Source organism: Magnolia sinica, chromosome 18, assembly GCF_029962835.1.
Source record: "Magnolia sinica isolate HGM2019 chromosome 18, MsV1, whole genome shotgun sequence".
NCBI classification, from domain to species: Eukaryota; Viridiplantae; Streptophyta; class Magnoliopsida; order Magnoliales; family Magnoliaceae; genus Magnolia; species Magnolia sinica.
Genome location: NC_080590.1, coordinates 15,125,620 through 15,186,567, shown reverse-complemented (window position 1 = coordinate 15,186,567; position 60,948 = coordinate 15,125,620). Strand labels below are relative to the sequence as shown.

Below are 60,948 nucleotides of genomic sequence, written 5' to 3'. Positions count from 1 at the left end.
AAAATTTTTTTTTTGAATCGTTCCCGAACACAAGCTTTAAAAACGGATGGACGAAATGGATGTGAGTTAAATACATCAAGGTGGGCCCATGGTAAGGGATGCACCATTCACCAAAGCGGCCCAGCGTGGTGATGGGCGCTGTGGAGCCCACCATGTTTATCCACCCTTTCCATTGTTTTTTTCCAGATAATTACATGGCACGAGACAAACATGTAGGCAGATCAAAAGCTCAAGTAGACTACATCACAGAAATAGTAATGATTACAAGCCCACCATCAAAAACTTATCTTCGGCTGCGAAATTTTTGGATCAGGCTAATATTTGTGTTTTTCTTTCATCCTCCCTGTGTGACCTTGTCAAAAGGTTGGATAGAAAATAAACATTACGGTGGGCCCTAGAAAGGTTTGGTATGTGTCATTATAACCACTGTTTCTTGTGGTGTGGTCCACTTGAGCTTCATATATGCTTGGTTTTTGGAATAGTGTGCTAAAATAAGCTGGAAAAATGTATGGACGGCGAGGATATAAAACATATAAATCAAGGTGGGCCCCACAGCGCCCGACAACACCTAGCGGGGTGGGGTTGGGTCACCACCCAATCCACTTCGACAGCTACTCATGCTCCCTGACTGCTCCCCTGCTTAATTTCGGAAACGCTACAAAGTCAAACAGACAAATTTCGGAAACGCTACAAACTCTCCTCCATATCTGATGCTTTCTCATACCCACCCCATCAGCCTCATCGCCAAGACTCGCCACCACACTCCATGGAGAAACAGCTGCAATTCCTGTGTCCTGCAGCACCACAGAACATTCCGTGCTACCAAATCCTCATTCCAACCAACAACAGCCCCTTTGAATGGAGAAGAAAAGGAGAAGGAAGAAGAAAGACCGAAACTGAGGTGGATGAAGATAGGCCCTGAAATAACAGACACCCAAAAGCAGGCAATTTCTCAACTCCCGCCCAAGATGACCAAACGCTGCAAGGCTCTCGCCGAGCGCGTCATCTGTTTCTGTCCTGGAGACGGTGCCGATCTCTCTCAATTACTGTCGACGTGGGTGAAGATAATGAAGCCGAGGAGAGCCGATTGGCTGTCGGTTCTTAGGGAGTTGAAGAGGCTAGAAATTCCGTTGCTTTTAGAAGTGAGTTTCCGCCTTCTTCCCCTTTTCTCCAATTACAATGTAATTCATGATTATTTACGTATAATGAATGTCTTGAATTCTCTGGAAATGAATTTGATTTCCATGGAATCCAACTCTTTAACTGTTTATGGAAAAGGCATGGGAATCAATTTCCATTTCGGAGGATTTACTATATACAAAAGATTATGTTGGACCTCGATTTCCAAGGTTGTGAGAGATGTCTCCCTTTTGACCATTGACCTCTTAACATTTCCTTCGAAAACTGCACTCCAGACCAAACCATGGGATTACTGTTGAATTCTGTGGTTCTCCATTCACTGAGGATTCCATAGGTTTTTCCTCCAAACAGTCTCCAAATGCTTCTATTTGTAGTTGCCTGTTGTTTGTGAATTGGCATTGCTTGTTTGCTTGATGAGGTATCATATGACTCTCAATGTAGAGAAAAGGGGGTTATTTTCTTCGATGTGGCTATTGTTCACAGGTGGGGCCCGCCTGTCGGTAACTGAAGCATTCATCCTATGGGCCGCATTGGAGTCTGCTACATGCCGTGGTATCTCCTATCTGATGATCTGATCCATCCGATGAAGGCTGACAATTGATACCAATGGTCCACATTTAACAGGGGCCCAATTGAATGGTTTGGACATCTGGTTGGGGAGGTTTTTTTTGGGGGTACATCTCATCCACCATGGGCCCATTGTATGGAATTTCGGATCACCAAAAGATGGGCCCGTCGTGTTTTCTGGCCTGAGAAAGCACTTAAATGCAGATTGTTTATTTCCAGTGTGCACCAAGTCTCTTACCAGCCTATGATGGTGGGCAGTGGTCTTAAGAGGCATTTCAAAACAGAGATTTTAAAATTTTGGTTGAACTTGCATTTTGAAATGCTTGCTTGATTCCTGTCAACCACCTTTCAATGGTGAGAGGTAATATGCACCACAACTCTCGTTGCCCTTTGTGCTCATTGAAGTCATGTTCTTATGATAAAATGTGACCATTTTAGCCTCTGAAAGATCTCTTCCAAAAACTTTTTGGATCTAAAATCCATTCCCAATGTTATGAAAGCACTTGCCGTTATTTTTCCCTCTTATCAAAGAATTTCCAGAAAGAAGATATATTTCTCAATTGGAGATGGGCTCTTTATCAACAGAACATAATAAATGCCACGCCTTCTAGTTCTTGGACCTCCGCCTGACCGTCCAAGTCGATATTGAAATGAAAACTAGATTTTTATTTATTTATAGTGTGAAGATTCATGACTGTAAAGTGTGATGATTCGTAACTGTAAATTGCAGCAACAATTCAGACAAAAAAGTTAAAATTTGTTCTTTACACTGAGAACTGATCACATACAGCTGGCCACATGCTAACTCAGTGTGCAGCCCCATCTTCCTGCCAAAGTGTCACTTGTGCAGGGTATCAGAGCCATGTGGCGGGCCCCACCATGAAGATCACCCGTCTTGAAAATCTTGCACATCCACTCATTAGGCTGGCTACACCAGTACTCTGCGTCTGACTATTGGCCATCCAATGATTTCGAGCGTGGCCTGCCGGATGAGTGGATAGGCTTGGTTTTTGTCCATAGTGATCTTCATTGTGGGGCAGACCTCTTACATCTAGACGAGTTACACTTTGGTAGGGAAGACGGCTGCATGCTAAGTTAACACACAACCCGCTGTTGGTAATTGACACTCTTTTTTACTAGATTATTTTCTTATTCTCAACTCATGAATGCACACCATTCTCTGCCTTGATACTTGTGGAAGCCTTTTTTTTGTCTGCCCAACATCCTAGAATCATAATTTAGAGTTCACGAATTAATTTAGACATTTAATTAGGAGTTTGAATCCATAGCAAAATTTTAGATGTCTCTTTGTACAGACCTTTAGGCATAGATACAGGATTTTCCCCTTGTACCCATTCCAATTTTCACTTAGCAACTATCCAACATAGCTGCCCTATGATCATTGCAGAAACTTTGCCAGTTCTTCCAAAAGTTAGATGTTGCCTATGATAGCCCGGAATGGCATGAATACATATTGTACAAGTAAAATCAAAGTATCAAACACAAACAATGTGGATACACACCTATTTTGAAGTAGCTGTATGCATATCTGAATGTGTTTCTGATGATCTGGTTTTATGGTGCATTTGGCTCGTAACCTTGAGAAATGGAGAAAAATAGTTTGTGATTTTGGAATCTCTGCACTTAGTAGAATTTCCAACAATTGAGAAATGGGGCTCCTATGTGTTGTATTGGAAAGAAAGGGCTCTTTCACATCCACATGTGCATTGTTTCACAATTTTTAAAATTTCTACAAAAATTAGAAATACTGATAATCATGAATTGTTTTTCTCATGGCCCTAGCCAAACGCAAGCTGAGGCTTTGGTTTCCCTGGTAATTTCTATCACTGTCTTTTGCTATTTGACCATTGTATTTTGCTACATCAGAGGTATCCACCTCACCTGATGCAAAAGAGATCCTTATTTCAATGTGGTGTCTAAAGTTTTCATGGGATTGACCGCATTGATATCAAGTACTGGTTGTTATTTGTTGTAAACCAAAATAGTGTAAACCTGGTGTACGAGCGTCATGACTCTCAACCAATAGAGCCCTCACAATCTAGGTGATATACATCTGAGCAAATGTGGCATGCTTGCCTTGATTCAAAACTTAAAGCATTTTCTGAAAGTCAGAGAAAAAAACTCTCTGGGAATTTGTAGGAGCGAAAAAGGTGGAGCAGAGACCTTAAAATGCTCACATAGCACAAGGACGATTCCTCAGTTTGCCTAAGAAAAGAACTGAGTTTCATGGAGGATGTCATTGTTTTGCCACCTCTTTCTTCATTTTAATTAGAGGAATTCTAATATGCAGGTGGCTGCATTAAAGTGGCAAGTAGTTCCCTTGTTGTGGTTCAAGTGGGAATTATATCTGGTGATCATGATTTTTGATCTGGGGGGCCACCATGTCAATGGGCTATAGGCCAAATTCACAGTGATTGGACAATTCTGCCATCCACTTGCTTCTGGTTGAATGTGGATCACTGCTCTAACCGTTCCTTTTGCAAGTTGTTTATTGGATTGATACATAGCCTAATGCAGGGGCATTTTCACATTGGGCTCGAGTGAGGTCGCTTGTAGGATGCAGGGGCACACTCGGGGTGGGTGACTCATGCGATTTGGGGCCCACGGGGGAGGTCTCGTGTTCGAGATTCCTTACCAGGGGTGATTAATGCACATTTCACACCGGGCTCGAGTGGGGTAGCCCATGGGATGCCGAGACACACTCGGGGTGGGCGGCCCATGTGATTTGGGGCCCACGAAGGGGGTTCGGCCAAGGTCTTAACCTATGAGATGCGGGGCCTGAGCTATTAGATAAATGGATTAATTCGCTATACTCTAACAGTTCGAGCTTTTAGAGTAAATGGGTAATTGTCTCGCATCAAATTGGTATCAGAGTGGGAGGTCTCGTGTTCGAGACTCCTCATCGGGGGTGATTAATGCAGGGGCATTTTCACATTTGGCTGGAGTGGGGTCGCCTGTGGGATGCAGGGGCACACTCGGGGTGGGTGACTCATGCGATTTGGGGCCCACGGGGGAGGTCTCATATTCGAGACTCCTTACCAGGGGTGATTAATGTGCATTTCACATTGGGCTCGAGTGGGGTAGCCCGTGGGATGCGGGGACACACTCGGAGTGGGCGGCCCATGTGATTTGGGGTCTATGAAGGGGGTTCGGCCGAGGTCCTAACCCATGAGATGTGGGGCCTGAGCTATGAGATAAAGAGATTAATTCGCCATACTCTAACAGGTCGAGCTTTTAGAGCAAATGGTTAATTGTCCTGCATCATAGCCCACTCCCCTTGCTTTCGGTGATACAATCTGTCCACATGGTAGCCCACCAGAAAAACAGTCCCAATCACCACACTTGTTTGCCACATCCACTATTAGGAGGGAACTACATATAGCTTTTATCCATCAGCATATATGTTAGCACTCCTCTTCTGATTATGTATTTTCATATTTTATGAAAGGTTATTTCTAATGTTTTTTCAGTTTTATGCTCTTCAACATCTTAGGGCCTGTTTGTTTCACCAATTACTATTGTAATGTAAAGGAAATGTGCAATGATTATAAATTACTTCACCCGTCCCATGACAACATTTACATTTGACTGCCGATTCCCGTGTTTAGTTTATCGGCAATAAAATTATAATGATGGCATTTTTATGTTACTTTAACATCAAATCATCACCAAAATACATTGATGTTGCTGTTTAGGTTCTAAATTTTCACAGTAATAACATGAAAAAGTATAATGATGGCAAATTACTTGTCTCTTGAATACATCTGCATTTAATCAACAATTCCTGTGCTTGGCACCGGTAAAATCATAATGATGACACATTTCCTTTATTGGGAAAATAGGTGAAACAAAACAGGCCTTGGAGAATGAATCTAGCATGCTCTTCAACCTCTAAAAGAGAATTAATCTACCATCCACACCATTTTGAAGTTCAGAGTTTAATCTGCTTGCATTGATGTCAACTATCAATGCCTGCAGAATGCATACTTGCATAGTCATCTTATGTTGATCATAAGGCAAGCCAATGAAAACTTATTGTCTGGCATCATAAGCTGTCATGTGCAGTGTGACAAATCTTGCTAGGACTTTGAAAATCTCATCATAATATCACAAGAAATACAGTAAATGATATTATCGCGATATTTTCAAAATCTTGGCAGAATTTAAATATCGTGTTTTTAATGCGATAGTAACTCGAGTACAAACATTTACGAAAGTGTTATACGAATATATTGTTTAAATTTTAAATTTATTTTATACTTTATGATTAATATTTTAAAATATTTTTATTTTTGGTGAGATTTTCCTGATGATATCCCGAGAAAACCCTCAGAAATTGAAAATCTCCTGAGAAATTTCCGGGGCAAGAAATTGCTGAAAATGAGATTTGTCACTATGGTCACGTATGGCCATCCTGATCATTAAAAATACTGATGATTTTCCATTTATGTATTTGACTGTGGTCCTGTGGATGCTCTTTCCCAACCTTGTTCTACAATCAAAGCCCCATTTTTTTCTATGTATTTGACTAGGATGCTCTTTTTCCAATATCCTCTATAATCAAAGCCCTGGTTTTGCTCACTAAATTGTTCTATTCTGGATTTCTGTCTGCTGTTTGCCAAAGAGATGAACACTCTTGACGTGGCGCATACCTATGGCGATGGCTATGGACCAGATTTACATATAGGTCAGCCTTTATCCGTCTCATGCAGTGATACATCCTATAACTCAAGCCTGGGCCCTGCCAGTTATTCATTTGGGTCAATATTCAGACCCATGCCTGGCAAGTTTATTTACTGGGCCTATGCACATCCTGGGCAATTGCCAACATTAATTGGATCTGGCATGCCACAGTATTCAGAGTTCACGTAGAACTGTAGAAGGCATTTGCATCTTTGATCTCTTGCTTTTGTTTCCTTCTTACTTCAAGTAACACCTTTCCCTCGTTTAGGTAATGGAGTTTGCCCTTGTAGAGGATTCATTCGAAGCCAATGTTCGGGATTACACCAAAATAATCGATGCTTACGCAAAGCAAAACTGCTTGCAAGATGCTGAAAATGCACTTGCAGCCATGAAGAGTAGAGGTTTTACATGCGATCAAGTCACCCTAACAGTTCTGCTTCATATGTACAGCAAAGCAGGCGATCTAACACGGGCAGAAGAAACATTTGCAGAGATGAAGTTGCTTGGCCTGCCATTGGATAAGAGAGCTTATGGGTCAATGATAATGGCCTATATAAGAGCTGGAATGGCAGGCCGTGGAGAGAGTCTAATAAGAGAAATGGAAGCCCAAGACATATATGCAGGGAAAGAAGTCTACAAGGCATTGTTAAGAGCTTATTCCACAGCTGGGGATACTGGTGGGGCTGAAAGGGTATTCGATGCCATCCAGTTTGCGGGTATTGCCCCTGATGTCAAGCTTTGTGCTCTTCTCATGAATGCATATCGTGTGGTGGGCCAGAGCCACAAAGCTCGTAGCGTGTTGGAGAATCTTCGGAGGGTTGGACTTCAGCCCAGCGATAAATGCATGGCTGTGATGTTGGGTGCTTATGAGGATGAGGGCAGCCTTAACAAGGCATTGTCCCTATTAATAGATCTTGAGAAAAATGGTTTTTTGATTGGTGAAGAAGCATCACAGATTTTGGCAAAGTGGTTTCGTAGATTAGGGATAGTGGATGAGGTAGAACTTGTATTGAGAGAATATGCTGAAAGGAAGTAGTGCTCTGAAAGAGTTGTGGAATTCATTTCTCGTTTCTTGAAGGAGGATGATGGCATATAAACTGCATTGAAAGATGGTGTATCTATCATCTGCGTCTAGTCAGTCCGTGAACCCATTGTCCTGGCCGTCCAATTGACCGGCCACCGGTTGGAGGGTCCATGGTCTAAAAGTTAACATCGAGTGCATGTTACTGTCTGATCGGTGGGACTTTGAACAGTCAATGAATTTGGGAATGGTTGTTAGGTAGCTATAATCATTTTATTTGGACGGTCAGGATCATCATGTTTTGTGCACTGAATTGATGAAAAGATTGATTTAAATTGATTACCATGCATGGTTTATATGCGGCATCGACAAATTAGATGATCTTCGAGACTATGCAGAATATGCATGGTTTTTTAGTTTTTGTTAGTTTGTACGAGTGGGCCGGATGCTTTCGGTGATCCAGCTCATTTGGTCTTCTGCTCAAGGACAGTGGTCCCCCTGCGCATGCAGGTCTTTATCTTGGAAAATAATGATAAAACTCAAACTTCCTTTAAAAAAAAAAAAAAAAAAAGCAACGAGAATGCGTTAAAAAGAAAAAGAGAACAACTGGAGCTGCTGAGATAGCAGCAGCAAAAGAAAACAAACAAAAAGAACTAAAAGCCTAAAAATAGAAAATCAAAATCATGAAGGGCAAGAACAACAGAGGCCCATTTGATCAGCAGATGTTTGGCTTTCGACCCACCGATTGCGGCGTGGCCTGTGCATTGTTGAAACACCTGTCATTGCGCTCCTTCCAAACCGTCCACCAAATAGCCATAATTACCATTTTCCAGACCGTAGATTTGGCTTTGCCCATCTTGAATCTGTGCCAATATGCAAGAAGGGAGCATGCTGAAGCAGGCACACAGCCAGTAACACCGAAACTAGAGAAGAAATCCGAGCGAATGAGGGAGACGAAAGGACAGTGCACGAAAAGATGGTCGACTGACTCCTCACTGGCCATACAGCAGAGGCATATATTGACTAGTTGCATTCCCCTCTTTTTAAGATTGTCAACAGTTAAAATTCTGTTCCTAGAAGCCAACCCGGTGAAACAAATAAATTTAGGGGGGATCGGGTAGCGCCAGATAAATGCAGAGACCAAATCGTGAAGATGGGGGGGGGGGGGGGAGGGGGAGATATAAGGATTTCACTGTAAAAAGGGAGGATTTATCCTTGGTCCAAACTAAACGATCCGGATTTGAGAGGGAAGGGGAGACGCTGGATAAACAATCCATTAGATCAGCGAAATGGGAGATCTCTCAATCATGAAGATTTCTATGGCAACTGATATTCCATACGATGCCATTTTCGCCTTGAGAGAAAAAGCTGTTGATCGGCTTGTCCTTCAACGAGGCTAGGTGATAAATGGAGGGAAAACGCTCTTTCAAACACCTATCTCCAACCCAGTGGTCCTCCCAAAACCGAATAGCCGCACCATCGCCCAATTGGAAAGAAATATTTTCCGTCACCAAATTTTTTTGCCGCAGGATTCCCTTCCAAATCCGCGAAGCCCTGTAAGCAGAAGAGTCCCTAGTCCACCATCCTCCTGGCGAGGTCCCATATTTCCCTTTAATGACACAGTTCCATAAGGCTTCCGGTTCAGATCCCAGTCTCCAGGTCCACTTACCGAGGAGGGCCTTGTTCATAACCTCCAGGTTTTTGACACTGGCACCTCCCTCTCTAAAGTGGGAGCAAACGAGGGAAAACTCAAACTTCCTTTGTTTTAACCCGCATTAAAAATCAGGATGCCTTTACTGTTGGGAAATCAGAGGAATTATCTAGCAAAATTCATTTGCATTAGATTGTGTTACAAGTCAGACTATTGGACAAGGGCAATCCAGCAACCAATTTGAACTGTTTGTGCCGTCACTCCCACCTTGCTTATCCATTGCATGGTCTGTAAACAAAGAGGCCCATCAGGCAGTGAGGCCAACAGACCATGGACCCTAGCCCTACTCATTTTCCTCAGTTTGTCTGGTTAGCGCAAGGGAACCATGATCAAGGATTAAAGTACCATTTGAAACCAGTACATCTTACCCGAGGCATATTGGTACCATCAGGCCCAATAGAGGGCAATACAAGGCCATATCGGTGGTGAATGATACAAATACCCGATAATACACTGATTTAAAACCTTGAACTGTATGCTTCAGAATTAGTATTTTGCGAAGGAGTTTTGTTGCAAAATTAACAAACAAAACCCAGAGATTGATCAAAGGATCTTTCAATGAAATGAACTGAGGGAAATGACGTTGGAAAGTTGTTGAAAAGGAGACAGTGGATTGCAATGCTATTTCCTCGACTCTGAAAGGCCCTCCAATTAGATGGTCTGGATTGGTTGATAAATCTAACCTTGGAGCTATGTGCCAATGGAACCACATAAAGTGCCAACTATGTGTTCGCTAAACTCATGCCTCTTAAAAAACCCCAACAGAAATTCTGGCTCATCCACCCAGGCAAAAGTATTGGATTGCCCACTGCATAAACAGCACGGCATTGAAACACCAATTTGTGATTATTACAAACCATAACAGGAGGTTTGATAGCCCACGCACCCCTCTCCACAGTTAGAACAAGTGCCAACCTAGGATGAATGCAGAACAATCAGTGGCAAGCACAAGGTGGACCCCGCCATGCAGATGACCTGGCAAAAACAGGCCTGAGCCTTGAGCTGATTCTTAAGCTAAAGCCTGCCCAACTCAAAAATTTCTCCCACGTCCGTGCATCCCTTTGCTTTTATAGCAAGCACTTGCATAGTTTTTGCTTTATAGCCCATCATGTATTCTGACCTGAGTCCGACCACAAACTAGATCCATCCTTTATGCAGGTTAGATTTGGTTGGGCACAGGTGGACTTCGCCCATTGGAAACCCTACTGTTGTCATGATATTCTTCCATAGTGGTTCCGCAGAATTCATGTACTCTCAATGCACTGGTGTCCAGCATAGAAATCACCAGTGCAGGCTGGGTAAGCAAGGAACATGTTTTGACATACTAAAAATCTGGGAAAGCACTCTTGAATTTAATGAAACCCAAGGCAGTGTTTATCACCTGGCAAAAGTGGTGTGATGGAGGCACTGACAAAGAAGAGCCCATTACACTGAAAATGCAATGCCATCTGCCTGACAGAATGATATCATTGCCTGATGGCCCATAAGTTCAGCTAGAAGATAATGTGGCTATTCTCAATTTCATACTGATTATATGAGTTTTTTCTTGTTGTGGCTAATGAATGCAGCTATTGTATTGAATACCCCTCTCGATACAATGTTTGGCTTACCCATCAAACATAAACAAAGAGATGGACACAGATGGGATTGGATCCTTCTTTTTTTTTTCCTTCACTCTGCTTGGATGCCTTGAAAAGAAGGTTAGCAAAATTCGAAGTCTCCTGTTGAGCACAAGCGCCCTCTGGTGGAAGAAAAAAATGAAAAGAAAAGAAAAGAGAACGCAAACAAATTTTGCAAACTCATTCAGGAAGTGGCTGCAGAAGTTCTTCTTCAAGGCAATCAAACAACTGCATTTTGAAACCTTTTGGTCTCTACCTGTAGGACAGAACAGCATCGCCATTCATCTGCAAATAAGTAGGAAAGAGCACTTCAATGGCAATTGGAAGAAGCCACGTCTCCTCTATATAGAAGAAGTCAAGGCGAGGAACTTACAGACTTGGCCAGCTCTTTAGCTTTCTCATCATCGAAACCAAATGAAGCCATTATCTTGTGACCAGCTGAATCTCTCTCTGACCAAATGCCTAGGAGCAAATGGGTTGTAGTCACTTCCCCACCTTCACCTGTATTTCAAAGCTAAATTTAGTCAGAATAAGAATACGAGGAAGAATGAAAGAAAGGGAATGATAGAAAATAAAAAAAGTAATCAAGGCAACTTCTACTTCCAGCAAATGCATATACCGACAAAACAACACAGCTTGCATTAAATCATGTGGACACTGAAACAACAGTTGGAACGAACTATTTATGAATGAATATCCTAGTCCAAGCTTTAAGTTACCAGTGCCAAGGCAACTACTGCTGATTGTGCAACTTAATCAGGCCAGGAAATGGGTTTTAGATGACCAATCCTACCAAGCAATAGCCGGTGATGACTACAGTAGAAAAAGGACGTAAAGGTTAGAAACTTGGAACGCAGCACATTTCGTAAGAGTACATTTGGCTAGGGAAAAATATCATGATTTTCTTCTTTCTGCTTGATGGGAGAATATCATGATATATCAAAAGTTTTTCACTCTTGCATGTTTTATCACTGCCAGAAGCCAATTGCAAGCGTCACAATATTTCAATCTTTTGGTCAAGCTATATATTCGATTCTTTTATTGTGGCGGCAGGCAGAAATGTTATGCTATGCCAGCATCCCATTTCGTGTCAAACTGAGGTTTAACGACATGGCTTCCACACTCTACAAGATAAATGAAATAGTCATTCATGACTGAGCTTGCTCCACAAACATAAGCAAGATTTCTTCTCGATGAACTTTGTAAAATATTCAATGACTTCAACTCTTTAGCAATTACATAATTCACACACACACACACACACACACACACACACACACACACGAGGGTGCCTCTCTCTATTTTGGTGGCAATGATATCTACATATGGCATGATACAGTTAGGGCTAGCAATTGGCCAGGGCTAAGCCAGGCAATATCAATATTTTGAATAAGCCCAGCCTGGTCTGCCTGGCCCAACCAGTTCAAAATCCAGGGCTGAACCAACCCCAGGCCTGCCTTTGCCAGGCCTAGACAAAGTAAGAGTACAACTCTTACACTTGATATTAAGTAGCAAATATGGATTTAAATATATAATACAGACATGTCAAATATCCGGGAGTATCTAGCTATGATATTGGGTGGTTAAAATTCACAATTTATGTTACAGTAGGGTGCATGCCTCTGGTTTTGGAGGTGTTTTTCATGACAATGGTAGCAATAGCTTGTAAAATTTATGATGCAAGGAAAGAGGAAGGTGAAGTTGAAAGATACAGCCTACTATATTTTGCCAACTAGGATCTTGGGCTCCCTTTATGCATTGAAGGTGATTCTCCAAATGTTATGCACTAGTATAACATCTATAAACATTTTTGGTACCTGAGCCAAGTCTTCTATGATATTTTAATAATTGACATTCACCGTGGCACTGGATGGCACTGGAGATACCAAAATTACCTGACACTTGGCACTGGAGATTCCAAATCCACCTGTCAGGTTAACAAGCCTTTGATTTTTAGATATTCTGTTCAAAGGGAACAAACTGCCATAACCTTTGATAGTGTGTGAGTGTGTGTGGTGCCTCAGCCAAGTCTTTATATATTTTAATAATTGATATTCACCTTAGCACTGGAGATTCCAAAATTACCCACCACCTTGGTACTGGAGACCCAAAATTACCTATGTCAGGTTCTGACACTAGGCATTGAAGATTCCAAAATTACCTACGTCAGCTTAACAAGCCTTCTGTTCAAAGGGAACAAACTGCCACAACCTTTGATAGTTGAAAGGGAGCTTCCCATGAGGTCGAGCTCTATGGGCCCTGCTGTAATGTGTGTTGGACATCCACACCCAAAAATCACATGCACCCTTCCATGGTGGTCCTAAAAATCAGGCCAATCCATGACATAAGTGGGCCACACCACATACAACAGTTAAGTGTGGATACTCACTCATTGAAACCTTCGTGATTGTTTATAGGGCCCACTGAGATGTGGTTCAGACATCCAGCCATGCATTGTATGTGTCCCACTTGGATGAGGGGTCACACCAAATTTCAGGCCATTCCAAAACTCAGGTGGGCCCCACCAAGTGCTTTTAGATGTTTTAGGCACGATTTCCAAAGATTTCAGATGGTGTGGCCCACTTGAGTTCCAGACACAGCTGATTTTTGAGACATCCTATACGTAGAGGGGATCCACCAAATGCACAGCATGGATGTCCAACACCTATCACTGTGGGGCCCATAGAGCTTGATCTCATGGGAAGCTCCCATGAGGGTGACCTCAAGTACCTTTCCCTATGTGTGTGAGCATGCGTGTGTGTAGGTGCGCGGGTGTGCGCATGTATGCATGTTGCAAGGTAACAATTTTATTAATCAACAAAGGCCGGAATGGCCAAAAGAAGTACAAAGCATCCCAAGATTTTTCTTCTCCCAGAACTAAAGAGTTTGAAACCCAATCCACTACATCCGACCTTGCCCGCTTAAAGAAATCCGCCAGTACCCCACTACAGTTCCGCTTTATATTAGTCCTTTTTTTAAAAAAAATAAGATTCATTTTCTGCTAGTGAAAGAGAGAAAATCATCACAGGGTTGCAACACATTGCAGGAGACAACAAATCCACAGCTCAATTGAAGTCTTGGGAGATTATCCCTAGTTCTCATAAATTCGCATCTTAACTCCAAGGTGCTACTGCTATCCCCATTTTCCAGATGTGTTTCTGATATTCCTGCTACTGCTTACCTTATGTACTGCAATTACAAATCACAATTCCCCAGACCATTTATATATGTCAATCTTTAGCCACTAGCACATGACCCCAAACCATTATTAAATGAAACTGTAGCATCAAGAAATCATGTTCTTAAAGCTATTAAAGCTACATCAGAACAGAGAAATGAGGAGAACATAATTTCAAATTTACCTGATTTCATTTTCTCATCAACAGCCCAATCGAGTGCCCTTTGAGCTGGTTCAGTCAATGGTGGATGCTCAGGACTGAAATAGTACATGTCTGATTTTCCAAGTAACTTGACAATTTCCTCTCGTACTTTGAAAAGAGTAATTCCATTAGCACGTAAAAACTTAGATCCAACACTGGTTCCTGCAAACAAAAGATATAAAAATATACTAAAAACGAAAGAGATGGGCTTGAGTGTTCTCTAAGACACAACATTAACATTTAATCATACCTTAACTGGAAAAGGTACCACAAAAATAAAAGAACTTGAGTTACCTTGGTAAATAGGAATATAGGATACATTGGCTAAAACATACAGGAGAAAAAACGCAAGCCCTAACATGAATGAGATGTAATGTACTATGTACATGTAACTCCTGGGAGTTCTGAGCACTGATGAAGGCCTAGGCTCATTAATACATTCTAGAGCTAAAAATATGTGGTGAAATAAAAGAGAAGGCTCTACTTTGTAAATGGTGACAACCTTTAAATGGTGTGAACAGTTTCAATTTATGCATTCAGATGATAGAGCATCCCTTCACAAGTTCCAAGAGGTCAAGGCACCCTAATGTAAACCACATGGACCAAATTTGCCTTTCCCTTGTAGAGACTCTCACATTCTCATCTTGGGCCATGCAAAGAAGCAGCAGTGTAGCACACATCAGAACATTTTTTTTAGTTTAGTCCTTGGATTGTTTCCTTCCATGTTTTGATAGTGGACAGACAATTGCAGGTTATAGTTATCTAGGTTCCATTCAAGTCCTTGCAATAGACTGATGAATCACAACTATCAACCATAAGCCTCAGTAATTTTCAAGATATTCAAAGATTTCAACAATAAAAATAAAAAATAAAATAAAATTCAAGTTTCGACTTTAAAGTATTCACCAAAGAAATACTTCTCAAATTAGCTATTTATCCATTTAAAGAAATCAAATTATTGCGAAGTTTGATGCTCTCATAAATCCATCTTAAGTTTGTTGGTTTTCACTCGTTCTAGTCTCAATGTTTCTCAAAAAAGACTAAACTTAAAGATGTGAAAAGCAGTCGACATGGGAAACAAACGCTTGTGACAAAAGAAAAAATGAACACCCCCAATTTTCATCTAGGAAATTTATGCGGCAACCTTTAAATTGGACACAACTTGCAGCGTTAAACATGACAACAATGTTCTTTAGTAAATCTTCCAGAAAGACAGAATGTTCTTCAAGCATATAAAGAACAACCATAATGCCTTCTGAGCAGCCAAGAATATGACAATAATGATGTAATGAATACTCAACCAATCAACATGATACCCTTTTGAAAGAGACTATATGTGAACAGTGAGCCACATTCTTGAAATATGCCTACTCTCATACCATCTCACCTTTTGTTACCCAACTTGGCAAAATGCTACTTCCAACCAATGTCCTTGGAGCACATGCCCACCGCTAAAAGTTCTTCATTACTTATTGGCAAACAAAGAACAGAGTGTGCATTTTTTCTGTATTAATAATTAGCAAGAAAAAAAAAAATGTCTGTGACCTTAAGACTGCTCTTATATAGAGTTCATGTCCTGCAACATCCTTTCAATTCTAAAATCATCAATTAGAAATGGAACCGATTCTCTGCAAGAACAATGGTCAACATATATTCTCTTGAACCATGGAAGCAACCCCTGCCCTCATGGTAAGATTCAACAATTGCTGTGACGGCTAGGTTGCTAGCTATTGTAATAGAGAAAGAATTCATTTATGAAAGAAATCTAACTAATTGGACTAAAATCCTAACAGAAACTTAATAGTTCTAAAAATCTAAGTAATTGGTTTATGAAAGAAATCTTAATAGTTACGGACTTTATCAGAAAGGATTACAAAAGGAAAATAATGTGTAGGAAAAAAAAAATCAATGGGTAATGCTTGTGTTATGGAAGAGAAAGAGACTCGCCAACAAAAAAGGACAGATCTTGAGTCCTTCATACCCCTTAGCAACGGTCTCCACAGTATCATTAGCATCTCCCAGTCTTCGCATATGTACATGAATTCTTAAACACACACTCCAAGACAATACTTAACTGACTGGATAAATTTATGCCTATCACAGTGTTTATTCTGTCTATTCATGATCCCACTCATTTCTTTTAGAGCATTGACTTGCCCGCTAACCTACCATGATGATTTCCAATCTCTAATTTGCGAAAACCACCCAAGTTGTGTGTCCAATGTGATAGTATAAAAGGGGTAATTTTTCGTAATCTATGCATAATGGGAATTATATGGGTACTCTTGATTAGTTGTCCACCACCTTGAGGTATTCAGGACTTCAGCATTTTATCATAATATGTATAACCTGGTAGTAATGGTTTGATAAAATGAAATGCATCATTAAGCCTTTAATAAAGCTAAGAAAACTTTTCATTTCCAAATATTTAATCCTTTTTTATTTTTGAAAGATGAAAATTTAATAAAAGGCCCAAGGACCAAAAAACGAAGGAAAAAACAAAATACAACAGCTGGCCACACCACAACCCAACGAGCTCAAGGCTCCCACTCCCTAATCAGCGAGAGAACACGTTTTTTAATAATAAAAGGCCCATAGACCAAAAAATGAAGGAAAAAACATAATACAACAGCTGGTCACACCACAATCCAACAAGCTCAAGGCTCCCACTCCCTAATCGGCGAGAACACATTTTGAAACAGTCTGACCCTAAGAAGAACTAACATTATGGAAATTCAGAAACAACGATTGTTTCACTCCCCCCAAATGGACCACAAACCTGCAAGCAATAGTAGCTCCACTTAGCCTTGGCTTTCGACCAGGGACCACCTACATGCCATGTGAGAAATAGAACTTCCATGGAATTGGCCATCACCCAAGGGATGTTGAAGAAGGAGAGGATGCCTGCCCAAACCTCCCAAGCAAACAAACATAGAATAAATAGATGCACCATAGATTCCGTGCCCTCTTTGCACATGAGCCAACAATTTGTCAGCACCATACCTCTCTTCCAGAAGTTGTCTATGGTTAGCACTTTGCTGTGACCTGCTAGCCACATGAATGCTGCCACCTTAGGCGAAGCACCATAACACCAAACAACTCCGACATGAACCTCAATGATGAGGACATCATGCGCACGCGCCCACGCACACCCCCTACACACGTACGTACGCAGAAGGAGGGCCCCACCATCAATCTGGCTCGATGACGATGTCCAGGGAGGGCCTCCTAGCTAGAAGACGAAGTTTTGATTTAAAAGGGTGTGCCCGATAGTCAAGAAAAGCCCATCATGGAATCTCATGATCATGACTCACTCGTCGGATTGATTTCATAATTTAGGTTTTGCTTATTGTTATTATTTAGAATATTGTGAACGCTTTGAATTTCTTTGTTTGGTTTTTATTTTAGTTATTTCATCGCCAAGTAATAGGTTGCGCACATGGTGCGAGTTTTTGGGGTATAGGGTTTTCCCTATAAATAGGCACCCCTTGTAGTTCTTTTCATTCATTGAAACTTAATAAAAATTCCTACTCTCTTAGTGAGTTGTGGAAGAATTCAAAAGTGGGTGCGAAGCCCTCCCTTTACGAAGGGCTAACTACCGTGGTGCGAAGCCACATCTATCCCCATCCACCCCTACTCTCTTCCATCCATATCTCTCATCTTCTACCATCATTATTGCTTTGAATTTCCCAACTTTTGCAGCTTTTCATCCCCCTACAGCTAGTTTACAAAATCTGGACCTGTAGGAGGGCTGAAACTTCGGCGGAGCACTACGCCTCGACCTTACGTCGGATCGTCGTCAAACTTGGAGGGATTGGAGGTCTCCCTTGGCCGACCAAGGCCTATGTATCAATTTGGGGAGGCGGGCTTCTATCACACGTGCATCAGCCCCGAGCCACCATCTGCACGCAGGAGCTTTCTCCGGGTCAGGTTTTCTTCTGGTTTTTCTCTTTTCATTCCTATTTTCTAAATCCTAGCCTTAGTTTGTATTAGCCCTAATTTATTTGCCCATTTTTTTTCACCCTAGGGTTCCTTGAATTGAGATTGGGGAATCCCTTGGATTAGAGACTGTTTGCTACGCATGTGTGGTTGATTTCTATTTCCCTTTAAGCATCGTTTGGTTTATAATTTTTATTGCTCCAATCTTAGCCTGAGTAGGCCTGGACCCGCATAGATTCCCCTTTTACTTGAATGTTTGGACTTTTTATGTGGGATATGGAATTTGTGTAATTGTTTTTGAACTAAGGTGATTTTAAGCTTGAAATCTCACACATCATGTTTAATTTCATGTCCTGCATCAAATTTGGTATCAGAGCTTAGGGTTCTTATAGGGGAATACATTACATGTTTAGGGTTAGTTTGTTTGAGTCCATCATGCATCCAGTTCATCATATGTAGCTTTTAGGAGTCCATAGTCCCTGATATTAGTTGCTGAAATTTCAGTTAGCAACAAGTTAGCAATTTACATTGCTGTAACTTTCTGTTATTCTTTTATTTTGACAACTATATTGCTGGATTTTAGTAGAACTGCGTAGTTTCCCTCATATAAAGTCTCATAGGATCATTTAGTCCCATATAGTCGTCGTAGATAGTCCTTAGGTGGAGTTGCAAGTTGTAAGCCCACACGTACGGGTCATGGTTTTGGCTAGCACCCTACACTAAATATGGAACAATTGCTAGAGTCACTAAACAAGCTGTCCTAGCAGATCGAGTCTTGGAGTAAACGCTTGGAACAAGACATAGATCAACGCCTTAACCAAATAGAGGCCTCCCTCAGGACAAATCCCACCATTAGGGAAGATGACCAATCTCAGGCAGGTGGCCAGGAGGATAGACCAATGAATGAAGGTGGCCAAGGAATTAGTTATGGGCATGCACCCGTACCCCCACCTCATGAGGGACATCAAGATCATTATTTTGAGGGGTACAACATGTGCGGCCTCGTGGCTAGAGAGAGTGCACCAGAGGCTAGTGTAGAATTACCTACTGAGGTCATTCCGGTAGTGGATGAGTTTCATGATGTCTTTCCTGATGATCTACCGGATGAGTCTCCCCCAAGGAGAGATATAGAGCACGCCAGAACATGGGATATTGTAATACCTACAGCCGAGTTTGCATTTAATAGTTCTGTCGATAGGTCTACAAGTTTCAGTCCTTATGAAGTCATTACTGGTTATAAACCTGAGAAACCTATTGATCTTGTCCCTATGTTACTATCCCATAGGCCGTCGGAGCCTGCAGAGTCTTTTATGCATCACATTCATTCATGGCATCAAGAAATCAGGCAAATGATCACTACTAGTAATGAACATTACAAATTTTCTGCAGCCTAGCATAAATGTTTCAAAGAATTCAATGTAAGGGACTCTGTAATGGTCCGCATCAGGCTCGAGCGGTATCTTCTGGGGGCCGTTCGTAAGTTACACGCGCGTAGCGCTGGACCCGTTAAAATTATAAAACGAAACGGTTTCAATGCGTATGTGGCAAATCTGCCACCCTCGGAGGATTTAGTTGCATTTCAAGGGGCCATTTATGCATTTTCCAGCCTTTCCCCTAACCATCCTGATTCATCAGACCTTTCTATTGATCCATGGCCCCCTCTCGACCCATTTTTCCAACCTCCACCTCCAATACCTACCCGTCCCAACCCATTTTTCCAGCCTCTACCTCCCATACCTACCTGTCTTGACCCATCTTCCCAGCTACTACGTCCCATACCTACCATTCCCGACCCATTTTCTCAGCCTCTACCTCACATACCTACCCTTCCCACACTTAGAGAGGAAATAGAGGATATTCTGGACCATCAGATAATATTCACGTCGGACGGTGGGTTTCAGAAGTACCTGGTTAAATGGAAGTCACGCCCACCTTTAGACAACACGTAACTCATTGAGGAGGAGCTTCAGAGACTTGATTTTGATATCCTGGATCGGTTCAGGAGTTTTATTTCGCCAGTGGCAAAATTTTCGTAGCCGAGAAGAATTGATGAGGACATCATGCGTACGCGCCCACGCAGACCCCCCTACGCACGTACGTACGGAGGAGGGCCCCACCATTGATATGGCTCAATGACGACATCCAAGGAGGGCTTCCTAGCTAGAAGACGAAGTTTTGATTCAAAAGGGTGAGCCCGATAGTCAAGAAAAGCCCGTTATGGAATCTCATGATCGTGACCCACTCGTCGGATTGATTTCATATTTTAGGTTTTGCTTATTGTTATTATTTAGAACATCGTGAATGCTTTAAATTTCTTTGTTTGATTTTTATTTTAGTTTACTTCATCGCCAAGTAATAGGTTGCGCACATGGTGCGAGTTTTTAGGGTATAAGGTTTTCCCTATAAATAGGCACCCCTTGTAGTTCTTTTCATTCATTGAAGCTTAATAAAAATTCTTGCTCTCTTAGTGAGTTGTGGAAGAATTCAAAAGTGGGTGCGAAGACCTCCCTTTTCGAAGGGTTAACTACCGTGGTGCAAAGCCACATCTATCCCCATCCGCCTCTACCCTCTTCCATCCATATCTCTCATCTTCTATCATCATTAGTGCTTTGAATTTCCCAACTTTTGCAGCTTTCCACCCCCCTACAGCCAGTTTCCAGAATCTGGACCTGTAGGAGGGCTGAAACTTCGACGGAGCACTACGCCTCGACCTTACGTCGGATCGTCGTCAAACTTGGAGGGATTAGAGGTCTTCCCTGGCCGACCAAGGCCTAGGTATCACTTTAGGGAGGCGGGCTTCCATCACACGTGCGGCCAGCCCACCCGCGCACGTGTGTCAGCCCTGAGCCACCATGTGCACGTAGGAGCTTTCTCCAGGTCAGGTTTTCCTCTGGTTTTTCTCTTTTTATTCTTATTTTCTAAACCCTAGCCTTAGTTTGTATTAGCCCTAATTTATTTGTCCTTTTTTTCACCCTAGGATTCCTTGAATTTAGATTGGGGAATCCCTTGGATTAGGGACTGTTTGCTATGCATGTGTGGTTGATTTCTATTTCCCTTTGAGCATCATTTGGTTTATAATTTTTATTGGTCCAATCTTATCCTGTGTAGGCCTGGACCCGCATAGATTCCCCTTTTACTTGAATGTTTGGACTTTTTATGTGGGATATGGAATTTGTGTAATTGTTTCTGAACTAAGGTGATTTTAAGCCTGAAATCTCACACATCATGTTTAATTTCATGTCCTACATCACTCAACCAAAGAGGACCTAGGAGGAGACGGCATTATCCGAAGGGATTGCACAAAGAAATTTCTTGAATGATCCAGAAGCCAAATCATGGAGTCTTTCAAGCCCTCGATCAGGAAAAAGTCTTCCAACCGGGAAAGAAGATAAGAAAATTCCAGGATTTCATCATCATGGAGATGTCGCCTCTGGGGAGGAAGCTTAATGCAGGGGCATTTTCACACCGGGCTCGAGTGGGGTCGCCAGTGGGATGCGGGGGCACACTCGAGGTGGGCGGGACCCACGAGGGAGGTCTCGTGTTCGAGACTCCTCACTGGGGGTGATTAATGCGCATTTCACACCGGGCTCAAGTGGGGTAGCCTGTGGGATGCGGGGACACACTCGGGGTGGGTGGCCCGTATGAGGCGGTACCCATGTGATTTGGGGCCTACGAGGGGGGTTCGGCCGATGTCCTAACCCATGAGATATGGGGCTTGGACTATGAGATAAAGAGATTAATTCGCCATGCTCTAACAGTTCAAGCTTTTAGAGCAAGTGGTTAATTGTCCTGCATCAAAGCTAGGCCTCATTTGAGAAACACTTAGCCATAAGAATGCCTGCAACAGGGCAAACACTGGCAATATTAGGGAACTCCGATGGAAGGGGAGAGCCCCGCACCAAATGTCATCCCAAAAGCTAACTTTTTCGCCATCTCCACAGAAAACCCGATCCCCTCAAAGGCTCAGGGCGCCAACTTGGAATTAGACTGCCAATAGAAAGATGCTTGATAGAGAGAGGACTGCTTGGTCCACTGCCCCTTTTATGAAGAACCAAACTCGCCCACGAAAAATGATCTCCACAGGCTCCACTCTTCGACCCTAAATCTCCAACCATTTCCCTAAAAGAGTTGAATTCACCTCTTCGAGACTGCTAAGGCCCGACCACCTTCACGCATTGACTTACAAACCTCCCCCCCACTCTAGTAGGTGAAAGTTGCCCTTGGATGCCCCTCCTCACCAAAGTCTTTATGCAGCTTCTCAATGCGTTGAAGAATCAATTTGGGACAACGAAATAGGGACATATAGTACACGGGGAGATTGGATAGGGCCGACTTAATCAATGTCAGGCTACCTTTGAATGAAAGAAATTTGCTCTTCCAAGGCAAGAGTTTTGTGTTCATTCTTTCTAAAACCGCAACCTAGAGATGCTTAGCAGGCTTTTTGATGCAAAAGAGAAGGCCTAGATAGGAAGACGGTATAAGACCCAGGATAACTACCAAACACCTCAGCCATACAAGCCACTTCCTACGGCAACATATAAACCTCAAGAATGACACTTTTGAGGAGATGGACCTTCTGACCAAACACGACCTCAAAGCATTTGATGATCTTCCTCAACTTATCGACCTTAGACTCTCTAGCTTCACAAAAGAACAACTATCATATGCAAACTGGAGATGGGATACAAGCTAATCAACGTTACTGACCTTGAATCCCCTAAAAAGGCCCACCGATTGACCCTTAGAAAGCATTCTTCTAAGAGCTTCCAAAATAACTACGAAAGGAAAGGGGAGAGGGGGTTGGCTTGCTTAAGGTCCCTAGACGCTTTAACAAACTTGAATGGGGAGCCATCAAGAAACGACCTTGAAGACTTCTTCTTTGTTTGCATCAAGTACTCTTCCAAGTTCCATTTGGCACTACTAAAACACAGTGATGCTAATAATTACATAGTCACATGTCCATCATATGACCTTAGAGGAGATATAGTGCATACTGAGTTACCATTTAACATAATTTTGGATATGCATGAAGCATGATATGATATTGAATTCAACATTAACAATAACCATGAGATCTTCTCGCAAGTACTTGAGAATAATAAATAAAATAAGATAACATAGCCCTAGACTAAAGGGCTATGTTTCTGCACCCAACAACAAGTTTCATGTCATACCGTACTTCACAATAAAATAGCCTAATACAATTCTCAACCTCTGACTATCACGAATGATGTAGTTAGAGAGGTCTAAAGCTTGCCTGACAAATATCAAGAGCCATCAACATGGTCAAATTCTAAACTCATAGCTACTAAATTCTATTGTATATGTCACCCAACAGCTACAAGTTGCACACTTTATTAGGACAACGCCTCATTATTTGCCATTAATAACAGATACAAGCTCAATGATATTCTCTATAAGTTACAAAAAGGAGTTCTCTCCATTCTAGAGCTTCATAATATTCTCTTTAAGTTACAAAATGGAGTTCTCTCCCTTCTAGAGGCTTCATACAAATTAGGGTGTCAGCTTTATTTGGTTTCTAGAAAATTTATACAAACCAACATGCACATACGGTATTTCAATTCCTCTATGCCATAGGCTAGGATGGCCGCATAGTTGAATCAAGGTATTCCGTAACGGTAACGGTAGCTATAACGGCCACCACCGGTAGACAGGGTGTAACGGCCATAACAACCGTTACAGCCCCCAAGCCCCCCCCCCCCCTCTCTCTCTCTCTAATTGAACAAAATCCGAAAAACTTGTATCGGGTCCCTCAACGGTCCATTATAGGGTCGTTACAGCCTTTACGATGGGCGTAATGGGCCGTTACAGGAGTTGTAAAGGCCTTTACGGGTCATTTTTTCCGTAACATTATGACTTTTATGACCTCGTAATGTGTAATGGTTGTCACCGTTACCTTTATATAACAGCTTTTATGGCATGGCATGAGCTGAATTGAATTGTAAACATTTATTTTTACCCAGAGGAAACATTAAAAGATGACGTTTTCTAGAATTCATAATGAGGAACTAGCACATAAATTGCAGTTACAATCCTTTCATGTCCAGCTTGAAGGGTACGTTATTGTGATTGGGAGCCCAATCTCTCAATATGATGCAAAATGAGGTAACTATGATTCAATCATTTCTAGAATTCCACTCTAGTAGAGTTACTAGAGTATTACAATTCCACACTACATCAAAACACACTTTGAAACTATTTACACCTGGCCGATCATGACTAGATCAAACGGTCAAGAAGATGCCACGTGGAGGCTATGCCACACATGGTGTAGATGAACTTTAAAGGGAATAGTTAGAGACATGCACATGTGGGAGCATTAACTGTTAGAATTCTATGAAAAGCAACTCTCTGTAAAACAAATCCCATCAAAACAAATCTCTACCAAGCATTAAATGCTATGGTTCCAACCAAAGCTACTCTCTGCAAAGCAAATCTCTACTAAGCATTAAATTCTAGAGTCCCACAAAAAGCAACTCTTTGTATATGCAAGCACCTGGTGACGTGAGGACTCTAGCAAGGTTTCCTATGCAAAACTCTAATGACGTGGTGACTTCAGCGAACTTTCTTAGACATGACCGGAATAACAAGAGGTGTAAGTGATTTCTTGTACACGTGGCTGCATGTGATAGGCTACGTTTATATGGAGAAATAAGGAAATTTGAACGGCCAACCATCCAAATCTCTCATGATGCTAAATCATATGCAAGGCCACCGTTTCCCACAAGTTTATAAAAGCAGCATCCGAAGAAGAGCTCCGGGCCCTCACCACAAATAATCAATCTTTCTACAACGCAACATTGCTTATCCTTTAGTTTGGCTTCTTAGCTTTAGCCACTCCACTTCTGTTAAGTCATGCTGTAATAAGTTCAAAGCCATTAGTTTATCTTAGATCCACTACTGTCGAACGCATCGTTACAATATGCATTAGGAGTAGGTTAAATATCCACGACCATTGTCGTCGAATCCCCGATTGTCGAATTCCTACTTGATACATCATTAGTCACATCCTGCTGATTTCACACCATGATCGTCTTGCAGTTTCCATGACTGTTTTTCCAGCTCAAGCCACTGTAGGTATTTATTCTTTTCTTTGCTTAGTTTTTTTCCACTAATTGTATTGCTTTAACATTCAAATCAATAAAATCGGTGATCCAATCTTATTTTTAATTCTTTCCAATCCTTATTGCTTTGCTAAGAAACTTGATACATTGTCACCGTTGAAAGAAAAGTTCTTGGATCTAAGGTAAAAAGACCCCATTCCGAAGGACCAACCCTCCCCTTCTAAAATCGACCGATCACTGTAACAATTGGTGACTGAACAGTCAGGCCAACCTTCACAAGTCTAGTCCTAATCCGGCTAGTTTGGCGCCTGGGGTCCCAGGTGTTCAATTGATTTGAGTCGAACACAACTCTGGCACGCTTGACACTAATCTAATCACACACGTTTGACTGAATATGTGCCGTTTGTAACAAGTGCAGCCAAGTGTCCAAATTGAACAACAACAAAAATAGCCTCAAGCTAGCACAAGTCACAACCAAACAAACCATTGGCATCCACCAATTAACCATATCGAATGATATAACTTGCACACCAAAGCCACACAATACATGTGACCCTGAATATATATTGAACCCACAGTGTCATAGGCATTTCAAAATTCAAATATATACCAAGCAAATGCCAAAATCACTAACCCTCAACCAAGATGCCCATGAGAAGAGCTTCAGTCCCCGTTGTTGAGTACTTCAACTTCCTCGCTTCTAATTCGGCCATGCCAAAAGCCTTTATCGCCCTTGCAGACCATCTGCTCCATTACCCAACAAAAATATCAAACAACAACCGTATCTTCCATCGCCTATGCTATGGCATTAGTTTGTTGCACGAAAGGGCGCATAAAGAACAGATCCACAGCACCCATTTGCACGGAACTTAATCAATTCCGACCGTCCAAATGTAGGCCACAATGTGGATCGATCATGGTCCAAAAAATCACACAGATTGGATAATTTACACAATCAGCACTTTGCCCATTGAATTTCAACAGTCGATCAATCTTACTAAAGTATCCTGAAAAAGGAACTAAAAGATAATAGAAATTACTTGGGAAGCTTGTCAGCAGGAGCCCTGTCTGGTTTCCTGTAGAAATTGAAACAAAAAAAAGAAATAAATAAATTCCCGAAATTCACGTATTTATCTACCAAAATGTCCCAAATGTCCATTGAATCGCATGAATAAGAACGTACGCAGTCGGGAGCATGAAGAAAATGGAGGCCTTAGTAACTGGCCGATGAATTCGAGCCGTTTGATTCCTGGATCTGAGGAAAGCGACATCACAGAGCAGCGAGCTTGCTAAACCGCCCGATTTGACGCTCGACTGCAGAGGTAGACAACCGGGCCGGCCGGTTCTTCGAGAGCCGGATGGCGAGAAGGCATATGAAGCCGGTAGAAGAAGGGAAAGGGTTCGAGCTGCCATTCTAGATAACCCTAAACGCTGAAGAATAGAGCTAGGGTTTTTCTACAAGAAACTTGAAAAGATTTCCAACGAATGCTTAATTCGAGAGAGAGAGGGTTTTGTTCGACTTGGAAATGGATAGCAGCAGTCTTTCTTTCTCTCGAACATGAGAAACACGAACATGAGTAGTACGTGTCTATTTCCTTAGACTCAAGACACGTGCCAACTTGGGACACGTTTGTGTGAAAGAAAAAGGTAGTTGTCGGGCGGGCTTAGGCTTCCCGTGCAGTTGCCCTGCTGCACGTGTGCGGTGAGCTTCGACCGGTTGACAAGTTTCACATGGGGCCCACTTGAAGGGTAGACCGATCTAGTTTCTTAGGGCCAGGGCGTCAATGCCATTAGAACCGTATGATAAGTGGCTTGGATCTTTCACAAGCAGCGAGTCCAGAAGCGCTTGATCTAATGGGCACCATGGATATGGATCTACTCAAATATCTACAATCCTAGCCCATTGATCAGTCGCTTGCAGCTGGACGTCTAAGAAAACTGGCCCCACACGCAATGAAAAAAGAAGAAGGCAAGGCAAGGAATGGGCAGATAGTGATCTTTTGGGCCGATTGTCTGGAAAACAAACCCATGGAAAGACCATGTCAATATTCTCCGAGTCACTGATCTAGACCGTCAATTTGAATGTCATTGATTCCACACCAGAAGATTGCCCCACGCATCACACTGGTCTGAGTATCCAGCCGTGTAACATATATCGCCGAGATTTGAAATTCTCGCAATACGACGATCAAATTTCTCGCGAACAAAAGTATAAGCAGATTTCAAAATACGTGTTTTTATTGCAATGATATTGCTATATTAACTAAAAAAATTGTAAAAACGATAATGAGTTGTTTACATGAACATAAATTCAAAATTTAAATTTATTTAATAATTTACGTAAATAAAATTTTTTGGAGAGATTTTCCCAATAATATCCCAAGAAAAATCAGTTTTTTAAATATTAACAATATCAGCAGATATATCTCACGATATATCTTATATCTCACTTGTGAGATACGAAACGCACAGGTAGTGTCGATATATCCCACATATTCAATCCAGTGAGTATTTTTAATTTTCGATCTATATTTTTATTGTAAATGATGTTAAATCAGTATCAAATGGTTACAAATCTATAATTTTTCATATTTTTCATGAAAAATCATAGATTTGGAACTTCGATTTCGAAATTTGGAAGAGATAAGTCAAGTCGCAGGAAATTAAGAAATATTAAAAATTTTCAATTTCTCACAAATTAGTTGCAATTTTTGTATCCAAATACAAAATTAAACATGTGTGTAACCTAATCTAGTGATTCTTCTTTTGCTTTTGAAAGTATTGCTTGTGTTTTCTTACATGTATTTTTATATTTATAAATTATATGAATAAATTTTCAATATACTTGCATCAGTTCAATTGGAAAACACATATATAAGGACCCCATACAAAGGAAACCCATATTATGTGTATACAAAGGAAACCCATATTATTTATATTGATGTCTTTTTCAACAATCCTTAAAGTTTCATTGAAAAGTTTGACCAATTTTCCAATGTTCTCATGTTTCTCAAAAACAATGATATATTACATGATACAACCAATATATGCCATGCGATAACCGATATTTTTCCGCATCCCAAGAATGTGATACTTCACGCAATAAAGATGTTTAAAACATTGAGAAAAACCTCGGATGACAAAATTGAAGGCTGAGAAATTGTCGAGAAGAAGATTTGTCACTATGTGATCCAGACCACTAATGTTAAGCAAGTATACACGCCATGGCCCAGTCCCATGAGTTATGGTCCTGACGACTCTGTAACCCAACCGATGTCCTGCAGCGACAACAAAAATCTGCAGCCCAAATAAAGGCTGCCTAGTCCGCCATGGGCCAGGCATGAGGGGAGTGGATTAGGTGCGCGACGGCCTCACCCTAGTTGGTGCAGCCCAAATCGTGCGGCCCACCTTGAAGAAAATGTATATGACGTACGTTCACGTTTTTCCACATCCTTTTAGGGTAGTAAACCAAACATGAAGCAGATCTTCATATACATTCACGCCGTCCATCCATTTTTCCAAATCATTTTAGGGTACTGGACCAAAAATGAAGCAGATTAAAGTGGATCACACTACAGGAAATAGTAGTGATTGAACGTCCACCATTAAAAACTTCCTCCGGCCCACCATAATGTTTATCTATCATGCAACTTGTTGATAAAATGACACAGATCTGGATGAAGGTAAAAAAAATAAAATAAAAAATCATTTTGATCCAAAACATTTGTGGGCCATGAGATATTTTTAATGGTCATTCACCGCTGTTTTCAGTAGCGTGGTCTACCTTAGATTTGGATCTACTTAATTTTTTATATGGTGCCATAAAATGATGTGGAAAAAATGGATGGACGGTGTGGATACTACCTATACATCAAAGTGGGCCCTATGGTCAGGGCTGCACCGTGTTGGGTGAGGCCGGTCGCACCTAATCTGCTCCGGGCATGAGTCAGCTTTGTGTCAGGCATGGGCCTTATTGCAAGTCCAGGGCTGGGCCTTCTATGATGTGGCGGGTCGCATTGGTCCTGATTTTCAGTGCAATGGAGCGGACCTGGGCTCTAATATGCCTGACCAAAAGAACAGGCATGGTCTGTCGCTGGCTTGGCTCAGGCTCCCATTTTACAGACCTTAGCAAGCAAACCTCGTTCAAATCTGACAAGTAAAACCCTTGTACAGTAATCCATACCATTGCCCTGTTGTATCCGAAGGCGGATGTACCACATCTAAAATTGCTCCACACTTGAAGACTATCAACTAATTTTGGATTTTTTTTATAAAAAATTTCAATATGGACCTTACACTGTTCCATTTCTCAGCCATATTATTGTAGAGGCCACAATTGAAAGATTAAGATTTTCCCATCAAGGAGATATTTGGACCATGGTTCTTCCATGGCAGGACACAACATAACGATGGTCTGGATTGCCAAACTATGGGTCCTGTAAGTTAGAACTTAATTGGAGTGTACTAAAGATAGGGCCCACCTTCAAGGCTTCAGTTCTAGAGTAGCTAAATCAAAGGCCCAATGACTTTCTAGGCTATCGTGGACTGGGCCTATGGGCCTTTGAAGCGGGCCTCAGCTTCATTTTATATATAGGGCCAAATATCCTGTCCACGGCCCAAATATCCTGCTCTGGCTAGAGTTGTACATGAGCTGAACCAAGTTGAGGTTGGCACCGCTCAGCCCGGTTTGGCCAACATCCTATACCAGCTCGAGTTTGGTTCAGCTTAGTCAAGCTTAATTGGCCAGTTCAACTCTATTCAGTAAGTGGTAGATTGGGTCAACTCGAGCCGAGTTCAAGTCAAGTTCAAGCTCAAGTTTCTGAGCCGAACTTGAGTTCAAGGTTTTAAGCCGAGCATTTTCTTTATGTGGGGATTTTTTTAAATATTATATATAATATATTAATTAAGCTATATACATAAAAATAATATTTTTATAATAAAATTATAATTCAAGCCAAATTAAATCAAGCTGAACCGAGTCAGTTTCAGGCCGAGCTTTGAGCTGAGTTAAGTCAAACTCAAGCCAGCTCAAGCTCAGCTCAAAATCATTTCCAACTAAAAAAATTAGCTTGGTTCAACCAGCTTTGAGTCAAGCCAAGTCGAGCTTCTTTGAGCCAAACCAAGTAAGTTAACCAAACTAGCTCAGTTTCTGTTCAGCTCAACTCTGGCTAAATAGACTACGCCCATGAGCTCATTCTCTAATAGCAGCTTTGAATGGCGTTAGGCCCATATATATTTTCACTGAGCTTGAGTTGAACCTCAATATGCCCCCACACCACCAGGGAATTGATGTGACGCGCTAATGTATTTGTTGGACGTCAATACTGAAAATAACTGCCGAGTCACCAAGAAACTCGCTGTCAAGCCCGACTTGGTTGTGACTCTGAGACTCATTGAGTTAGCTTGTTGACTCCATTGACTCGAATTGAGTCACTCTTTGAACTCGCCAACTCAGTCAACTCAAGCTGAGTTAGTTGATGGGTGATTGTTTCCTACTCTAAAAGTTAATGGGGAGACCATGAGACTCAAACCATGCCCTCCGCCAAAGAGTCAAATGCTTACACCAGCATGCCATTTCTTTTTTTAAGGCATCCATGTTTATACTTGTAATGTATCAAATAGCTATTAGTACTCAAATATTTTTATTAACTATAGAGTACAATCAAGTCCTGAAGGTAGACCGGCTGAGTAGTAGCCCAGTTATTGAGTATTTAAACTGTGATCAGACCCTAAAATGCCCTATTTTTTACTATATGTTTACAAGAATATATCCAAAGTATTGTGTACCTCACATTGGGATTATAATCAGTATATCCAGGCTGATGTTTTAGAGATCGAAGTCGTTTATAGGATGGGCTCACCATGGATGGAGAATTGAAAAAATAAAGAAGCACTCAAGATTGGAATTTATGATTTAACTCTCTGGTCCAACTACCTTTAGCAAATGGGACCTAGGACTACATTAATTAGCCTGTTAGCACATGAACTTCTCTTGCGAGAGTAGCCTATAGCCTGCCAAGTTCAATCAAGATTTGGAGTATATCTCTACCGTAAAGAAAATGAGTAGCTAGGGGCAATTTTGTCTACCCAAATGGTTTAAGAAAGTTTTGGAGTCTTATTACTTATTTTTGTTTCTTTCCTTTATCTTAGTTATTGGTTTAGCTTTTTATTTTGTAGTTTTGATTTGTCCTATACATCCATAGCACATGAGAAGGAATTTAAAACAAAGATAAATGCATTTAGTTGATTGGACGTGTTTGACTTGTTAGCAACCAAATGACAAAAATGATAATAGAAGCAGCCCCATATGCTTAGATTGCATCTAGCTTATGTCTACGTTAAAATAAGTTTTGGTTAATACATATCATATATTGCTATGGGATAACTTACAACTTTAATATTTGGATTTGGGGTCATCTTTTAATCATCCAGACTATTTATATGATGGGCCAACCTTAATTATGTGCAAATAATAAAAAATCACTTTAGTTGAGATATTTTATTCCTTTAATTGTTGGATTATTTTTCTTTTAATTTAAGCATTCTTCCTTACTCTTAAACAATTAAAGGGTTGAAATACTTAAATTTAAGAATTATTTTAAGTCCATTTTGCAGACCATTAAGGTCATTTAAAAGGATCCAAATTCAATATTGATGTTCTAACATATCATATCACGTGTCATACTCCATGAGCTATGATCCGGAATGAATTCTTCTTGGGTCGTTGTGGGCTCCTAGTGGAACCCTATTAATTGATCACGGTGGGCTATCAACCGTCGGATAGAAGGAGCCAAAACAACCATCATTTGGGAATTGAAGGCCTTCTAAAAGGGGCATGCAAATGGACTCCCATTTTACTCCCGTTGTCTATTTCGTATGCCTTAATTGAACGGTTGTGATTACCCAATCATGGTTAATTATTTGGGTCATGTGCAATCTGCAATGGACTCCTCCCATCCAACATTCTTTGTTGAGGGTCCTACATGTGCTGGCACCATATGTTAGTTCTGAAGGATTCATAATGATTTCGTATATAAATTATAAACAGAAGCAGTGCCCGTTGGTGTGACCAGTGCTTCGATCGAATTACTGCGGAAGTGAGGAGCGAGTCAAGATCCCAGTGCGAGAGAACATTAGCTCCATGGCATTTTCTTTTTCGTGAGTGAGGATCACTACTGCAGATCAAGATCATCTACTCACTTTCCTGAAGCGTGTGCATTGAACTTCGTGTGATCAGTTGGATAGCACACAAACGAAGAGAAGACAGTGGATATACACCGTGCCATCAAACATACACGCACACACACACGCATATCACCACTGTACGATCTCTGCCAACTGTAGGATGGGATGAGGAAGCACTAAGGCCCACAGAATTAGATTAATACCTGAATCGAATTAGGTGGGCCCACAACGTGGTACACACACACACACACACAAAAAAACCCATCAAATGAGGAAACGAATTGGGTGGTGACCCAAGGCGACCCACCACCAGTGATGTACGTGTTTTACATCGATTCCATGTATCCATTTTTCCAACACATTTTAGGGCATGATTCCAAAAATGAAGCAGATCCGAGCTCAAGTGGATCACCACACCATAGGAAAAAGTGGGGATAATGATATCCATTATTGAAACCTTACTAGGACCCACCCTAATGTTTATTTGCCATCCAACCTGTTGATAAGGTTACACAGACCTAGATTAAGGGAAAACACAAATATCAGCTTGATCCAAAACTTTTGTGGCCCCAAGAATTTCTTACCGGTAGGCATTCAATCACTACTTTTTCCTGTGGTGTGGTCCACTTGAGTTTTTGATCTGGGTTGATGCCTTAAAATGAGCTAACAAAATGGATGAATGGCATGTATAAAACACATACATGATGGTTGGCCGCACAGCGCCCAACACCACCTAGCTGGGTGGTGTTGGGTCATCAGCTGTCTTTATCATTTTTCTACTAAACTACATCCCTACTCTCTATCTAATTGCATTTATATTATACTCAGGTGTGAATTTTATATACCAAGACATTTTTTAGGCACCATTGTTTGAGTGATAGCCCATATGCAATCCCATCAAATCCCCTAAACAAATCCAGACTGGTCGGTCGTTGGTGAGATATTACAAGCCCTAATGTTGGAGTTTGAGAAGACGTCTGGTGATAAAAATACAATCCAAGTCAACGCGGTTTTGAAAATCGAGAAGACGATGTTTATACCATTTTTCGATGATTATTTCATTGTTTAAGATTAAAGAATACTTCATCCATGCATTAATCGGCTAAGTCATTCATGTCAGTAAGACTTTCGATCCTTTAAGATTAATGAATTGCTTAAGTCAGTTTATTTTATAACACTCATTTGACTTGTTCAAAGTTCAAGCGTCCATATGGTCTAAATTAACCTGGTTTAATAATTCAATGGTTAGCAATGTTGGGGACAAGATCCAGCGGTTGCTTTGAGAGTGGGCCATCCACAACTTGTCTTTAGAAGCTTATTTTTGAAAAAAACATGATTATCTCCTAATCCCAATATATATACTCATAAATTGTACACGTGGCATATATTAACTCAAATTAAACCGTTTCAAACTCTGATTAAGGGATGTTTATTTCTTGAATTTGAATGGTTTGTTATTTCCATTTCAACAGTCCGGTAAATGGTCCCAATTGCCCAGTTAGGAAATATAATTTGGACAGTTTAATTTAGGTGTATTGTAGGCCATGTGTGTAATTTTTTAGTGCCTGCATATCAACCATCGCACTTTGCCAGAGTATCAAATTAAGTGTTTTATCTTACAAGATTGATTATTTGAAAAGATTCTAGGCAACAAACCTACCATGTTATAAGTAAGAGAATTCATCCGGTGGGTTTGTGTATAGAAACCTTTCCATGCACCTGGTTGCATTTGGACTCGTTGACATCTGCATTACCACATCTGGACCGTCCCTTAGGTTCAGTCCACTCTTCGTGTATTATTATGCATAGCCATCTCATGGTCTTAAACGTCCATTACTGAACCTATCTTTGGCTAAAGACCTTCCAATCTATTTTTGCATGCCACTGAATTAGAGACTAATAAGAGAAGTGCGGTGTGTTAGTCCAAAAGACCAACACATGCACAAACATGCACGTGCATATTGACTTTTGCTATCATTCCTAAACCATGTAAATGACCCATGGGACAGTTGATCATTGATTTGAACTCTCCATTCTTTCATATAACCCATGTTGCAAAAATCATGCCAACAGGACGATTCTAAGCATTCAATCAATCGCATGAAAAATGAACGGTCAAATTTGAGTAGATAAACAAAATAAGTCCAATTATCGTCTGGAACCATCCATCCTATATATCGCACTTTGTTTTGACAATTCTAACCATGTAAGTTAGAAAAAAAAGACCTTTGTTGACACATTGGTCTCTTTCACACATAAGATAATTTGATAGGTTGCACCATGGCTTGGTCCCAGTGGTACTATTGAATGAATGGTTGTAATTAATGGTCTCACATGTCATTCAAAAACTTTAGGAGCAAAACCCATAGATGGTAAATCCAGAGAAACTTATAATGCTTCACAGAAGTATATGAGATAACATATACATAATTGTATATATTTTTCTAGAAATCTAATTGATGACTAGCGAATGGTTGGTTAGGGATATAATAGCCAATGCTCCATAAGAGCTTAATAATAAATAATAAAAAAAAGACCATTTAGATCTCTCAACTAAAATGATTTTCGACCTGTGTTACATTACAATAAAAACAATTATTCGGACTATTCAAATTAAATATTGAGATGCATGGCATTTTAGAATTAGAAACCTCTTATTTATTTTTTTATTTTTTAAAATCTCTCTCTTTTGAGAGAGAGTAAGAGAGAGAGAGAGAGAGACTTGTTATAACCTGGTCCAGTACATTTCCAATGTTATATACGACGTGAACAAATGAACAAACATCCACTAGAAAGTGACAAGTTGGAGAGCCATGAACAAATTGAACAAACATCCACGAGAAAGTGACAAGTTGTTGGAGAGACAATCACTGATCTAGTTGCCTTAGAGGGAACCAAGAGAGGTGGTGAACATGCCGCTCAGTAGCGGTGTTGACAATGGCAAGTGGCAGAACATCTATAAGTGCTAAGAGACAACTGCAGCTCAGCCAAGCACCAGAACGCTCTCAACATACTGCTTAATAGTTGGTGAACTGTTGCTTCAATAACGTGGTTAAAAATTGTGGCGTTAGGGTGAACCTAGCTCTGATACCATGTGAAATAAAAAAAAAATAAAGCCAGCGTTTCTCTACCTCTCCTCCTTTATTTATAAGATAATAAAACTAATGGTAGCATATAATACTTGAACAATATTAATAGTACACTACTCCACCCTCCAACAATGGTCAACATTCATGTGTGGACCACAAGATAGGAGGACCAAACTCTTTTTTGCTACAAATAATCTACACCATGGGGCCTTTTTTTAAAGCAGCTAGAATGGTGGTCTCCATTTGAATAGAATTAAAAATCATGAGGCATAATCCTCCTCATTTGGCATTCACAATCATATGAACCAACCATAAATTATATTGACCAAGCAATCCTAACCAATCATTTGATGGCTAGCAAATGGATGGTTCAAAGTAAACGGACTACCCATAATGTTTATATCTACTCCATTCATCTCCTGTACTTTCTCAGTTAAAATGAGAGCTTTAAAATCAGGCATATATATTCGAAACTGATGACTGTGAATATACATTATAAGAAATGTCGGAGTTGAATATCCACCATCGGTACCTTCTCCATGCCCATAGAAGTTTAAGATGAGGATGACATTTGCGTTTTCCATTGCTCCAAGTAGCAATGACCTCATGTGCATGAGTTGGATGGCGTATAAACATGTCAGTAGCCCCAAGAACGTTTCAATTGTGGGAATGGGTTAGGTGCGGCCCTGGCGTCACCCAAGACATTTCAGTCCTTATTGTGGGCCTGACATTGATGTATGCATTTTACATTCATGCCGTCCATCTGTTTTTATAGATTATTTTAGGAATGAGCCCAAAAAATGAAGCAGATGATATCTCAGGTGGACCATACTAGGGGAGATAGTGGTAATTGAATGCCTCACCGTTAAAGACTTTACAGGGCCCTATAATGTTTATTTTCCATCCAACCTGTTGATAAGGTCACACTAACACAGATGAAGTAAAAAAAAAAAAATAAAAATGTCCATCTGAACATTTGGACCTGCTTTATTTTTGAGCTCATGATGATTTAGCAAAACAGATGAACGCCACAGATATAGAATACATATATTAAGGTGGACCCAAGGGTAATGGCCGCACTGTCTTGGGTGAGGTCAGGCTGCACCTAATCCACTCCCTTCAATTGTGGGCATTTCCACCCCGGCCATTTTAAATATGGGGTGTGGCCCACCCCAGTTTTAAATCTGCCTATTTTTGGGCTCTAGGGAAGCTGATGGACGGAGTGGACGTCACATAGACATAGCCGTGGCCCCACAGAGATTTTTCCTCCTGGGCTTGCAGAAGATTCGCGTCCTTTTCCCGGTATGGTTTGCTGTACGACTATGGCACGTGTGGAGTTGAAGTGTCGCCGCGTTTTCGAGACCAGGGCAAACTACCACAGGAATGCACCTGACTACAGGTGGTTTCGGACTGTATTTCCATAGTTTCTGCATAGTGAAAACTGTAGGTTTTAGAACCGATCATGTTAGAAGAGGGGTGCCTCACGTGAGCAGGCAGAACACGCGTCAGAAATCTGGGCCATTCATTTGATAGGCTATGACAAAAAAGAAGAAGAAGAAGGTAAGATGCGTATGACGAAAATGGGCGGTTAAGAAACAGGCCGAATTCATCGAACATGTGGGGCGCACTGGATGAGCGGAATACCATGACTTTATGTGGCATGTTGACAGTGTTCCTGACCAGATAAAGAGCCCAGATCTCTTGCACATGTGCTGCCCACCTCATTCTCCGACACGTGTTCTATGAGGGTTGCCTTAATTTATTTATTTGGCAAGACTTGAGGGCGCACATGAGGATGAAAAATCGGTGTGACCAACATCTCACACCATTTAAAGACGACGGTGGCAATCTAGATGGCGTTACAAAGTCCAAATTTTCAATAGCTTCATTCCAAAAAATGCACGTTGGGATTCCCGCACGCCATGTATCGATGGTGAAAGATATATGTTGATTGACTCTGCTATTTTTATTTTATTCATTAATTCAAGATTTAGAGATGAGAAGAATGATCACATATAGTCGGGGTTAGTTGACTGTGTATATATGGGCCCCACCTAAAATCTCTAAAAACACCTATGTACACTACCTAAAATCTCTAAAAACACCTATGTGGGCCCACCTGAGTTTTGAAATAGACTAATTGTTTTCGTCTCTCCCTTCATCCTGATGGATGGCATATAAAGCATGGTGGGCCTCACACAGAAACTTACAGTGTATTCCTTCTACATTATTTCTCGTGTGGCCCACATGAGTTACATATATTATATTATGATGCAAAGACCTCAAAAATAATAAATAAAATAAGAACAGTGATCCAATAAGAGTTTTTTGCTTCATTTTAGTACAAATCATGGAGATCACGTGGGCCTACTTACACCCATACTAGCCGATCAAATGATGAAAACCGTCCAATCAAGAGACAGCCACATGGATGGTAAGTCCTTATAGTTTTACTATGAAACTGCCCATACTAGAAATGGTTTTACATTCATTTTACAAGCCTTTAATTAGATGCTGATCGTCTAATCTTGGTAAATGGGTCCCTGCAAGCAATGGTCTACTGTGATTGCGGATGCGGCTCACCTGGGCCCCACAAAGGAACTTGCACCAAATCAAATTTCAAATAAGAAATTTAATCGGATGTACAGCGATACAGTTCAATATACTGCAAAGAATTAATTGAATTTATGTGTATTGAAATAATATGGGTGACCATGCGGAGGTTGGATAAATTGACACGCGTGTGGGAGCCTGCCTTGGAACACGTGTGAGATATGAGCAATCCATGTGGTTGAAAATAATGCATTGATCTTCTCTTTAGAGCGTAAACCTCTGATGGGCCACAATTAGCAATGTAGACTGATGGTTAAAACAATTTTGCCTAGCCTTCCATTGGTTTTGAATGGCGTAGCACATGCAAAGATTGAAAATCTGCTTGTACCTAAAGACTTGCACCCCATGTGATGGAAAGCGCATATCAAGAAAACGTGTTACTAATTAATCACCCCGTATGCATGCTTGTGGATGGCTAGGATTCTTACATGCATGGCATATAAGCACACCTCAAGGTTAGGGCTGTACATCAAGCCGAGTCGAGTCGAGGTGGGCCAAGCTTGGCTCGACTTGTCCATGCTATACTTGAGTTTGAGCTCGAGCTTGAGCTCACCTTTGAGCTCAACATTAAAGCTCGACTTGTTTGCTAAAGCTATCGAGTCGAGCTAGTGGTTTGAGTTGAGTCGAGTTTACCTTGAGTCGAGCTCAAGCTTGTTCAACCCAACCCAAATCCTAACCCAACCCAACCCGACCCGACCCAGCCCCCTCAACCCAACCTAACCCATTGCCCATTGCCCAACCGGCCAGCCCGACCCAATTCGATTATTATTTGAAAAAAATATATATATATTTAAAATACAACTAAAATCATATAATTATTGTATTAAATAAAAAATAAACCTACCTTTGTTTGTGGATGCTTGGATGGTAGTCGAATGGGTTGACTGTTGAGCGGGCCGAGTTGGAGAATGAGAGAAAGAGAGAGTAGATGGTAGGCCGGCGATGATCGGCAGGCGGGCGGGCAGGGGTTGGGTGGGGCCGTGTGGGTAGCGACTGGGTTGGGTTTCGGGGAAAAAAAAAAGAGAGAGATGGTAAGGGGTATGGGTGCTGTCGGGTAGAGTTTGTTTGTTTTTTAAAAAAAAAAAAAAAAAAAACTTTTAAGTATATTATATATAAAAATTATAATATTAAAAATTTTACTCGAGCCGAGTCGAGCTCGAGTTGAAATGCACCCTGCTCGAACTCACCTTGAGCTTCAGAAATTTAGCTTGACTCGACTTGAATCGGCCATTCAAGCTGAGTCAATTCGAGCTGACACAAGCCAAGTCGAGTAAGCTTTCGAGCTAACTCAACTCATGTACAACCCTACTCAAGGTAGGATGTAACATCCGTCTAATGACATTTGCACCAAAGGAGCATTTCTCTCTCTTTTGATTTTACATGTCATGAGTGAACTCTAGAAATAGGGTGCATATCATTTATATTTAAGTGAGAAGAACTGAAATTCAAACAAAAAGTTATGATGATTCACTGTAATAATTAGAGCATGTTATACTTAGCTAAAAATTTGATATTTGTGTTTGGATTAAGCACACATAATATCTTTTTATTTGTTATATAGTGGAAGATGAAAATTTTATTGTAGAAAATTCACACCAACATATGATAATAAAACAATTGTTTAGATGAAGTCTATTAAAACCAAAGTTTAGTTCTCTTTGACTTATTATTATTTTGTGATAGGTGACGTTTGGACAATTTTTATGGAAAGAGCTTCTCACATTATTAGAAAAACAAAAAGTCAACTGAAATAATATTAAAGTCATTGTATCGTAAATGCATAAAACACATCTATGCATTTCTTATGCATAAATGATTCTATCTATCGCTTTAACTCTCACCTTTTGTGTTTTTACATAATGTGTGAAGCTTAGCTGAATTAGGCTTTAGTGTATGCTCTTTCTATATGGTGTTTTGTCTACGAAAGGAGAAAAATATGCAGAGAAAAGTAATCTTTTGAGAACTCCTTGATAAGAGATTTTTGATATGGTGTAAGAGTGGGAGAGATAGATAAGCTTTGAATTTCTTATTTTCTATTGTTTGGTGAACTACCTCTTTTGGAGTCCCATAGATGTTGGCAAATTGCCATCCCATATAAACCTCTATACCATTTCTGATCTGGTTTCTTTTTTAGCTTTTAAGTTTTGTTATTTCTTTTCTTTTGTGATTTTCCTTTTGCCCATTTGAAATGGGTGTGAATTTTATTTTTTATTTTGCATTAATAGACTCATGAATTTATCATGATACATTATTTATTTTATGCGGTTGGGACGCCTTATAGCTTGGACAATGGATAATACACTATAATTAATTGTACACGTGCCTAAATCAAATTAGTAAAATTGTAGGACCCAATTATAACGGATAATAGCCTAAAATTCACATTAATTAGGCTAGCTAAATGGACAATTACAGGACATTTACGGGGCAGAATAATCTGCAGTCGAATATCAACAAACATACATTTATTAATCTATCTTCAGTAGTCCTTTCTATGGGCACGACATTAAGGTCAATGGATCCTTAACCGTGAGGCCCATTGTGATATATGTGTCTTACATCCATGTTTTCCATCCGTTTTGAAAGCTGGGGTTTTAAATATGATAAAAATGAAGTGAATTCAAATCTTAATTAGGTGGGCCACAGTGTAGGAAATAGTGTTGATTAACCATTAAAAATTCCTTTAGGCCACAAAAGTTTTCGATCAAGCTAATATTTGTGTGATCCCTTTATCCAGGTCTTTGTGACTATTTCATTAGGTTGAATGACAAGTAATAAGTCTAGTAACACCATGAAGTTTCTAATGATGGCTATTCAATCACCATGGCATGGTCCACTTGAGATTTTAATATTTTTCATTATTGGGATCATGCCCTAAAATGAATTGTCAAAACAGGCGGCTGACATGGATGTATGGTACATATATCATGATAGGCCCCACAATCAGGGATCCACCGACCTACTCCCATGCAAACAATCGGGCCTAATAATTTGACTTAACGTAAGTAAAGTGTACCATTTCTTAGTGCCTTTGTATCACGCACTAAACCTGGGCGGAGTAAGTGAATGTGGCAGAGTTAACAACTTACTAGTTGAGGCCCCGATCGATGTGTATATGTTTTACATCCATATGTCCATCTATTTTGCCAGAACATTTTAAGGCATGGTCCAAAAAAGAGGCAGATACAAATCTCTGGTGGACAACACAGTAGAAACTGAAATCCCATCATTGAAAACTTTTTTTGGGGTCACAAAAGTTCTGGATCAAGCTGCTATTATGTTTTCCTTTAATCAAAGTTTGTGTGACATTATCAATAGGTTGGATTGAAAATAAACATTACAGTGGGCCGTAAGAAGTTTATAGTGATGGGTGTTCAATCGCTCATGCTTTACTGTGGTGTGGTCTACCTAGGATTTGGATATACCTCATTGTTAGGAATATGCTCTAAAATAAGATGGCAAAACGGATAGATGGTGTAGATAGACAACACAGTTGGGTCCTCATAACTAAGGGCGTGTTTGGTCCGCGGAATTGAATGGTATTGAATTGTATTAGATGGGATTAACATCATTATTGCACAATGATTGCATGTTTGAAAATATCATGATATTGTAGCCATCCAATCCCATGTTGGGGATAAAATTTTTGCTACCAGAACGCACCAGATTAAGCAAAATCATGTTTGGTGGACCATGGAATTGTAATTGATGGACCAAATTTACAATGGATGTCGTTCACTTGTACACATATAGGACTAGAATGTCACTTGTAAACATCGTATTTGGATGGACGACATGGATAAACGCATGCATCAATGTGGGGCCTACATATGTAGTGGATTTCAAAATCCATGGAAATCCAGTATGGGATCAATCCCAATTTCATGGGACTAAGGGTCTGTTTAGCCGGACGGATCCCATGGGATTAAGAGGGATAGGATGGATTTTAAGGGCCTATTTGGCCGGGCGAATCCCATGGGATTAAGAGGGATGGGATGGATTTTAAGGCCTAATTGGCCGGGCGAATCCCATGGGATTAAGAGGGATGGGATGGATTTTAAGGGCCTATATGGCCGGGTGAATCGCATGGGATTAGGAGGGATGGGATGGATTTTAAGGTAATAATGCTGATGTCAGTGGATTGGTTTAAGATCCATGGGTTTGCTATATCTCGAGACAAGTTCATCGGGTCTGTTTGGCTCGTTTGGCATATCCCAAGATTTTACCATCCCATCCCTCCTAATCCCTCTTAATCCGCCTGGCCAAACAGGCCCTAAGGTAATGATGGTGGTGTTAATGGATTGGTTTAAGATCCATGGGATTGCTATATCTCGGGACAAGTTCACTGGGTCTGTTTGGCACGCCCAGCATATCCCAGGATTTTACCTTCCAATCCATTTAACCAAGGGATGGAATCAATTTTAAGGTAATGATGGTGATGTCAGTGGATTGTTTTAAGATCCATGGGATTGCTTATATCCCGGGACAAGTTCACCAGGTTTATTTGGCTCATCATGCATATCCTAGGGTATCGCGATCCCATCCCTCTTAATACCGTGGGATCGGTCCGGCCAAACAAGCCCTAAGGTAATGATGGTGGTGTCAGTTAGATTGGTTTAAGATCTATGAGATTGCTATATCTCGAGATAAGTTCACCGAGTCTGTTTGGCACGCCCGGCATATCCCTGGATTTTACCTTCCAATCCGTCCAACCAAACACGTCCCAGGCACGATTGAACGGGATTAAGAGGGATGTGATTAATTTTAAAGTATTGATGGTGATGTCAGTGGATTGGTTTAAGATCCATATGGGTTTGTTATATCTCGGGATAAGTTCATCGGGTCTGTTTGGCTCATTTGGCATATCTTGGGATTTTACCATCCCATCCCTCCTAATCCCTCTTAATCCCCCTGGCGAGCCTGTTTGGGCAAACGACTTTGGGTGTATTGAGGTGTATTAAATTACCATGTCAAGTGAATTTAATGTCGTCAGTGGATGGTCGGGTGGTTTGGCTGTAGACGCCAATCCCATACCCAGCATCGGTTCTGTTTGGGTGTTGTGGTATTGCAACCATCCCACCAACTAATGCTGTTTGGATAACCCAAGAATTACTTCCAAAAACTGCAAGAACCATCAACAGAAAACTGGGTTTTCAGGAATCTCTCCTAAAACTACCAAAAAAAAAAAAACACAAAATGGAGAACAGGGAGATCTCCCAACCGATTGCCAACAAAAAGAGACTTACAAACAGTGAGCTGGGTTTTCATGAATCCTTCTCAGAAATGCTAAAAAGAAAACCCTAGATACAGAGAAATTGTCTTTTGCACAAATCTCACAAGGAGATGCAAAAACCCTAGAAACGGTGAAATGTTCTTTCATGACTCCTTCCTCAAACTACTCAAACCATGGGCGTCCCATAAACCTCTCCGAAAATTGCAGAAAACCGAGAATCAGAGAACTGAAAATTCAAGAACCCTTCCCAACACGGCAAAAACCTTACAAAACAGCAAGATGGGATTTCCAGAAATCACTCCCAAAACTACAATAACACGAGAAATAGATAAATGGGTTTTCCAGAAACCTTGCAAAGCCTCAGAAACTAAGAAATGGGTTTTCCAGAATTCCTTCACAAAACTGTTTTTCAAAAAAAAAAAAAAAAAACCCACACGCATCGGCAACAAAGAGCTGAAATCTCTCCTCCTGATCAGAAAAGAAAGGAAAAATTCAACTCTAAGAAGAAAGAGAACTAGGGCTTTTCAGGCGGATGACATAACTGATGGAGGAATTGAAATGGGAGTTGAGATTTGGAGGAGAATAGAAGGATTTCTTTAGATTTGGGGCGTCAGAGAGAGAGAGAGAGAGAGAGTCGCAGAGGTTTGGCAGTTCGCATCACATGAATCAAAGAATTTTGCAATCCCTTCGTATCTCCAGCAAATACAGCGAAGGACGGTGGAAAACTTGCAGATGATGCTATCCAAACATGCAGAGGGGTAAGGTAGGAGGGATTTGACAATCCTATCCCACCTAATCCCCTCTAATACACCTAATGCCATTTGGCCAAACAGGCCCTATATGCACTTCCATCCCACCAATCCCAACCTTTTTCATACTCTCCATGTGCTATATGCTGGGTGGAATTGCATGGGACCAAATGCAATTCTATCCCGCCTAATCCCATGTAATACCCTGGCCCAAACGCCGCCTAAACTGTGGCGCCCACAAAGCTCTCACCGAGCAGGCACGGCTTCGGTGGATCCCTGACTGTGAGGCCACCGTGGTGCATGTAACTTAAATCCATTTTAAAACTCATTCCATGTCACTATCCCATAAATGAAGTAAATTCAAACCAGGTGAACCTCACCGTAGGAAACAATAGTGATTGAATACCCACCGTTAAAAACTTATCAGGGGCTACCTGAGTGTTTATCTTCCATCCAACCAACACAAGGTCAAAAGGATCTGGATGAGGGGAACAAACAAATATAAGCTTGATTCAAAACTTTTGTGGCCTACGAGAAATTTCTAGTGCTCGATCTCTCTAATAATTTCCGCGATGTGGATGCAAGGGATCCACCTCAGCCGCGCCTCACGGGGTATCGAGTAACTCTGACAAAGCTATTTACCACCGCCCCTTCCGATTTCCCTCAATTCATTTTCCATTTTAGAATCAAAACCGTACAATTATTGGTTCCGAAAATAGAAAAGTGTTTTCACATCAGGCATGACGTGTACTGGATATCTTATAGGAGTGCTTATAATTACAGAAATGCTAATATGCATGACGGTCCATAAAAAGTTCTATGCAAGTTTCACATCCGAAAATGCACGTGGAAAATATGTCAAGTGGTTGGAAACGTTGATACGGTGGGACAATTTGTGGATGGAAGATATTCGGAAATTCCAACAGAAAAGGTTGTAAAATTTCCTAGCGAATATGGACCGAAAATCTAAACCCTAAATTTTCAGATCATTAATTGGGTCAGCCTAATTCGTATGATTTCCGGAAGGAGGGTATGGATTCCCTGTCTCACCAGTACAACAGTCCAGATCATAAGCTTTATTGTCCACGTGTAGTATTATGATGAAAGTGCTTAGAAGTTTGTTGCAGCTGCATGTATGTTAATATTCCTGTTTAAGGTTTAGGTCGGAAGCGGATTGCGTACTGAGTAAACTTTGTGGGGCCCACCATCATTCATGCATTGTATCAGCTCCGTTCATCCGTTTTATCATATAATTTTATATCTTTAAGGAAAAATTAATAATATAAAAAACTTAAGTGGACCACACTACCTGAAACAGTGTGAATTGAAGTCTACTATTGAAAAGTTCTTGGGGGTCACAGAAGTTTTAGATCAAGATGATATTTGTTTTTTCCCTTCATCCATGTCTTTGTGATTTTATGAAAAGTTTGGATGATAAATAAACATCACTGGGTCCTTAGAAAGGTTTCAACGGTGGAAATAAATACTTTCACTGTTTCCTTTGGTATGGTCTACTTGAGATTTTGATGCACTTTAAATTTGGACTTAACCCCTAAAATAATCTGAAAAAACGGATGGACGGGGTGGATAAACCACATGATTTCACAGTGGGCACAACAGAGTTTGAGCGTACTGAGTAACTCAGAATGCAATCCGATTTCGTTAAGGTCGAACAAAGCGGCCGGTAATCGTTCTGTACGGACGCCGGTTTCTCCGGTAAAGTTGAGGGTTTCGCATGCTTGCGTCTGCTCTCTGCCTTCTCCATCACGGACAAGACAAGAGCCGGACGGCGCGGCCGTGCGGAGTTCCAGTGTCAAACAGAAGCGCGTCGTATCTCTCTCCTCTCTCTATCCATAGTCTGTGGGCCCACCATATTTTATATGTAAATCCAATCCGTCTATCACGTGAGAACCATTGATTGAACAATCAATACAAAATCATCCGGATAAAAATCTTTGATGGGCCACAACAATTGGAATAATGTAAGACTTACACCTGATTAATAGGTTCGATGAAGATGCACATCATGATGGCCCCACCCACGAACCTATGGTTGGCGGTCCCATCCTCAGTGTTCCCTTTGGCGTGGCTCACGTCAGCTTTGCATCTCGTTGAATTGATAACCTGATGGACGGAGTGGATTTCACAAAACCGACATTGTGGACCCCACATTTTATGGGGTGGTGAGTTGTTTAAAATTTTTTTTTTTTTTTATATATTTTAAAAATGTTTAAAAAAGGTTAGATGATCAGATACAACGAATGTGTGTGATAGTTCACGTACATCCATTTCTTTTACCATAAAAATCTAAAATAGATAGAATATCCGAACCGTGTAAAAGCTCGGACACGCGATAGACGAAAGTAAAATCAGACCGATTCTCTCAAAATCAATATAAGACTAAGTGTACGGTGTGGACAACCCAATTATTTTATCTGGCCGACTTCATCACAAATGATAAGAATAGTGTGCCCCACCTTTTGAACGGATCAGATAATCTACACTGTGATACGTCACTTGTAAAGAAATGGTTGCATGTGAAACTTAAGGTACAGCGGCTGTATGTGATAATTTTTCCTCAGAAGGAAAAGGAAAGAAGACTACGTGCGCCTGGCTTACGACGCCTCTGCCTTTTTCTTCTTTAATCGAACGGCGGGTGGGGCCACGTCGGTGATATCATACGTGGCCACGTGTCCATGCAGTTGGCCATAGAAGGACCCTGACTGCGTGAGAGAACAGTTAGGAGCATGGATCTGCGTGCTGCACGGCCAGTCCAACCCTCTATTTCTCTACTTTTGACTAACAGTCAGTTTTTGCGAAAGTCGCGACTCATGCTCATCCACCTTACATCGCGCCAAGCGGCCCATATGCAGATAGCCGTTCGTTGATGTATACATAGAAGACGAGAACTGATCGAGAACAGTGATGTTTGTGACACTTGAAAGCAAACGGTGTCGATCACATTCAACTCCAACAAATCGATGGTGAGGATCTTCCCTTCGTACCGCAGTGGATGAATCCTTGGTAACGTACAGATGTACGGTTGTGATCAGCCGACCGTATCTGCATAAGGGGAAATGGAGTTGGTAACGAGATTAAAAGCTCTGCAAAGGACTCCATTTGGTTATAAATGTTCAAACAGTGCTAACAGTTGTATCTCAGTCATCAACCGTACCATCTGTCACACGTGACACATTCTTACCATACCTGGCCCAATCTGCTGTCTGACTATTGCCATAAATGGGGCATACGGAAAAAGTTACCCTAACCTTACTTATAAGATGATCATAACCATCAATTCCCATCGCTTTCCTGCACTTAATGCTGACCATGTTGCTGGAGTACATTTAATCCTACTCTTAGAGAAGACTTGTTAATTCGATTGAGGGATGTTTTGATCGGATTGATAGATCAATCTCGACCTGACCAAATTAACATATTGCCCTGATGTTTTCGTTGTTTACGAAATGTTCAGTTTAATTGGTGGATGTGCCGATCCGATGGATGTATCCTTTCTTATAAATTTTAGACTATTTTATCAATATAATAGAAAGAATGCACAAGTATTGTGTAAGTGCGCGTTTTGCTTTCTATTATTGTATAAGAGTATAAATATATTCTTCTAAATACAATTAGGGTTATCATAAAAGAGAAAATATGGGTTTTGAAGCTTACCATGAATTCTTAAGAATTTTGAAAAAAAGCTAGAGTTTTTGCTGTAAGTAATTCTCTTGTAACCTTTATTTGATTATAGTGAATTGATTGTTGTTTTGTGTTATAGTTATTTTTCGCAAAGATTTTCACATAAAATTTATATATTCTCTGTGTGTGTTGGATTTTTCTTTCTTTATTACTTTTTTGATTTATATTTAAGGTTTCTTCTACACTTAATAAGGAGTCTCAATGCCCAACGAGTGGTATCAAAATTTAAGATTTGGATATTAGTTTGAATTTGGAAACATAACATCGAATGGATCAAATGTGAAATTCAATACGGAAAGGTTCACAGGTAAAAACAACTTTTAATTATGGAAGTTAAAGATGAAATCTCTCCTAATGTAATAATGCACTCTATGGGAAAGCGGGGCATCTAGAATCTATGAAGTAAGATGATTGAGATGGACTTGATCAGATAATGATTAGCATAATCCAGTTGTGTTTGATCGATGGTGTCTTTTATAATGTTATCGATAAGACAACCACCACAACCTTATAGACGAAGATGAAGACATCTACATGATGAAGTCACTCATTGACGCAGGGATGAACGTGATGAGGATAACTACTCCGAATCCACGGAGCTTCTCTGGACTCCTCACAGAGACTTCTCGAATCCACGAGGAAAGAAAGCAGAAAATAGAAATAAATTCTAATAAATTCGAAATTGATTAATTGATTAATAAAAATGAGTTCACAACCCTTTAAATAGGGGTACCAAGCAATGGAAAAGAAATCAGAATCAAACTACAACTCAAACTCCTAGAATCCGCGACTTACTATAAATAGTAACTTACTATTTATAGACGGTCGTGATGTCTACTAGTGCGCAAGGTTTTCGGCCAAAAATAGTAAGTGTCCTATTTGGCTTCACCAAACCGTTCTCCTAATTATTCTAAGCTCTTTTCACATTGGGCGCAACTCCTAAAGCCCGATGGATGAAGAGTTATAATCAAACTAAAACTTACTATTTATAGTAAAAATGAAATTAAAATAAGGAAACGACCGTCAATCCAGGGGTTTTTTGCAAATTCGGGCTGCGTAACCCAGCATAGCTGGGTTGGTTGGCTTCAGTAGCTCGTTCTACCCCAAAATCATATATTTTACGCCCGATTTAAGGTTCGATGGTCTGGATCACTTCTGTCGTCGACCGGGCCTTTTCTGATCCATCTTGGCCATATAACTGTCCGCGACCCGCTCTACATCAGTCTCCTCCACTTCAAAAGAACTCGTCCTCGAGTTCTCGTCATGCTCTGGTTCATGATACTCGGTCAGGTCCGCGACATTGAAAGTCTGTGAGATTGCCATGTCATCTGGAAGATCAACAATATAAGCGTTATCATTGATCTTTCGGATGATTGGGACGGGTCCAATCTTCTTATTTTTCAATTTGTTGTACGTCCCGGTCGAAAATCTCTCTTTGCACAGATGGACCATAACGCGGTCTCCCACCTCGAACACTTTTTGTCGCCGATGCTTGTCCGTTTGTTCCTTATACTTCTCGTTCGAGGCATGTAGCTTGGTCTGCACTTTTACATGGATGCCCATGATCTTGTCTGTCATATGTTCTGCTGTAATGCTCGTGCCCGGGTGCTTGGGTAGAGGGACCAAGTCAAGTGTGTAGCGAGACACTCGTCCATAGATAATCTGGAATGGTGATTTTTCTATCGAGCGGTTCACCATATTGTTGAATGCAAACTCTCCTTGGGACAAGGACAAATCCCACTGCTTCGATTTTTCTCCTGAAACACAGTGAAGGAGGTTTCCCAATGTGCGATTCACAACTTCAGTCTACCCATCAGTCTGTGGGTGGTAAGCACTGCTGAATTGAAGTCATGTATCGAATCGATTCCATAAAGTCCGCTAAAAGTGGCTAATAAACTTCGTGTCACGATCGGAAGTAATGGTCTTGGAGACCCCGTGTAGCCGAACGACCTCCCGAAAAAATAAATTCGCCACGTGTGTTACATCGAGGGTCTTCTTGCATGGGATAAAGTGCGCCATCTTTGAGAAACGATCTACCACCACGAACACCGAATCCATGCCGCGTTTTGTTCGTGGGAGACCAAGCACGAAGTCCATTGATAAATCCTCCTAAGAACCGTTAGGCACAGGTAACGGGGTGTAGATGCCCGTATTCTGAGATTACCCCTTGGAGGTTTGACAAACATGACAACGTTGTACGACTTTTCCCACATCGCGTACTAACTGCGGCCAGTAATACTGCTCTTCCACAAGAGCTCGCGTCTTGTCTCGCCCCAGGTGTCCAGCAAGGCCACTTCCATGTAGCTCCTGAATAATCTGCTCCCTCAGAGAACTTTGGGGGATGCATAATCGATTCCCTTTGAAGAGAAAATCATCCTGTATATGAAGGTCATTGGGGTGACCTTCTTGACACTTCATTAAGAATCTTTGAAGTCCTCATCCTCGGCATACAACTCCTTGAGACAGTCGAAGCTGACTACCTTGTTGCTCATTGTAACTAATAGCGATGCACGACGGCTAAGTGCATCAGCCACCTTATTCTGCTGCCTTAACTTGTGCTTCAAAACGAACGTGAATTCCTGTAAAAAGACAACCCACCTAGCATGTACACTATTCACGTTAGTCTGACTATTAATAAACTTTAATGCTTGATGGTCAGTGTACAAAACAAACTCTCTTTGAATCAGATAATGCTGCCAATGTCGCAGCGTCTGAACAACTGCGTACAACTCAATCTCATAAGTCGACCACTTCTTTCGAGCTTTGCTGAGCTTCTCGCTGTAAAAAGCTACCGGCCTGCCTTCCTGTGATAATACTCCTCCAATTTCGACGTATGAAGCGTCACACTCAACCTTAAATAATTTGTTGAAATTAAGAAGCACCAAGACCGGTGTTGTAGACAAACGATGCTTGATCTCATGAAAGCTCTTATCAGCTTTATCGGTCCACTGGAACGGTCCCTTTTTCATGCAATTTGTTATAGGCGCGACTATGGTGCTAAAATCTCACACAAATCGACGATAGAAAGTCGCCAACCCGTGAAAACTCCTCACCTCATGAATGTTTGTCGGGATCGGCCATTCCCTAATAGCTCACACCTTTTCATCGTCCACATGAATGCCTGCGGACGTTACAACAAATCCTAGAAACAATAGGCTGTCAGTTAAAAAACTACACTTCTTCAAGTTGAGGTACAATTTGTTAAGTTGTAGGACCTGTAGCACCTGCCTGAGATGTTTCCTGTGCTCCGCCTCATCCTGACTATATATCAATATGTCATTAAAATATACTACCACAAATCGGCCAGTGAACGGTTTTCGAACTTGATTCATTAAACGCATAAAAGTACTTGGTGTGTTCGATAGGCCGAAGGGCATGACCAGCCACTCATACAACCCTTCCTTGGTCTTGAATGCCGTTTTCCACTCATCACCGGGTCGAATACGAATCTGATGGTACCCTCTCCTTAGATCTAGTTTAGAGAACACCTTGGCTCCTTCTAACATATTGATCATGTCATCCAACCGTGGTATTGGAAACCAATATTTGATGGTAATTTTGTTGATTGCTCTGCTGTCGACACACATGCGCCAGCTTCCATCTTTTTTGGCGTTAATAATGCTGGTACTGCACATGGTCTCATGCTCTCTCTCAAGAGACCCTTACGGATCAATTCCTCCACTTGCCCCTGAAGTATCTCATACTCATTCGGACTCATCCGATAATGAGGGCGATTGGGCAGGCTAGCCCCAGGGACGAGGTCTATGTGATGTTGGATGTCCCTCATGGGGGGCAATCCATCAGGTAAATCCTCAGGCCAGACTTCTTTGAATTCGTTTAGCAACAGTCTTAAACTTGGAGGGATGTTTGAGGGTTCCTCTTCCCCGCCCTTCACTACTACGGCGTATACCTCGCCAGTTTTCTCGGATTCCACCATGAAATCCCGAATGGTCAAGAGGGAACTCCCCTCCACTTTAGAGGCTTCAGGGTGGTTCTCTGGTGCCATAGGGGCAAGGATTATTTTTCGACTATCCTTGACAAATTCGTAAACATTATCTCATCCCCGATGGGTCTCATCACGGTCCGACTGCTAGGGTCGACCGAGTAACATATGACAAGCTTCCATATTGACCACGTCACAAAGTATTTGATCCTTAAAATTTTTACCAATTGAAAACGAGATAGTGCATTGTTCAGTTACCTTGGTGTCATTCACCTTTTTTATCCAGCCAATAGAGTATGTGGAAGGATGTTTTATCGTTGGTAGCCGCAACTTGTCCACCATTACTCTCGAGACAATGTTTTCGCTACTACCACTGTCTATGATCACATCACAGACCTTTCCGTTGACGGTGCACCGAGTACGAAATATATTGTGTCACTATGGATGTAATTCCTTTCGTGGGGCATACAGTAATCGCCTCACAACTAGAAATTTACCACGATCCTCGCCCATCACTTCATCGCCACATGCTATTTCTTCAGTAGTTTATTCATGTTCATCAAAGCAATGATCTTCTTCTGCGGCCTCATCTTCAGTGCCCCCTTCGTTTATAGTCAAGTGCATTGCGGGACGTTGATGACAAGTGTTTGATAAGTGACCTGGTTAGCCACAGCGGTAATAATTGTTCGACTTTGGCTGAGTATAAGGATTTAGAATCCTACTCGGACCTGCTGTTGTGGGTGCTGCACGTTGAGGTCTGGATGAGCCGCTCCCCGTATCAGGGTTTGCGGTTGTAGGAAGTTGAGGTACTGGATCTTTTCCTCGTGGCAGCACTAGATCCTGCGTGGGACCCGTCATGGGGGGTCAATTTGAAGGATATGGACGAGCAAGAGCTCTTGTAAGTTATGTTTTTACCCTACCCGTCAATTAAACTGCTTCATCCACGGTCCCGACTGGGTACATCTGAACTCGATCATGAATTATCGGTCGCAACCCACCTATAAATCGTGCCACCTTCTGTGACTCAGATTCTGACAGATCATTTCGTGTAGCCAACCGTTGAAATTCTTCAGTGTAATCTCCAATTACACAATTATGTTACTTATTTCCATATTGCTAGAATAATATCTGCTCATAATCACTGGGGAGAAATCGTGATCGAAGAAGACGTCTCATCCGTGGCCATGATGAGATGGATGCCTTGTTCTGGCGGGCTCGTGAGAGTTATAATTGTTCCCACCATGCAGAAGCACCAAATTTTAATTTAAACGCTACCAATTTTATCCTTTTATGATCTGGTACGTCCATGTAATCAAAATATCTCTCTACTTCGGCTAGCCAATCGAGAAAATCTTCTATACGTAATAAACCGTTAAAACTAGGAAGTTCAGCCTTACCTCGATAGTCTCTTTCAGCATGATCTAGATGATCACCTCCATGGATTGATCGGCGAGCAAAACCCTCATTAAGGTCCTCGTCGTTAGAACTTGAATCATCTGGTGTAGCCCTACGGTTTGCCACTGGTAGTGCTCTACGAAAATTGGGGTTATGTCATACAGCAACCATGGGTGGTGGAGCCACCATGGGTGGTGGAGCACCGCCTAGGGCTCGGGGCGGAAGTAGCGCATCCGCAAGACGGTCGAGAGTTGCCTGCAGCCCTTGCATGGTCAACTGACTCTCCCGGTGGAAAGCTTCCATTCTTTCCGAAAGATAACGAATCCCTGGATCACCGTCCACAGGATTTTGATTCATACCTTCGTTGTTTGCCATCGGCCCGAGGGGAATCCTCGCTCTGATACCAATTGACGCAGGGATGAACGTGATGAGGATAACTACTCCGAATCCACGGAGCTTTTTTGGACTCCTCACAGAGACTTCTCGAATCCACGAGGAAAGAAAGCAGAAAATAGAAATAAATTCTAATAAATTTGAAATTGATTAATTGATTAATAAAAATGAGTTCACAACCCTTTAAATAGGGGTACCAAGCAATGGGAAAGAAATCAGAATCAAACTACAACTCAAACTCCTAAAATCCGCGACTTACTATAAATAGTAAACTTACTATTTATAGACGGTCGTGATGTCTACTAGTGCTCAAGGTTTTCGGCCAAAAATAGTAAGTGTCCTATTTGGTTTCACCAAACCGTTTTCCTAATTATTCTAAGCTCTTTTCACGTTGGGCACAACTCCTAAAGCCCGACAGATGAAGAGTTATAATCAAACTAAAACTTACTATTTATAGTAAAAATGAAATTAAAACAGGGAAACGACCGCCAATCTAGGGGTTTTTCGTAATTCCGGGCTGCGCAACCCGGCATAGCAGGGTTGGTTGGCTTCAGTAGCTCGTTTTACCCCAAAATCATATATTTTACATCAGATAACTCATTCCGGATTGCAAGATACGCCCGATTTAAGGTTCGATGGTCTGGATCACTTCTATCATCGACCGGGCCTTTTCTGATCCATCTTGGCCATGTAACTGTCCGCGACCCGCTCTACATCACACACCAATCATCTATATCTGAATAGACACTTTTACACTCCAAAGATGGTAGAATAGTCAGATCTCTATGAGCCCATTAATGTATTCAACAAACTAGTTTGCAAAAGAACAAGCGTGGATGTGAAGATCGATAAAGAAGACAAAATCTTAATTTTGTTGACATCTCTCTTAAAGTCTTTTGAGTATTTGGTTGATACTTTATGCTATGGTAGGGATAACTTAGATGTCGAGACCATTATCTCAGCCATTCAGTCGAAGCAATTGAGAAAAAAGAGTGGAGGTGAATGTACTTCTACGGATGTATTGTTTGCTCAGGGTAAACCATCTGAGTGAGAGAATGAGAAGTCCCGATTTATATCCAAGTCAAAAGGTAAAGGCAAGTTGACATATGAAGAATGATTATCAATATTCCAAAACCCAGGAAGATGAGAAATCAAATGCTTTACCAAAAGGAAGCCAATTCAGTGAAATTAGGTGAAGGATCGGATAGTTATGATGTGTTGTCAGTGTCCAAGACTGATAACTTCTATCAGGAGTGGATTTTAGATAGGGACATCGAACCATATGTGTCTTCATTGGAATTAGTTCACCATATATAATGACTATGACTGTGGCTTGATTTTCATGGGCAATGATCATGCTTGTAAGATGCTATGAATTGGTTCAGTTCGCATAGAGATGTTTGATGAGGTAGAGCATACTTTAAATTATGTGAAGCACGTTCCAGATTTCAAGAACAATTCAATCTCTTTTGGAGCTATAGATGCATTCGGGTGCAAGTTTACCGGTTATGAAGGTGTCTTAAAGGTTTCAAAAGGGGCACTCACGGTTATGAAAGAACAAATAAATGAAAATATTTAAAAGTTGATTAGGAATACTATATTGGGTGGAGCTGCGGTGTTTGTAGTGATGTCCATGTTAATTATCATGTTTGTGGCATGCGCACCTAGGCCATATGAGCGAGTTATGTATTAAGGTACATTTTGATTGTTTTTAATTCCTAGTTTTAAAAGTTTTTTTTAGATATATGTGGGCATTGCACCAGAGCAGGAAGCATATTAGTAAAGGTCAATTGAATTATATGCATTTGAATGTATGGGGCCCGTTACTTGTTATTTCTGGAGAAAGGTCATCATTCTTTGTTACATTCATTGACGAGTAATTCTCTATGAAGGTTTGTGTTCACTTTCTTAAGTATAAATTCGATGTTTTCTCCACTTTCAAGATATTAATGGCAATGATTAAAAATCAGACTAAGTGAAAAGTAAAAATTCCGAGGACAAATAATGACGGAGAATTTACTTTTATGGAATTTTACAAGTACTATAAGAGTGAGGAGATAGTCGGGCACAACACAGTGAGGGCATATACTAAAGTAGAATGGTGCAACTAAACGTATGAATAAGACTCTTTTAGAAAGTGCTCAAATCATGTTGAGTAATTTTGGGTTGGGCAAAGATTTATTGGGTGAGGTCGTCTCTCTAGCTTACTATTTAGTAAATCGATGATCTTGATCTATAACTATCGATTGCAAAATTTTAAAAGAAGTATGGAGTGGTCAGATAGTTGATTACTCATGACTGTAGATATTTAATTATAATGCTTACTCTCATGTACCGTCCGTTAAGAGAGATAAACTAGACCAAAGGACTAAGAAGTGTACTTCTGTTGGCTATGGTAATGGTTTGAAATGTTATAAATTATATGACTGATTTTCATGAAAAATTATATTTAACCAGGACGTCAAGTTTGATAAAAGTTACTTGTTTTGAAAGGATGAGAACAAGAAAATGAAAAATCAGCGATTGATGTTGAAACAGACAAGTGTGAAACACTTGAAGAACTTGAGTTGTAGGCAGAGGTACAGGAAGAGGTAGAATAACCACATATCAGGAGAAATCCATCAAGGGATCGTAAAATACCATTAAGATACGATGATGATTTAAACGTTGCATTTGCTATCATTACAGATGAAGGAAATTCGTCTACTTTTGAGTAAGCATTAGAAGACAGAGATGCAGAGAAGTGGATGGCAATGATGCATGATGACATGGACTTTTTGTAAAAAAATAAAATGTGGGTGTTGATAAAGCTGCTTATTAGGTGGAAGCATTTAAGGAAGCTGTTTAGTTGAAAGGGATAATGAATGAGTTGGGCTTCAGTAAGAAGGCGTGGTTGTGCATTGTGATAGTGAGAGCGCAATCAATTTAGTAAATAACTTGATGTATCACTCTCGGACTAAACACATTGATGTTCGTCATCACTTTATTCGACAGATGATAAAGGAAGGAGATGTCATTCATGTGAAGATTCACACCAACAAGAATTTAAAGGACATTTTTGCAAAGGTTGTTACTTTAGAAAAGTTCTAATTTTACTCGACTTCTCTGGGCTTGGCAAAGAGGAAATGTAGGTGAAGTGTGCACAAAGCAATGATGATATTATCTTAAAGATAATTAGAGATAGTGATAACAGTTTGGAGCAGTGCAGTTGGAGAATTAAATCCACGGTGAAGATTGTTGATCGGGTACCTTTAATCCTAGTGCTAGAGAAGACTAATCGATCCGATCGACGAATGTGTCAATCATATCGATGAATACTTTTTAGCCTGACCAAATTAATAGATTGTATGATGTGATATTTTGGACATTTTCCATTCAATCAATGGATATGTGTCAATTCGATCGATGGATGTGTCGATTCGTATTAGTTCGATAGACAGTCCCATCGATCCGTTCAACGAAACATGTAGGTTTTGGGTTAGTGTGCATTTTGTTTCCTAATCTTGTACGGGAGTATAAATATATTTTCCTAATTGCAATTAAGGCTATCATAAGAGAGAATGATGGTTTTGGAGTTTAGCACGAAGTCTCAAGAGTTTTGAGAAAAAGCTACTGTTTCTATTGTAAGTTGTTTAATATCTTGTAACCTTCATCCAATTATATTAAATTAATTGTTGCTTTGTACCATGATTTTTTTCCTTAAAAGTTTTCCATATAAAATTTGTGTGTTCTTTGTGCGTACTTAGATTTTTCTTTCTTGCTTAGTTGATTTATATATAAGGTTGCTTCCACATCCAGTAAAAGATATCAACACCCAACAAGCCATTAACAGTTCTTCCTCATCACCGATCCTTGTGAAGGGACTGTTCACATGGTTAGGATCATCCTATTGATGTTTATCTTCTATCGTTGACTCTACCATCCACTACGTGAAAAATGAAAAAAAAGGACGGATTTAGAGACGGTTCTAGACTGTCTCTAAAATTGCTTGGTTTACACTTTAGAGACGGCTGTAAACTGTCTCTAAAATTTTAGACGGCCCCTGACCGTCCCTAATTTTGTCCTAAAAATTTGAACGTCCACAAATCATTTGAGACGGTCGTTGACTGTCTTATATGGGTCATCTGAGACGGTCATTAGCCGTCCGCATTAGAGACGGTCCTTGACCGTCTTATATGCAGTCATACGAGATGGTCATTAGCCGTCTCCATTAGAGACGGTCATTAGCCGTCTTTTAGTTCCAATCTGGGACTGTCAAAGACCGTCTCTATTAGAGACGGTCCTTAGCCGTCTTATAGCCCTGGCAAAGGCCATCTCTATTAGAGACGGTCAAGGACTGTCTCTATTAGAGACGGCCATAGACCATCTCTATTAGAGACTGTCAAGAACCGTCTCTAATACTCAATTATGCTACTCAATATAACCATGAAATAGTTAAGAAGCTTAGAAAAATAATTAACAATGTTTAAGAAAATTTTAAATTTTGAAAAAAAAAAAACCTGTTGATAATTTTGAAAAAAAAAAGATTTCGATAAAAAAATGATATTTTAAAAAAGAAAATTTAAAAAATTAAACAAAATTGTGAAAATTTTAACAAATTGATAAAAAAAAATATTTTTTAAAAAAGAAAAATAAATTTTGTATTTTGACAAGAAAAATTGAAAAGTTATATAATAAAAGTGAGATTAAAAAAATGATATTTTAAAAAAGAAAATTTAAGAAATTAAACAAAATTGTGAAAAAATTGACAAATTGTAAAATAAATATATTTTTTAAAAAAAAGAAAAGTAGATTTTTTATTTTGATAAGAAAATTTGAAAAGTAAGATAACAAAAGTGAGATTTCGATAAAAAAATGATATTTTGAAAAAGAAAATTTAAAAAATTAAACAAATTTGTGAAAAAATTGACAAATTGTAAAAAAATATATATTTTTAAAAAAAAGAAAACTAGATTTTGTATTTTGACAAGCAAAAAACAAAAGTGAGATTTTGATGATGTCTTGTATATCCTTGCCGCCCATACGTTTCTCCAACCCATTTTTTGGCCGGGTATAAAAAATTGTGTAGATTTAAATCTTAAGTGGACCACACCACTGGAAAGAATGATAATATAATACCTCACCATTAAAAATTATAAAGAGCCCATTGTAAGGTTTTAGTAATGTTTATTTGCAATCCAACTTATTGATAATGTAAAGAAGATCTAAATGAAGGTAAACCACAAAGATTAAATTGATCCAAAATTTTTGTGGCCTTTAAAAGGTTTTTAATGGTTATTCATCATATTATTTTGAGTAGTATGGTCCACCTAAGATTATTTAGTTCTTATGATTTAAACTCACATCCTAAAATATGATGGAAAAATATATGGACGGTGTCGATATACAGAAAATATATCAAGGTGGGCCTTACACAGTTAGAGTAACACCCATGAAGGGGTTACCTAAAATAGTGAATTGGTACTATAAGGTCGCCTCATGGGGACTTCCCATGAGGTTAATCTGTGTGCGCCCCACCATGATGTGTGTAGAACATCAACACCATGCATTTGATATGTCCCCTTTAAGTCCAAAAATCAGTCATATACGAAACTCAGGTGGGCCATAGCATCTAAAACTATGTGAAGACATCCCTAAAATATATATAAAGCATTTGGTGGGGCCCACATGAGTTTTGGATGTGTATGAAACTTGGTCTGACTCCTCATCAAGTGGGACACACATAATGAATGGGTTGGATCTGTGAACCACATCTAGGTGGGCCCAATAAATGATTATGAATGTTTTAAAGGGAGGGTAACCCTCTCAACTATAGTATGTGGTGTGGCCCACCCAAGTCATGGATTGACTTTATTTTTAAGCTCGTGGCCTACCATGGAATGGTGCATCTGATTGACGGGATAGATCCAAAGTTCAAGTGGACTCACATAGAAAAGAGTGGGATAGTGACACCCACTATTGAAACCTTCTTAGGGCACGCCGCGATGTTTATTTGAGATCCAATCTGTTTATAAGTTAATACAAACATAGACGCGGTTGAAACTTGGTCTGATATCCCTCATCCAAGTGGGACACACATAATGAGTGGGTTGGATATGTGAATCACATTCAAGCAGGCCCAATATATGATTATAAATGTTTTAAGGAAACCCTTCTCTACTACATTTAGGTGAGTTACTTATTACTTTTACTAGAGTAAACTTTGTGAGGTCCACTGTTATTTATTTATTTTATCCACTCCATTCATCCATGTTAACAGATAATTTGAGGTCTAAAGAACAAAAAGGAAGCATATCCAAAACTCAAGTGGACCACACCACAGGAAATAGCTAGTGTGATTGAACCTCTACCATTTAAAATTTCTTGGAGGCCATAGAAGTTTTGGATCAAGCTGATGTTTGTGTTTTCTATTCATTCATATATTTATGATATTATGAACAAACTTTAACCATTTTTGGACAATCTAATCAGTAGATTGAAGAGTAAATAACTTCGGATGTTTAAATCAAAATTCACTCAAATTGTTGATCAATCTTGTTTGCCCAATATCTCTCTCATATGTAGCATGATCGGGGCAAGTAACTATTCAATTTGATGGTTATCGGTAAAATAGAGTGAATGGACCGACATGTAAAATGGGTCAAATATTCGTCAAAATTGTGACCCAACTTATTGACCTCGTGAGAACTGTTATTTATTTATTTTATCCACTCTGTTAATCTATGTTAACGGATAATTTTAGGCGTGATCCAAAAAATGAAGAAAATTAAAATCTCAAGTGGACCACAACACAAGAAACTTTGATTGAACATCTACCATTGAAAATTTTTGGAGGCCAAAGAAGTTTTGGATCAAGTGATGTTTGTGCTTTCTCTTCATCCATGTCTTTGTGATCATATTAAGCTGGTTGGATGACAAATAAAAATTACTTTAGACCACTAGGAAGGTTTCAACAATGGAAATCACTATTCCATATTGTTTCCTATGTAATGGTCCAATTGAGCTTTGGATCTACTTCAATTTTGGGATCAACCCTAAAATAAGCATTAAAAAGGTAATATTTTATATATAATTAAAAGGTAATATTTAAATGATTTAAAATATTATATGAAAAAGAATATTGAAAAATTTAGAAATTTTTGTTTGAGAAAAATTTTTAGAACAAAATGATGCTTTCGAAGAAAAAAATCAAAATTTTGAAAATTTTGAGAAAAAATTAAAATATGAGAATTTTTTTGAGATTTTGAAAATAAAAATTCAAAATTTGTATTTTAATTTTTTTTTGAAATATTTTATAATAAAAATGATATTTTGTTAAAAGAGTAAAAAAATATACATTTTGAACTTTTTTTTAATTTTTAAATGGAAATTAAAATTTATCCGTGAAAAATAAAATTACTAAATTATTAGGGACATCTACTAATTGAACTTTTAATCAACTCTTTTTGGACAATTTAATTAGTTCAGATTGAAGAGTAAA

General features: G+C 40.2%; 2 protein-coding genes across 3 annotated transcripts; one reads left to right on the top strand and one right to left on the bottom strand.

The window, feature by feature from the left end:
• The first annotated feature begins 594 nt into the window (after positions 1-594).
• Positions 595-7,788, top strand: LOC131233289 (pentatricopeptide repeat-containing protein At1g01970). Its single transcript, XM_058229939.1, has 2 exons — positions 595-1,142; positions 6,680-7,788. Exons 1-2 carry the CDS (start codon positions 711-713, stop codon positions 7,445-7,447), a joined length of 1,200 nt encoding a protein of 399 aa, XP_058085922.1. The 5' UTR covers positions 595-710; the 3' UTR covers positions 7,448-7,788.
• A 2,849-nt stretch (positions 7,789-10,637) lies between these two features.
• Positions 10,638-26,727, bottom strand: LOC131232492 (ATP-dependent Clp protease ATP-binding subunit CLPT1, chloroplastic-like). Of its 2 annotated transcripts, XM_058228758.1 has the most exons (6): positions 26,350-26,723; positions 26,207-26,242; positions 25,801-25,910; positions 14,125-14,304; positions 11,136-11,263; positions 10,638-11,047 (listed from the first exon to the last, which is right to left on the bottom strand). In XM_058228758.1, the coding sequence occupies exons 1-6, from the start codon at positions 26,577-26,579 to the stop codon at positions 11,015-11,017; spliced, it is 717 nt and encodes a 238-aa protein (XP_058084741.1). In that variant the 5' UTR covers positions 26,580-26,723; the 3' UTR covers positions 10,638-11,014. The 2 variants fall into 2 exon arrangements, with proteins under 2 accessions (XP_058084741.1, XP_058084742.1); XM_058228759.1 differs by lacking the exons at positions 10,638-11,047; positions 11,136-11,263 and adding an exon at positions 13,544-13,951 and having other exon boundaries at positions 26,350-26,727.
• Positions 26,728-60,948: the final 34,221 nt, after the last annotated feature.

Coding starts and splice junctions, on each gene's coding strand:
- LOC131233289 (XM_058229939.1), top strand. CDS start 711: ATGCTTTCTCATACCCACCCCATCAGCCTCATCGCCAAGACTCGCCAC. Junction 1,143..6,679: donor AAATTCCGTTGCTTTTAGAA/GTGAGTTTCCGC, acceptor TCCCTCGTTTAG/GTAATGGAGTTTGCCCTTGT.
- LOC131232492 (XM_058228758.1), bottom strand. CDS start 26,579: ATGGCAGCTCGAACCCTTTCCCTTCTTCTACCGGCTTCATATGCCTTC. Junction 11,264..14,124: donor TGATGAGAAAATGAAATCAG/GTAAATTTGAAA, acceptor TTTGAAATACAG/GTGAAGGTGGGGAAGTGACT. Junction 11,048..11,135: donor CTAAAGAGCTGGCCAAGTCT/GTAAGTTCCTCG, acceptor ACTTATTTGCAG/ATGAATGGCGATGCTGTTCT.